Source organism: Brassica napus, chromosome C3, assembly GCF_020379485.1.
Source record: "Brassica napus cultivar Da-Ae chromosome C3, Da-Ae, whole genome shotgun sequence".
Classification (NCBI taxonomy): domain Eukaryota; kingdom Viridiplantae; phylum Streptophyta; class Magnoliopsida; order Brassicales; family Brassicaceae; genus Brassica; species Brassica napus.
This window is the reverse complement of record NC_063446.1, coordinates 33,718,273-33,790,361: the sequence shown is the minus strand read 5'-3', so window position 1 is coordinate 33,790,361 and position 72,089 is coordinate 33,718,273. Positions and strand designations below refer to the sequence as shown.

Here is a 72,089-nt window from a genome sequence, read left to right as displayed (position 1 = left end):
GTTTTCGGTTTAAAAACCCTATTTTCTCGGAATTTCCTCGGATTATTCCGAGGGAATTCCGAGGAAACCCTCTTCTTCCTCGGAATTCCGTCGGAATATTCCGAGGAAATTCCGAGGAGTTTGGGGTTTCAATACGTCAATTTTTTTTTATAAACGGATCGATCGATGTATAAATATCCAAAAACGTATCGATCGATCACTAAGATGGACCAAAGCGTAACAATGTGATCGATCGATTAGATTATCCCATCGATCGATCGAGAATCTCAAGCGTTCCTTGGAATGTCCTGGAAAATCTCGTACGGTTTTTTATAAACGGATCGATCGATGTATATATATCCAAAAACGCATCGATCGATCACTAAGATGGACCAAAGCGTAACAATGTGATCGATCGATTTGACTATCCCATCGATCGATCGAGAATCTCAAACTTTCCTCGGAATGTCCTCGGAAAATCTCGTACGTTTTTTTATAAACGGATCGATCGATGTATATATATCCAAAAACGCATCGATCGATCACTGAGATGGACCAAAGCATAACAATGTGATCGATCGATTTGACTATCCCATCGATCGATCGAGAATCTCAAACGTTACTCGGAATGTCCTCGGAAAATCGTGTAAGTTTTTTTAAACGCATCGATTGATCCGTGTTTGTACAAAAACACATCGATCGATGCGTGTGCGGGAAACAGAATTATAAGGCAAAACCCGAACTTTTTGGATCAAAACCTCAGAACTCTTATCCCCTCCGATTTCCCTATAATTCGCCCCCCCTTTTCTCTCTCTGTAATCATCCGATTTGAAAAATTTTGGGCTCTATTCCCCTTGATTTTTCAAGCTCTACCTGATTCCTACACTCGTTTTCACCCTAAGACAGGTATACTCCGCGAATCTCCACATTCTGAAATCGTGTTCTTGAGCAATTTTTTGGGTTTTGTGAATTTCTTATTTCAGTGTTGATTCCTTGATCAAATATGCATGAAACAGATGTTTAAACATGGAATAGAACACAATTGTCTGTGATCAACGAGTTTGGAACATGATTTGAGATGATTTAGGGATTGAGAATTTTTTTCAATTTGTTTTTTTTATCACAACTCGATTTCGCCTTTCATTTTCATGTTGATTTGAGTTCTTAATTGATTATAACCATGTTGAGAGCAATGATTCTATTTTGTAGAGAATGAAGCGCACGAAAACATCAGCAAAGAAGAACACACAAGAAGAGGGTTCGTCTCAGCGAGAGAAGCAAAGGCCAAAGAAGTGGGATAAGTCTGATACCACCCACTACAACAACATGAAGAAGGTAGCCGTTCCGGCTACACAACTAGCATGTCCTGAGACGATGACAATATTGGGAATCAAATCAGACATTGAAGGGCTGTTCCAGAACATGGGTCTAGGCCAACTATGCAACCTCAACGAACCCACTTATCCGGAGTTGGTACGCCAGTTCATAGCATCCGCATACGTCAGCCATCCCGATGATAGCCATCAGGAAGGTTTTCTGGCATTCGTAGTGCAGAAAGTATACTTTGAGGTATCTTTCACAGACCTCTGCGGACTATTTGGATTGAGTGCAGGGGAGAGGACATCTGGTCTTTATTGGACTTCAGAGCTGTTGAACTTCTGGGAAACGATTGGCACAGGGGTTTATAGATCTTCTCAGGCAAAGGAGTCACTTATCCGGAGCCCAGTACTGAGATATGCCACACGCCTCATTGGCTCATTGCTATACGGGACAACCACAGCCGCATCAGTCACGCAATGGGAGTTGTGCCTCCTGTACCAAGGTGTGAGGCATTTGCTACCGGCATTTGAAACTCTACATTCCCACCTGCTACTGCCTTCAACATGGGAGCGGTGCTGGCCGCAAACTTAGCAGGATACAAGGGGAAAGTAACCAAATCCAAGAGCAGTGCATGTGGATTTGGTGCAGTGATTACTCGGATCCTTACACATGTGGGTGTAGACTGCGAGAACCATCAGGTAGCACTGGACAGATCGAACAACATTGCTTGGAACTACCTGGATGTCATTTCTCTAGTAAGTAAGGAGTTCATAGCTGGTCCCCACTCGAGGATCGATCGGGATGGTCCTTACGTCTACGTATTCCAGGACCGAGCGAAGAAAACACTCTACTGCCACCTGCCTCAGATCGGGCTGACTGCTCTACTTTCAGAGGCTGCAGTTGAGTTCCAACCCCCTGCTACCGCACTAGTAGACAAGCCATCCTTCTTCACGCCAAAATATCAGACCAAAGGCAAGGCCGTGGTTGATGAAGAAGGAGAAGATGAGGCTGCACAAGCCATTCCAGATGATTCACAACCCCATCAGCTACTCCCATCAGACTCTAGCCAGTACAAGCTGCAAGAGCTTCCACCGAACGCCACTTCGCGGCAGCAATAACATTGGAGAGATCAGAGCATAAAGACAAACAACGACATGCTACACAAGATTTGGGCTGCCATTTCACGTATCAGGCCGTGTCGTTGCCAAAAGGATGATGTAGTTCATCGGGACAACTCTCCATCCAGCTCTGGTTCGGGTTCGAGTGGTACACACAGGGTAAGAAAGAGGTCTAAGAGACCCAAAGATGCAGGAACATCTGGAGCAGGAGACGAGGAGTAGGAGCTATCACCGGCCAGTATTTCCATTTGATTTCCGACCGCTCTATTTTATTTTCTTTTCTATTCTAACGTTTTATGGTCTTATTTTCTGTTAATTTTGAACTTAGTTTTTTTTATTTTTTTATTTTTTTTCTTAATTATGAGTTCGTATTTCTTTTACATGGTTTCTTCGTTTTATTTGGTTGTGTTTTGAGTAGTTTTAATTCGTATTCAGCGTTGCCTTGCTAGATAAACCAAATAACTAATATCCGAGGAAAGAGGTTATATCAAGTGTTCCTCGGAATTTCCTCGGTATTTCTTTAAAAAAAAAAAAAAAAAATCAATGGTAGTCTGTTTCCGAGTCATCATCACCAGATGAATCTGAATCTGGATCTTGGTGAAACTCTCCAATCACTGGTTCATCCTCTACGTGAACGACGGCTTCCTCTCCGAAGTCGGTTAAATCGACTACAAGGCCAACTCCAGCTAAATCTTCTGCTGCACTTAAGTTGCCGGATGTGCTTGGTTGTAGTGGGTCTTCCAGCTCAGAACTTCCCTGAACTCGGCCTCTCGGGTTGAGTCTTGTAACAGTAACCCATGGATCATCTCTGTTCCTTACCCGGGGGTACTTGATATAACAAACCTGTAACATTTAGAAAAATTATAAATTAATACACATGATGATGAATCATTCTGAATAATTAACATTTAATTACCTGATCGGCCTGAGAAGCAAGAATGAAAGGATCATAATATTGCAGCTTTCGCCTCGAATTTACTGATGTAACACCAAATGCATCTGTTCTCACACCTCGATCTGGAGTGTTGTCGTGCCAATCACAATAGAAAACAGTACAGCGCAATCCAACCATGCCCAAATACTTGATTTCCAAAATCTCATGTATGTGTCCGTAGTATACATCATCTCCTGATGCAGAACAAACGCCAGCATCATAAGTCGTACTCGAACGTCTCCTCTTCTGAGTTGTGAATGCATATCCTCGAGTACAAAATCTCGGATATGACTTCACAACAAAGTTTGGTCCAACGACCATCTCACGTATCCAATCGTCAAATGTTTCACCTCTGGCCAAACCAGCAGACACCTATTAATAGCACATATATATATGTTATATCAATAAATGTGAATTAGTATAAATATGTGATAAAATATATTTTAATTTGTTTAAAGCACTCACATAAGTAAACATCCATCCAGTAAATTCTCTCTGCTTCATTTCTTCTAGTTCGTCCTCTGTGGCGTATCTATACTCGAACCGCTTTTCTGCCATGAAAATCCTGTATATGATGACAATAATGTAATTAATTAAGATTTAAATTTCAACTTGTTAAAATAAAAATTTGTAAGCTCATTTATTTACCTCTCATATTGAAGAACGTCTTCGCAGTTGGTGAGCAAATATGTTTGCAAATGACTGCGCTCCTGCTCAGTAAGTCGACGGTCCTTTGGTTTTCCGCTAAGTCGTCCAACGTCTGTGAAAATGTCTGGAACCGTAACATGATATGTTGCCCGTTCGCCTCTATCATCATGCCGAGCAGGTCTTCTGTTTTTGGTCTGAACTTCTGCTGGAAAGTAGTACTCGGCAAAGTTTGAAGTTTCTTCATTGATCATCTGTGCGACTATAGAACCTTCCACCCTACTTAAATTTTTCACCATCTTCTTCAAATGGAACATATACCGCTCATACAGATACATCCATCTATACTGCACAGGACCACCAAGTTCCAATTCTCTTGCCAGGTGAATAACAAGATGCTCCATAACATCAAAAAATGAGGGAGGAAATATCTTCTCAAGGTTGCACTGAATCACGGCTATGTTAGTTTTCAAATTTTCAATACCTTCAAGAGTCACTGATCTCGTGCATAAATCGCGGAAGAAACCACTTATCCCTGCAATTGCTTCATGAACATTTCGTGCTAATAGTTCCTTGAAGGCGAACGGAAGGAGGCGCTGCATCATTACATGGCAATCGTGGCTTTTCAAGCCAGTAAACTTTCCTTCCTTTCTGTCGATACAGTTACGCAAATTTGATGCGTAACCGTCTGGAAATTCCACATCGTTTGAAATCCAATCAAAGAACGCATCTTTTCCCTCTGCATCAAGTCGGTATATGGGAAAAGGAGCCCTACCATTCTCATCAACATGAAGTTCTGAACGAGCACATATATCGACTAAATCCAGTCTTGACTTCAAATTATCCTTTGTTTTACCTTGAACATTAAGGATCGTGTTCATGAGATTGTCAAAAAAGTTCTTCTCAATATGCATGACATCTAAATTATGCCTTAGCAGATGATCCTCCCAGTATGGCAGATCCCAGAAAATACTTTTTTTGTGCCAGTTATGTAGTTCTCCAACAGCATCTACCGGAAAACGCTCATGTCCACCGACGTCTGGCGTCCTTTCTGCACCAAAATCTCTTAGTTGTATCTTCAAATCTTTCCCACAAATTTCCGGAGGTGGACTGTCAAACACCCTCTTGTTCTTCGTAAACAAATTCCTACTCCTACGATATGGATGATCAGGTGGTAGGAATCTCCTGTGACAGTCAAACCAACACGTTTTCCTTCCGTGTTTTAGTTGGAAAGCATCAGTGTTATCTTGACAATATGGACATGATAGCCTTCCATGCGTTGTCCATCCAGACAACATACCATATGCTGGAAAATCACTTATTGTCCACATTAGTACTGCCCGCATTTGAAAGTTTTCTTTACACGAAACATCGTATGTTTCAGCACCTTGAGCCCATAGTTGTTGCAACTCATATATTAGTGGCTGAAGAAACACATCAAGTGATCTCTTAGGATGCTCTGGTCCGGGAACGAGAATCGAGAGAAACAAAAACTCTCGTCGCAAGCACAAGTTTGGGGGTAGGTTGTATGGTGTAAGAATGACGGGCCATAGAGAATACTGTCTTCCACTCTTGCAAACGGACTGAAACCATCAGTACATAATCCAAGGTAGACATTTCTTCTCTCATACGCAAAGTCGGGATACTTTGATTGGAAATGCTTCCACGCTTTTGCATCTGAAGGATGTCTGATCTCACCATCTGTTGAGTGCTCCGCATGCCATCTCATTGGTTGCGCTGTGCGTTCAGACAGATACAACCTCTGCAACCTTTCCGTCAAAGGTAAATACCACATCCTTTTATATGGCACTGGAACTCTTCCACTCGTTTTTTATAACGAGGCTTTCCACAAAATTTGCATGTAACCCTCTGTTCATTCGCCCTCCAATAAATCATGCAGTTGTCGCTGCATATATCTATTACCTGATACGATAAACCAAGACCAGCTACGAGTTTCTGAACCTCGTAGTATGAACCAGGAGCTACATTATCCTCGGGTAGAATACCTTTTACAAAATCAGCAATCGCATCCACACAGTCTTCAGCCAAATTATAGTCTGTTTTAATGCCCATCAATCTTGTAGCAGATGATAAAGCTGAATGACCATCTCTGCAACCTTCGTACAATGGTTGCTTTCCAGCATCCAACATATCATAAAATCTCCTAGCTTGTGCATTGGGTAAATCTTCCCCTCTAAAATGATCATTTACCATCTGCTCAGTACCTACACCATAATCTACATCCGTTCTAATTGGTTCTTCTAATCTAACCGCTGGCTGAGGTTCGCTAGTACTACCATGTTCATAATCAGTTTCCCCATGATGATACCAAATTTTGTAACTTCGTGTAAACCCACTCAAATATAGATGAGTCCAAACATCCCACTCTTTAATAACCTTTCTATTTTTACAATTAGAGCAAGGACATCTTAACATACCTGTTTTTGCTTCCGGTTCTCGGTGAACTAACCCCATGAATTCGGTTATACCTCGTTGGTATTCTTCCGTAAGCAATCTCGTGTTCGGATCCAAATGAGGTCGATCGATCAAAGAACGAAAATAATTTGAAGAAGACATATTTTTTATGAATCAAATTCGTGTGTAAATAGAGTAAGAGGGAGGATGAAGATATGGAGTGAATGAAGAGGAAGAGGAGTGCTTGTATTTATTGTTTAAATCCTGCCGACAGACCGAGGAAATTCCGATGGAATTCCGACGGAAAAGGCTAGTTCGTCGGAATTTCCTCGGTATTTTGTAAAATCCCCCAACGGCTCTCCAACGGCTATAATATTTCCTCGGAATTTCTTCGGAATATTCTGACGGATTGATATTTCCTCGGAATTCCGTCGGTATATTTCGAGGAAATTCCGAGGAAACCCAATTTTGTGTTTCCTCGGAATTTCCTCGGAAATTCCTCGGTATATTCCGAGGATTTCATTTTCCGTCGGAATGTCCGTCAGAATACCGCTGTTTTCTTGTAGTGAATTATTAATTTATTTTTTTTCAGAAAAAATATCATTGGTCCATGGGCATCACTGAGACGGTGAGGAAAGTGTTTTACGCGAAGGTGAAAGTTTGCTTGTTGGACACGATCTCCAATTGAAAGGGTGACTGGATCGTGAAGGGGTATGAGCGTGGCAAACCCGCTGAGCTCACCACATATGTGTGGGATGGCCTCATCCATTATTAGCGGGATCCTCAGTCCATTAGAATTCTCCAGTCTTACTCTGCCTCCCGTAACACGGTAGATGAGCACGGCCACGGACCGATGCTTCACTCTACGGGCCAAAAACTCCACGTCGGGGCCCTTATGGAAATGGTAATTAAATATTTTATTTAATTAACTTTTTAATATAAATATATATATATTCTATATAACTTTCTTAAATGTTTTTTAGGCCAAAGAGCCGGGACAACTACCGTCTCTTTTGGAACTTTAAGAGAGGACCCACAAAAACAAGGCGGACTAATTTCTAGATTGCAAGTTCCGGCAAATCTACAACGACTTGTTTGCTAAGGTTGACGACCGCCAGATCCAGCTTACTCAGCAGTCCACCGACGGATTACCCGTCACCTTATCCAGAACTGAAGTGAATAGGATTTACGAGGAGATAAATTTTTTAAAATTTTAATTTTTTTATTATTCATTTATATTTAACTTTAAATTTTTACTAACCATATTTTATTTTTTGTTTTTAAGGTTGTCCATAAGAAAAAGGGACGTACATTGGGGATTGGTTTCGTCAACGATGTTCCGAGAGAAACATCGTCTTATGGTCAGAGACATGAAGATGAAGTCACTCAGCTGCGTAGAGAGTCCACTCAGCTGCGTACTGAGTTGGCCTCGACGCGAGCTGCGTTCACATCTCGTGTGGGTGGAGTCGAGGGCTTTTTGGACGTTATAGCGGCCACAAATCCGGAATGGGAGACATTGTTGCGGAACATGCGACAACAAAATCCCGTTACAGGCGAGTCACCATCCGACGACACACATGCTGAGGCGGATGTAGCGAGGAGGACTGATGATTTCTATCGGGCGATGAGCGGCCCTTCTTAGTTCTTTTTTTTCGGTTGTTGTATTATAAATTCAAAACTTATTTACATATAAAATATTTTCATAATGAATTATAATTTTTTTAATTATAATTTTAATAATAAATTAAATAATTTTTATTATTTTTTAATAATTTTTTTAATTCTGTAAAATAAAACAAAGTAAATTCGTAGCTAATTTACGACCTATTTACGAGGAAATGAGGTGGTAGAGTAACGATTTTTTTTACGAGGAAACTCTTTCGAGTTATTTACGTGAACTTTACGAGGAAACATTTTCGAGCTATTTACGTGTAATTTACGAGGTATATTTTCGAGTTCTTTACGAAGAAATATAGCGACCTTCTTACGTGGAATACTTACGTGGTCTTTACGACGAAATGTTTACTTCATCTTTACGACGAAATGTATTTCTCGCTATGTTACGATGAATTGGCGAGGAATTATGCGTTACGACGAACGAGTAATGACGAAACATTTTTCCTCGTTAATTACTCGTGAACCCGCTTTTACGACGAACTCACGAGGAATACCGCTGTCGTTAATCTTATGTTTTCTTGTAGTGATATTTAAATTTAAAAATCGTATAGTGCACGTAAAAATTCTCCTCAGGGTCCATAAATTTACTACACATGATAAAACATAGTTTAAACGCAATGATATATGTATATATATAATCTATTAAAAAAGGAGTACAATCTATACTATACTAAAAGGGGGATATAAGCCTTGGAGAGGGTGTCCACATAGGATAGAAAAATCAACCAATCAGAGAACCCGAAATTGCCATGTCATCTCATTTACTTTTCGTAAAAAATAAAAAAAACAATGCGAAGGTGAGAATCGAACCCGGGTTAGTATGATATATATATAGGACAGTTACCACTAAGCCATTGAAACATTCTTGGACACATATACAAGAACCACTAAGTATATAATCACAAACTCTTATGTACATTTACAATAATATAAATTCAACTTTCAAGACTCCGATACTTTGTTTTGTAAAAAAAAAATAAGTAAGTGACTAAGCTAATATATTCTTAGAAAGTGTGAGAACGTTGACAAATATGAAAAAGCATAGATTTTTGTTTTCGTGACAAAGTTAAGAATTTTGTAAAAGTAAGTTTAACATATAAATTTTCGTGACAAATATGAAAAAGCATAGGAAACAATTAAAATATACTTCTCTAATGTCTTAATAAAATATTATTTAAGGGTGTAATAATTAAATATATTAATTCAATAAATTTTGTAATTTATAGACAAAACAATAACACAACAAATTTTGAAACATTTGTTTAACCTATCGATTTTTTTCATGAGAATCCAACTAAACAAGATAAAAAAAATAATTAGATTTACAAATATTTAATTACCATTTTATTCAATTTTGATTAATTTCAAATTGTCATAATGTATCTTTTTGAAGTTACAAATATGAAAAAGCATAGATTTTTGTACAATTTGACAAAACAACTCAAAACATATTTTTCTAATGTCTTAATAAAATATTATTTAAGGATGCAATAATTAAATATATTAATTCAATAAATTTATAATTTATAGACAAAAAAATACCACAATTTTTTTTAAAACATTTGTTTAACCAATCGATTTTTTTTTCATGAGAATCCAACTAAACAATTAGATTTACAAATATTTAATTACCATTTTATTCAATTTTGATTCATTTCAAATTGTAATAATGTATCTTTTTGAAGTTACAAAAAAAATAATGTTCTTTCTTTATTAAACTAACATTATATATAGATTCTATATACACAAAATAAATATAATATAACAACATAAGCTTGCTTTCCCAGATTCATATGAAAACTTTTTAAGTTATCCACCAAAGCAAATTAATTAAATCAATGAAATTGTTAAAATACAGCAAATTAATATATAATTATATTTTAAATTAAATTATTTAAAAAGTGTATTTTCGTTCAAACAAAATAATAAATAAGTAAAACTGATTTGATGGTAATTTTTATGATATATATATATATCAATTCTGTGAAAGAAATAGAAGTTTAATATGAAAAAAAATCTTAAATACAAAAACCTCTAAAAAGTAACAAAAAAACTAATAAATTAAACTATGATATCACTTAAAAGCTTCTTAGACCATATTAATAAAATATTTAAGTGATAATAAGACAAATTTGATTTTTTTCCAGCAAAAATTTATTATTAATTAGCATCAGTTATTTCAAGATGTTTAAGAAATGGTGGACAAAAAAATAGGATGGACATTAATGATATATGAACTATGAATAGTACTTTGTGAAGCAGACTTAGATAAAATATCTGCATATCCATTTCCAGTCCTTTTTGATGCCTAAATTCAATTTCTTCAGAGTAGTTATTCCACAAGTAGATCATATGAGATATTGTTTTGATATCTAGATTTGTTTTTTCAATGTTAAGATGATTGATAACTGTAAAAATGTCTCCTTCGAATATGATATGTCTATAACCGAGTCCCCAACATGAAACAAGTTTTTTAAAAAGTAAATAATTTTATTTTTCTTATATTATATAATCAATATATATTATTTACTGATAATAAAAATATAGTTATTCTTCTATCACAAATATCTATGCAAATATGTGAATCAAGTACAACAATCAAACAACATAATGATTTTCATAAAGAAAATTTAAAAAGTATATTTATGTTATGTAGTCATATTTTATATTCTTTAAATAATGTAATACAATATTATACATTATTTTTTTAGAATTGAGAAATACATATATCAGTTAGACAAATTAAGCGATAATTAAACAAATTTGATTTTTATTTTGTGAGCAAAAAGTTTATTATTAATTAGCATTACTTATTTCAAGATGTTTAAGAAATGATGGACAAAAAAATAGGATGGACATAAATGATATATGAACTATAAATAGTTTTTTTTTTAAAACTGACTTAGATAACACATATGCACATCCATTTTCAGTCTTTTTTGATGCATAAATTCAATTTCTTCAGAGCAGTTATTCCACAAAGAGATCGTATGAGATATTGTTTTGATATTCAGATTTGTTTCTTAATTGTTAAGAAGATTAGATTTGTTTCTTAATTGTTAAGAAGATTGATAAGTGTAAAAATGTATCATTCGAATATGATATGTCTATAACCGAGTCCCCAACATGAGACAAGTTTGTTAAAAAGTAAATAATTTCAATTTTCTTATATTATATAATAAATATATATTATTTACTGATAATAAAAATATAGTTATTCATCTATCACAAATATCTATGCAAATATGTGAATTAAGTACAACAATCAAACAACATAATGATTTTCACAAAGAAAAAATAAAAAATATATTTATGTTATGTAGTCTTATTTTATATTCTTTAAATAATATAATACAATATTATATATTATTTTTTAGAATTGTGAAATACATATAATATCTTATCCGCGCGTAGCGCGGTTAAAAAATCTAGTAATCTATTAAAAAAGAAGTACAAAATCAGATTACTTCTTAATTTTTTAATATATTTACACTGTCATGCCATTGATGTATTAACAACTAAGACTATATTTATGGATTCTTCATCTTTAAGGGATTAATAATTTGATTTATCCAAAATTAAATTTACACTTGCTAAACCAAAACAATCGACATCACCCTCCTATATGCTTTCTCTTTAATGGTTACTTCCATTGCTTAACAATCGATTATCTCTGACATTTCTATACAAAACAAATCACGGTATACATCATCAAGTCAATGTTCATACTTATATATTAGGCTTTCGTTAACTTCATAGAAACCAGACATATCCATATTTCAAGTTTAAGGATAAACAACTTAACAATTGCTGTATAAAATATTTCCTTCATACTTTGACTATCAGTACACGCCAGCTTAATTATCATGATAAACAACGATTTACCAATGTCATACCTTGCCGATCAATCAATGAAATATTTGAAATTATAATTGGGAAAATTGCCAAATATGAGTCAAAGTTTGATTTTAATTCCAAAAACATCCCAAACTTGAATCAAATGCAAAAGTAACCCAAAATACTAGTGAAATTACAACCAGCTCCTTATGACCAAATAAAATTTCAGAATTCATTTTTACCAATATAACTCCGTAAAATCTTCTGAGATTTTGTAAGTCTTCCGAGGTTCTGTAAGTTTTTGGGACGACTTCCAAGAAAGTTTTCTCATATATTAGATCTTAAAAATAATTTATAAATTTTGTAGAAAATATTTTGATCGGAGAAAAATTGAAATCATGTAATTATAAACAGTTGTAAGTAATATAAATTAAAATATAATAATAATGAATTGTTTTCAACATAGATGAATGAAATAAATGAGTCATAATATTCTTTGGTTTAAGGTTTGGTAACATATGTTGTAGTATTGTTTATATTCATAGGGTTAGTTTTTAGAAAGCTTAATTTTTTTTTGAAAATTAAATATTGACTTGTATGTGTTTAGTTTTTGTATATTAAACACTTTTTAAGTTTAATGAAGTGTTTGTTTATATTTACCTAGTTATTTGACTTTAGGGTTTATGTGTAGGGTCTAAACGACTTCCAAAAGTTTTCTGGCGATTAGTATTTTATCGGTTAGAAAACTTCCCTGAAAGTCTTCTAACTCCCGCTAAAAGTATTTTAATGTCCTCCTAAAAATATTTTATTTTCCTGCTAAAATATTTTAGTTTCCCGCTAAAAATATTAAAGTCTTCTGGGCAAATAGTAAAATTCTAGAAGACTTTCAAGTAAGTCTTTTAGGAAGTCTTCTATTAGAAGACTTACTTGAAAGTCTTCTGAATCGAAAAAATTAACTTTATTGGATTTTTTGTCTCCCTTTATAAAGAAAATTTACACATTATTTCTTTTTTTCTCAAATGGTTGCAACAAAAATACAATGTTTCTTATTCTAAAACTCTCCAACCTCTCTTTTATCTCTTTGGACTTAAAAACAACAAAATTTATATCAATTTATTGTTATTTCATGTCTTCTCACTGATTTGTTTTTTTTGTAGGTTTTTTATTACATGGTTCTCATCTTCCACTCCTTTGAAGATAGATCTATAAATCATATTTTTATCATTTGGTAACCTCTTGTTGCTTAAGCTCTTACTTTTTAAAAATTCTTTTGGTTGTTTTAAGCTCATACCTTATTTTTGAAGTTTTTATATGTTTTGAAGCTATTTGAATGTTTTTGATTTTTAGATCTCAGAGAGACTTAGAAGACTTCCACGGAAGTGTTCTCGAAAGTTTTCTAACATTTAATGCACTAGAAGACTTCTCGCTGAATCTTCTTCCATGTCTCCTCTTTCATTACATATCTGAGTATTTTGGTAAGTTTATATGTCTGATTTTTCTTCATTTGGTAACCTCTGGTTGCTTAATGATCTTACATTTTTTTCATAATTTATCATTTTTGAAAATACCAAACTTTATATCAATTTATCATTTTTTTGTCTCATGTCATTCTCACTAATTCATATTATTTTGTAGGTTTTTCATTACATGGTTCTCATTTTCCACTTATTTAAAAGAAGATCGATAAATCATATTTTTCTTTTTCATTTGGTAACATCTTGTTGCTTAGATCTTTTACCTTTTGAAAACTCTTTTGCTTGTTTTAAACTCTTACCTTATTTTTGAAGTTTTTTCTATATTTTGAAGCTATTTGAATGCTTTTGGATCATATGAATGTTTTTCAGATCTGAGACAGATTTGGAAGACTTCAAGGGAAGTCTTCTCGAAAGTCTTCTAACATTTAATGCACTAAAAGACTTCCAGTCTGTGTTTATAGATAAATGATCTATAATAGTTTTGTTTATGATCTGTTTTGAAATTTATATGTGTACTCTTTTAGTTGTAAATTTTTTTGTAAATTTGAAAATATATTAATGAAGTATTTTGGTAAATATGTTTATGTTACATTATTATCTTACCAAAAGTACTTGAAATTATTGAAATTATTGATACAACTTTAATAGCAAACACAATAACACAAAAAAATTAGACAAATTTATTACAACTAATGAGAAAACTGGTCAAAACAGACTTAGTCAAATTCATAAAAGATCAAACATTATATTAGTTCAAACATATAAAAGTTTCACTAGAAGTTTTCTGAGAAGTCTTCCGGGAGTTTTTTGGGATGTCTTCCCGAAGAGTTCTTCTCAGGAGACTTCTCGGAAGACTTAAATTTCAAACGGGAAATTTAAATATAAGGGGAAAATTTAAGCGGAAAATTTAAATTTTAAGTGAAAATTGAATTTCAAATTTCAGAAAAGTTAAAAAAAGTATATCTTATGATCTAAAATGACACATTAAACAATGTGACATGATATTCTTGAAGTTACTTAACACTTTTGAAAATTTAAAAATATATATTTAAAGTTGGAAATACAAGTTTTCTAGTTTTAGAGAAAATGAAAGTTTATTAAACGTTGACATACACAGAAATCTTCTGGTCAATGCATAGGTTAGTTTTGCAATTGACTTTTATGTGTCAAAAATTTGAATTTTTCTAGACGACTTACATGTAAGTCATTTCAAGTTACTTTTGCAATTAAAAAATAAAATTTAAATATTTTCTTTTATCCGAACGACTTCCACGGAAGTCTTCCAAGATTTTATTCCGAGATATTATGATTTTAGAAAAAGATGTATTGTTATGGCTTTAGTAAATATTTACGATTTGTGAATAGTTGTGATGTATGTTAATTTTTTTCTTTTTTAAATACTTAAAACATCAATAATATAAGGCCGGGGAAAAAAATAATTTCTCTGGAAATAAATTAAACGGAAACATGTTTCTACGGAGACTAATCCTAATATACACAATTAATACATGATAATAGCGCATTAGATATAAAGTTACTTTTTTTTGAAACTATATAAAGTTACTTTTTATCTTTTGATTACACATAAAGACTTTATTTTAAGCCTAAAATCCATGATTTTGCTACATAAATATGTGATCCTGCAAAACAATATACGCGATTTCATCTCGGATTTATTTTTGCAACACCATTAATGTTGGCCATTTAGGCTTGCAAATGATATAGATTGTTAAGATTATTATTAACATATTACGATAAAAATAAATGGTTTGAAATGGTGATGATTGTGACTAAGTATAAATCTTTTGAAAACATGTAACTCTAAAATATTACATTAAAGGTTGCAAGTTTTTTTTGTTATATAGATTTTGATTTTGTCAAATACTATATATTTGATATCTTATTTGGTTTTATATTTTATATAATTATCTGTGATTTTACTTTCAAAAACTTGATGTGAACATATTTACAGATGTGAACATATTTACATTACATATGTAAAACTTTGTCATATCTGTGTTTTGCTATTATAGAAATCATAATATATTTTTATGAAAGATTGGAATAACCATGCGAATATATTATACTAAATATATTGTACATTATTTATCAAAATCTTACAAAAATAATAATTAATAAAAATTTATAAATTTAAAGTGAATTAAAAAAATGATAATTCATAATTACTTTTCATCTAAAAAAATATAAAATAAAAATTCATAAAAATTGAATGTAAATAATAGAATAAATTAAATATTTTGTTGAATTATATATACTAACGTTAATAAAAATATTTAGTCCATAATAAAAAAATTAATTTATATTTATTAAGTTTGAAAAATAAATTTCAATATAAAAATTATATATGGACAAGGTAATATGAAAGAAAATAAAAAGTCCACACTTTTGGTAAGAAATCACTTTTATATTATTTTGACTATAATCTAAAAAAATTAATTGAAAGATTTTATCTAAGAAATTCCTTTATGCAAGTTTATATATATAATATCAATCTAAAATAACAGAACACTCAAACAATTTGGAAAACATCCTACAAAATGAGTCTCTTCCAAAATATATTAATCTCATTTGTTTTCACTATTTTCTTCATGACTTCAAATGTTCACTGCGTCAATAATGTTCCGGGTACTAGAAGATTACTTTGACATTTAATTTCAGTTATGCTAATGTCTTCATTCCTACATAATTTTAATATTATATTATTTATTATTATTTGAATAGATTTTGGAGTAGAACAAAAATTTACGAAATGCTATGGTCCTTGTAACCAAGGAGCTGCAGGAGCTGCAGAATGTGACGGGTTTTGTAGAGCCAAAAATATTCAGTCAAAGGGAACTTGTAGTTCTGGCTTTTGTTGTTGTGTGTGGCAAATAAAAAATTAGAATAATTTTATTAGATATTAGATTTTTAATAAAATGAAAATAATATTACCAATTAATACATAACCATGTTATGAAACTACAGTTGCTTTGATTAATCTCAAGAAAATATTAGTCAAAGTTGACTAAATATTAAAAATGTAATAAACTACACATGATATAAAACTGTAAAATAAGTAGATTTTTGGTAAACCAAGTTTTCATATGATTACCTAATTGCCTTTGATAATTATTTGTACGTTTAGAATTTTTCTCTTGTATGAGTTTGGTCACTTCTCACGAAAGTAAAAGGTTTCAATTTTATTTTGTAATTGGTTGTCGATATAATTGTGTATTTTATATATTATAATAGTTAAGAACAACATTTTCAATAGTGGTTTTGTTCATAACCTTGCAGTTAAATATCATTTAGTTGTTTCATATCACTTTTACTTTCTGTTATTGTTTATTCTAAAATACTATATTAATTAGATAAACAAATATAATTAATATATATAAGTAAATATTGTAAGAAAGTGTCTTGAGTGTTTGGTGATATAAAACAAATGATCATAACTTTTTGGATAATGACAACGAAGCGGAATAAAATTCTACTTGAGAATTTCAAAAGATATTAGTGAATCGAAATGTAAGATTTTTGCATTCATCAAAAATAGATTACAACATATAATTAATGGATGATTTGTTCAGTGGCTATCAAGAGGAGGGAAATATATTCTTATAAACTCCATTATCTTTGCTTTTCCAACCTATGTTATGTCCAACTTCTTTTAATGTTGGATATCTGTGAAAATTTTGCGAGTGCCATTGCACGATTTTAGTGGAATTCAAATCCACATAAACGAGGGATGTATTGGACCATATATGTTGCCAAAAAGAAGAAGGTGGTCTTGGTTTCTGTATGATCCATGACTTTTTTTTAACACTGTGTGAAACTTCATTAATCAGAAACTGGGAAACAAGAGTTTTATACACAAGGCGTTGAGAGGCACTAACAGGACATCAACCCCAAAATTACGGTAACACACGAAAGCAAGAATAGAAAAAAACACATTCCAAGTAAACAGAAGGCCTGGGATAGCTACTGAGATCAGAGTATACTTGATCGAAGACGTCAATCATTATGGCCATGGGAAGCTTCCTCTTGAATTAAAGCCGTTAGCCAAACAGGACCACTCCTCTGCAATATATGAATGGTAGCGGTGATCACGTGTGACACAAAGTGCAATCTGATCAGCTGGATGGTTACCTTCTCAAAAGATGATGGGAAAATTTAAGCGGAAAATTAAAATTTAAGCGGGAAATTCAAATTTTAAGTGAAAATTTAAATTTAAAATTTTATAAAAGTAAAAAAATTATATCTTATGATCTAAAAAGACACATTAAACCATGTGACTTGATATTCTTGAAGTTACTTAACACTTTTGAAAGTTAAAAAATATATATATCTAAAGTTGAAAATAAAAGTTTTATAGTTTTAGAGAAAATAAAAATTTATTAAACGTCATGGAAGTCGTCTGGAAGACTTACGCGAAAGTCGTCTGGAAGACTTACATGGAAGTCTTCTGGTCAATGCATAGATTAGTTTTGCAATTGACTTTTATGTGTCAGAAATTTGATTTTTTTAGACGACTTCCATGTAAGAAAACTTACACGGAAGTCTTCTATAACAACCAAGGTTTGACAAGAATCTCAGAATAAAATCCTGGAAGACTTCCGTGTAAGTCATCTACCGGAAGACTTATCGGAAGACTTACATGAAAGTCGTCCGGATAAAATTAAATATTTAAGTTTTATTTTTTAATTATAAAAGTAACCTGAAACGACTTACATGGAAGTCGTTTAGAAAAAAATAAATATTTAAGTTTTATTATTTTGTTGGACAACTTCCGTGTAAGTCGTCTAGGAAAAGTTAAATTTCGGACACAATCCGGTCAAATCTAAAACTAACATGTTTATCCTAGACGACTTACGGGGAAGTCTTCTCTAGTATTTTCGACAAAATTTTAAAAGCAAAGAAAACCGGAAGACTTCTAGAAAAGTCGTCTCTAAAAGACACACATAAAGTCAATTGCAAAAGTGACATAAGTGTTGACCATAAGACTTTCGTGTAAGTCTTCTCGTCGGAGAGATCTGGAATTTTTTATTTATTTCATAGCTTCAACTAGTGAGATAATTTGTTTAGCTTCTCCAACCACACAAAACTTCACCATCAGAGCGAACCACTAGTTATGACCAAGAATGATGAGCTTGAATAGCTCTATGAACCTTAGAAATTTTAGAATCAAAATCTTAGATTTTTTTGGATGAATATAAAGATAAAATGAAATAGATGTTGTTTTTAGTTCATAAGAAATGAGATTGAAGGAATCAAATCAAAATTTAGGTGAATTAAGAACGTCAAATTGATTATTCTTGGTGGTTGATGTATTGATGACAATGACAATATTGCAAATACTTGATGAAGACGAGGATGATAGAGTAAAATATTCATTTAAAAAAAAATAATGGCACAAGTTTTGAGTCATATTTACAAATAGCCCATTATAATTTATACAATCCTTAAAAATATACATCTTTTTAGACCCTCATCTTCACATTTAGTACAAACAAAAGTTTAACACCACAGCTGCTTGCAATCAATATTAGTTTGATTTAATGATTATCAATATATGTCTTTTTTAGATCCTCATCTTTTAATAATATAAATTTCAAAATATAATAAAAAAATATCTTTCAAAATAAACAACTATTTTTTAAAGAACTGTTTTTAATCCTCATCTTTTTCCACTAACCAGCAGATTTGGAATTACCAAAATATACGTCAACCAAATCTTTTAAATCCAACAATATTTGCTTACTTATTATTTTTGATAACAATATTTATATTATATTAAATTTCAAATTTTACCAAAAAATACAATATTCATATTAGTTATGTCAACAATATATAAATATTGGTTAGCATAATATTTTTGGCCCCTTAACTTGCGGATCAATCATCATTTATATCGATTATTTAATATACCAAAATCTAAACAATTTTCTATTTTACAAATTTATAGAAGTTGCGTAAATAAAATGTTCTTCAAAAAATTATTGTTGAATCATATATCAATTTTTTAAACCATACTAACTCATACTTCTCTCTTTCTTCAGATTTTAACTTCAAAAAATTGTTTTCTATATTTTATGTAAATACATAACTCTCTTCATATATATTTTTAATTTATTTATTTGATACTAAATATCGGTAATACAAGATTGTAACACACGTTCACACACTAAATTACTCAATGTTATATGACTAACTATTGAAAATACATCATTTATTATAAACGAAAAACTAAAAAAAATAAAATAAATATATGCGCGGTTGTGCGGATCAAGGTCTAGTAAAGCTTTAAAATCGTCATTGGTGATTTCGGAGATTATAAAATTATAATTTACTTAAAAAAATTATTTTAATTTTCGGGATTTCAAAATGTGGGTCAAAATTTAGAGTTTTTAATGATTGGCTCTTTTTTTTTCCAGTAAAGAACGTTCTGCATGGTTTCATCTTATAACTAATTAACTAGCACGAGTCCTTTCAACAGATCAAATTTTGCTGGAACCTGATCTTTTGACTTCACAAAGCGGCGGCAATGGTTGTAATCTCCGAAATCACCGACGACGATAACGGCGACAAGAAATCACCGCAAGAACTCCCCGGAGGAGAAACAAGAATTATAACGACGACGACTCGAAGGTGTTCTTTGGAATCAATACCCCTAGACGTCACCGAATGCATCGTCGCAAGCTTCTCGAGATACGAATACCCTGCGATAGCCCTCGTCTCCTCCCACTTCCGCCGCCTCATCGCTTCCCACAATTTTTTTTTTTTTTTTTTTTTTTTTTTTTGTAGACCAGGATGGGTTCGGGCCTTCGGCCTTAATCCCACCCAGGCCCGGGGCTGGCCGGCGCTGATACCTGATCACATGGCGTAAAGCACCCCTCTCCAGGGGCGGATCTAGAAAATAAATTAACATGGGGCACAATATATAAATACTATGTTATTTTCAAAAAATGTTAGATAAAATTAAAAAAATAAATTATATAATAATTTAATTTAAAAAATAAATTATATTATAATTTAATTTTTACATCTTATTTAAGCAAATATTTAAATCAAATAAAAAGATAAACATTTTATAATACTAAGTATTTATTTGGAGTAATATTAAGATAAAAATATATATTACACATATAGTTTCATTATAGAGATATTAGGACTCCTACCAAAAGACTTATGTCTATTTAGCGAAATGCCCAACTACGATTAAAGGACCACTGTTCCCAAATGAGCTATTACCCTGCTACCCCTACTTCACAATGATCCACTAAACCGCTATATATCTGCAAAATCTAATATTTGGATACGGAAAGATCTCAAAATCAATAGTTTTCTTTCTCTTTCATCTTTCCTTTGCAAGAATATTTTTCTTTCTCACATAGAAACGATTTGTTCTTGAAAATTGATGAAGTTTTTTTCTCTGTTGCAATTCTCTTTTGGATGTTACTGATAGGAATAGAAACAAAACATCATAGAACAGTTTCTGTTGATGACAACCACAGCTTCGTACCAAGACTAGCTGACAAAAGAGAGCCTTCTTGAAGACAACTCGCTTACTGGCCAATTTATGGATCATCATCAAAAACTATCAAGTGAGACCAAGAAGACATCAGGCTTCTTACTATGCAACTTGGATCCAGGGACTACGACTTTGAGTCTTTTATATCTTAGGAAGAAGAAGATGAAAGAAAATTTTGGTAATGATGATGATGATAATTTGGCTGAGAAGGTGTTGGAGTTGGATCCAGGGAACACAACTTTGAGAACATATATTTAGCCGTGTAAATAATATTATATCAATTAGTCTTGTACATTAGATATGTATGATATTTAGTACACATAACTCAATTATATTAGCTGGCTATCATAACTTTTTTTCAGTCTAAATGTTTTTGTTTACGGCTTCGAAACTTCTTTACCATCCGACCATTAATATTAACCGGTCAATTTTTAGAGTAGACTTCATTTAAAAATGTTAACTATTCGACCGATATTCACAAACGTATTTGTTTTGTATACATTTCTAGTCTAAGTGTTTTTGTTTACGGCTTCGAAACTTCTTTACCATCCAACCTTTAATATTAACCGGCCAACTTTTATAGTAGACTTCATTTAAAAATGTTGACCATTCAACCGATGTTCACAAACATATTTGTTTTGTATACATTTCCAGTCTAAATGTTTTTGTTTACGGCTTCAAAACTTCTTTACCATCCAACCATTAATATTAACCGGCCAACTTTTATAGTAAACTTCATTTAAAAATGTTAACCATTCAACCAATATTCACAAACATATTTGTTTTGTATACATTTCCATACTTGTCCCGGAAAAGCTTCAATCTCATTTCTCGACTATGTTTCATAAGCTTTTCCAGTCTACATGTTTTTCGACTGCGTCTTCTGCAAACGAAGAAACCGGGCAACTGCGTTATATAGACGCCCACAGATTTTAGAAAGATATAAGAGATATAATATTGAGTATTTCCGTAATACAATTTTTTGTATGTATAGGAGGCAAATCTTTTCTTGGATTTGTTTCAGGATGCGCAGTATGCGTCAGAGATTTTGTGGAGAGAGATGAAGCCTGCAGAAAACAATAGCTGATCAGATACCAATGTAAAATTCCAAAATCGTAACCAAATCTTTAAACTACAGTACTAAATCAAACTAAGTCTCTCCTGTCAGACACAACCCTAGTAAACCTAAACTCCAGAAGTTGATTGGCCAAATTAGAGGGTTAGTTTCGTCTTTGTTACTGACTTAAGCGTGACAAGTTTCCTCTCTTTCCTATTCTCCTAATTTCGCTATCTTCCTATGTTTTACACCTAAATTGCTCTTCATTATAAACACTTATTCAATATAGTTTTTATTTTAATTTAATTAATAAATACGAATTAATACAAATAAATAACAAAATAAAGTGCATTTTTTTTACTTCAGAAAAATTATATACTAAAGAAAAGAAAATCACTCATGAAAAAATTTAGCAACACAATAAAAAAGAATATATATTTATGAAAAGTGAGTAAAATAAAACAAAACGTATAGAGAAAAATTATTGTGTTAACATCAGCTTTATCTCTGGTTTCGGTCTTGAGATTTGTGTCAAACTAAAACACTACATTATTTATCTTTAGCCTAATCACAAAAAAAAAAAAAAAAGAGCAGCAATGGTTCGAACTCGTGAAGCGTGGGGCACTACTGTGAGTCTAATAACCAAAGGAACTAATGACAACGATCTGAGATACAGGCGTACAAAAAAGTTATAATTGTAGTATCACTACAAGAAAACATCGGTATTCTGACGGACATTCCGACGGAAAATGAAATCCTCGGAATTTCCCGAGGAATTTCCAAGGAAATTCCGAGGAAACCCAAATTTTGGGTTTCCTCGGAATTTCCTCGGAATATACCGACGGAATTCCGAGGAAACATCAATCCGTCGGAATATTCCGAGGAAATTCCGACGAACTAGTGATCGATCGATGCGTTTTTGGATATATACCCATCGATCGATCACATTGTTACGCTTTGGTCCATCATAGTGATCGATCGATGCGTTTTTGGACATAAATACATCGATCGATCCGTTTATAAAAAAACATTCGAGATTTTGAAACCCCAAACACTAGTTCCTCAGAATTTCCTCGGAATATTCCGAGGAAATTCCGAGGAACACTTGATATCCTTGATCGATCGATGGGATAATCTCATCGATCGATCACATTGTTACGCTTTGGTCCATCATAGTGATCGATCGATGCGTTTTTGGACATAAATACATCGATCGATCCATTTATAAAAAAACATTCGAGATTTTGAAACCCCAAACATTAGTTCCTCAGAATTTCCTCGGAATATTCCGAGGAAATTCCGAGGAACACTTGATATCCTTGATCGATCGATGGGATAATCTCATCGATCGATCACATTGTTACGCTTTGGTCCATCTTAGTGATCGATCGATGCGTTTTTGGACATAAATACATCGATCAATCCGTTTATAAAAAAACATTCGAGATTTTGAAACCCCAAACACTAGTTCCTCAGAATTTCCTCGGAATATTCCGAGGAAATTCTGAGGAAGAAAAGGGTTTCCTCGGAATTCCCTCGGAATATTCTGAGGAAATTCCGAGGAAATAGGGTTTTTAAACCGAAAACAACGTTTTGCGGTTTGAATAACACCTATATAACCCTTATTAAGTGTCTTACGTTCATTATGAAGTCAAAAATTTGTTCATTACCCTATAATAAACACTTTTCCGATTGTATGAACGAAATCCCCACAACATAAGAGAAACACTTATACACTTTAATGAACGGTAAAGGGAATACTTACAATTCGTTTTGAAATTTGTTATTTCATGGTTTATGCTCATCTATACAAAGAATCTTCAATGGTATGCATTACAATTGTATAAGAAATGAAATACGGCAAAAAAAATTTATGTTTTGAAACCCCAAACACTAGTTCCTCGGTATTTCCTCAGAATATTCCGAGGAAATTCCGAGGAACAATATAAATTAATAGAAATACATGCACATGATATTCTTTTTCCTCGAATTAATGAAAATATTCCGAGGAAATTCCGACGGATATTTAAGTGGCCGTCGGAATTTCCTCGGAATATTTTCATTTAACCGGGCAAACAAGCCGCCAAATATTTCGCGAAAATTGAAATTGAAAATACTGAGGGAATTCCGACGGAAAATATCCGTCAGACCCAAGGTTTTATAAACTCGAACCGCATCTTCTTCCCCATTTCTCTCTTCTTCCCCATTTCTCTCTTCTTCCTCTCCGGCGATCTCTCTCTCCTTCCGGCGTTCTCCACCTTCTCTCGCGACGATCTCTCCGGCGAATCCTTTCCATTCCTTTACAAATCATGTAAGGACCTTATCCCACTCTCTTAGGTCCTATTTGCTAGGTTTTTAAGTAGATTTGATGATTTTAGTAGTTTTTTGATAGATTTTTGTTAGGGTGATTGGGTAGGATTGTGATTTGTTGTGTAATAGGTTTAGAATTGTGATTTGGTTGTGTTGAATTGATTTAGAATTTTTTTTATAAATTGTTTATTATTTTTGTATTTACAAAACATTTATATAAATTCGATTTTACAAAACGTTTTTGTATATAAATTCGATTTTTGGATTTATAAAAGATGATTTCATATTTATAAAAATATTTATATTTATTAAAACTAATTTTGTATTTATAAAATTTTTTTTTGATTTATAAACACTATATTTTATTTTTGTATTTATAAAAACTATTTTTAAATATACAAAACGTTCTTTGTATATAAATTCGTTTTTTGGATTTATAAAAGATGATTTCATATTTTAAAATTAATTTTGTATTTATAAAACATTTTTTGATTTATAAACACTATTTTATTATTTTTTGTATTTATAAATACTATTTTGTATTTATAAAAAGATGATTTCATATCTATAAAAATATTTATATTTATTAAAACTAATTTTGTATTTATAAAACATTTTTTTATTTATAAACACTATTTTATTATTTTTTATATTTATAAAAACTATTTTGTATTTATAAAAAGATGATTTCATATTTATAAAAATATTTATATTTATTAAAACTAATTTTGTATTTATAAAACATTTTTTTTATTTATAAAAACTATTTTATTATTTTTTGTATTTCAAATATGTTTTCTATTTCAATTTTAATTTTATATTTTTGAATTTCAATTTAAAAAAATAAATTTATAATATTTTTTTTTGAATTTTGGAAATATTTCGAGGAAGTGTATCCCTCGGAATATTCCGACGACATATTCCTCGGAATATTCCGAGGAATTTCCGACGAAAAAAGTCCTCGGAATATTCCGAGGAAATGAATTTCCTCGGAATTCCGTCGGAAATTTCCGAGGGATTTCCGAGGAAAGATGAATTTCCGAGGACTTTTTTCGTCGGTATGTCGTCGGAATAGCGTTATTCCGACGACATACCGGCGATTTTTTCCCTCAGTATGCCGCTGTTTTCTTGTAGTGTATGGGGCACGTGCCACACCCCACTCTGCTGTGGGTCCGCCCCTGCCCCTCCCCATGGGAATCGAACTAGGGATGCAATGGAACCTACTCCAAGCACTAAACCACTAGTCCAACGCACCTTGGGTTTCCCACAACTTCCGCCTCACGCGATCGCAGCTCTCCGCCCCCGAACGCTTTCTTTACGCCTTGCTCGGGTTCCCTCCTCACGAGCTCCCGCGCTGGCACATTCTCTACCGAACCAACAACGACGCTTCTTTGCGGCTGCGCAGAGTCGACTCGCTCCCTCCTGTCCCTTACGGATGCGCCGTCGTGGCTATCGGACGTGAGATATACGTCATCGGCGGATGCGACGGCGGCCGGAGACAGGGGCGAAGCCACGTGATAGGAAAGGGGTGCACAGGCACCCATAATTTTCTTAAAAAATAATGTAAATGCTATGTAATTTTATATGTGCACCCATTAGAATTTATAATTGTGCACCCATTAGAATTTAGATTAAAGGCAAATGAAAAACAAAACAAACTAAATTCCAAAAAAAAAATAGCTTAGCCCACAAAAAATAAAAGAAACTTTTAAAACCCAATTATAGTTTTCAATTTCTTTTGCTAAAATCATAAATCCCTAACTAGTAGTGACTAGTAACTATTAACGTGACATGCAAAAAACTTTAATAATATATTTTTATTTCCAAAATTTCTTTTTAAAAATATTTTGATTTGTTTCCACTAGGATCTGTAATTATTCAAATAGTATTTGAATTTTACACAGAAGTCCTAAAGTTTTAAACAATGACTAATTTGACTTTAGATAAATTTTGTTTTTTTATCGACGATGAAAAAGTAATTTAGTTATTTAATTACATATCTTTTAATTTGTAGACTTTTGGAATTGGTTTTGAATTTACCTGCAGGGCTGGATTAGATAGAGAGGCGAGCGGTGCGACCGTCCCGGACCCAATCCGTTGTCTTCCTATTCCTTAATAGATAAGGGCCCGATTTTTTTATTTAAAATACATCTATTCTTATATTAAAAATAAGAAAAGGGGTCCAAATTTTTTTTATATGAAAGTATTTTTTTTATTTTCATATATTTATTTTTAAAAATATTTCTGGTATTTTTGAAAAAAACATATATCTATCAATTTTTTTAAAGAAAAATAATAGTTTGGAAATTAATTTTTTTTTTTCCCAAGGGACTATGAATGTGAGATAATTTAAGTGAATATCTCATTTTGATTTACCAAAAAATTGCTTCAAAATATCACAAACTAAGAAATGATACCTTACTTCAAGCAATGATTAATTTATAATGTATTAATATTAATATTTTATTATATTTATTTTCATATTATTTAATATTTTAATTTTAATATTAGTAGTGCACCCACCATAAAAATTATAGACCGGAAGATATTCGTGATGGGAGGGTGCGAGACTCCGTCTGCGGATTGGGTCGAAGCGTTTGATCTCGAGAGAAGGGTTTGGCTTAGGTGGACGTGGCCGATGGCATCTAACGTGAGGATTGATTTCGTGACGTACGCTGTGGTGAAACAGAGGATTTACACGTTGAGTCCACGTGCGTGGTGTCACGCTTACGATCCTAGAGAACGTACGCTAGAAACATGGGCCGGTGGGCATGAATTGAGGGGTTTTTGGCAAGCATCGTCTTGCGTGGTTGATGGTATGCTGTTTAACGTTGATCCTGGGCGTTTTCTTGGGCATTTGATACTCGTGTTTGATCTGAAGAAGCAAGTTTGGAGACCTGTTAAGCTTAAAGGTGCTCATGGTTTGCCTCCTTGTGTCTATCATTATGGTTACCAGTCTAGAATGGGTAATATTGGTGGGAAGCTTGTGATTTTGGTCGGTAATCAGACCAAGTGGTGGAATTATGAGGGTGAGAAAAGTATATGGTGCGTGGAGAGAAGACGTCAAGGAGGTGAGATTAGGGGGAAGGTTGAATCAGTCGATGTTGTGTTTAAAACCACCAAGTCAACGCCTACCATTGAGCTTTTTCGAACTGTTATCGTCTGATGAGTACATATGGTTACTTTCAGGTATGTTATGTGTTCTGTGATATTGAATATACCCACTTTTTGAATTTGATGAATTCTTATGCTTAGAGAGACACCTTCAAGACTTGATTAGAGTTTTTTCATAAACTTGCAGGGGAAGGATCTTATATTACATGAGTTTGTTGAGGCAGAGTAACTTGCACACAAAACGCTAGTAGTCTTGCGAAACTTGTTGAGATGCCTGCACTAACAGTGTCTCCAGTTCTTTCTGTTTGCTTTTGGATATATGTTATGATATACAGTAAAAATAAAAATAAAACCCCAATCTACTTCTAATAGACAAGAATATAAAATTTCAGTTTAGATATGGAACGAAACAAACTGGTTTAGCAATAAACCGGTAGCTTTGACCCAACTAGGTAACTAGAAGTCTACAATATGTTGAACTATGTACAAGGAACACAACCGTCCAAAGGCTTGAAATAGAAAACAAAGAGACTTGTGACTTGTGAGTCACGTTTAGAGATGTTTGGGAATTATTTTAGGACAGGCAACTTTAGATAATTACGGGAAATTTTGAATAATTTTTATATATTTATATTTTAAAATTTTAATTTTCAAATGGGTAATTTTATTATACAACCAATATCCATTACAAAACTATCTATATTATCCATTTAAATGAACAAATAATTTTGAATGGATAAATATATTGATAAAAATAGAAATGAAACTTAAAACTAGAAAATAATACTAGTCAGGATGGAAAACTGTTGCGAAACAGAAGTAACATAAAAGTATAGAGGAAAATATTCATAAAATTGTAACGCCCCCACGACTAATGGATCACCCACGTTTGCTCTCTCGGCCCGTGGGCCCACCTGTTCCAACGGTTGGTGCGTAAATTTTTCTAAGGCCCGAAATACTTGATTACTGATCCTGCAATCACCACCCGACTTTTCTTCGTGCTTTGGCCTCACTCACAAGGTATCGCGAATCACTTTCCGATAGATCACCCATCCTTTCACTACTCCAGTCCAAGCACGCTTAACTCTGGAGTTCTAAATGGATGTGTGATGGAAAAGATAAGTCAACTTTGGTGACATAGATAACCAAATCAATTCTTTTAACCTTTTCCATATATCACAACTCGGGATGTTACAAAAATATTAAACATACACAGTTTCATTAAAAGACATTGATGCATTTGGTAGAGAAGCTGTCCACATCTCCTTTCAAATGTGACTAAAGGGGCTCTGTCAGAATACTTAAGGTCATGTCTCGACATAAGTGTCTCATGAGGCTTTATCCATGTACCTCTCTCATTAAGAGCTCTCTCACTGATCTTTGGGGGATGTACAATCATTTGTCCTTATAAAGAACTCATCATGCTGATAAAATCTTCCATAGGCCATCTTGTAAGTTTTGTTGTATACTTCTTGGAAATCAGGATCGGCCTTATAGATGTTCATAAGGTGCTCAAACCCATCATCTTAGCCTCTGAAGTACTGATCAGGGCGTGTCTTCTGAACAAGCCATCATCAACTATGTTTTCCTTACTTCTTGTATTTGATGATATATGCATGGAAATGTTACTATGAACTCGAGTCATCATATTGTCCCTTATTTATGTATGGTTTGACCTCCTATATGCTTTAAAGTCTCTTGTTTAGTATGGACAACAAAGTCTTTGGACATAAGGTTGCCATGTTTCTAGATACTTTACTAATGCATTCAGTTCCTCGCGGTATGTATGATATAGTACAAGGAAACCCCACTAAGCTTTTCACTGAATTAAGCCACATGTTTTCTCCTTGATTTAAGACACCACATATACATGTGCCAGAAGCATCACATTCAACCTCAAAAATTTAATTAGTTTTGAAGTACGAAAAAATGCACATTAGTTAGGTTGTCTTTGAGCTTGATGAATGCATCATCTTGCGCTGACCCCCACTGAAAGTCGTGTTCTTCTTAATCACTAAGGTAAATTGTGCGGCTGTAGTGATAAAGTTCCTCACAAACCTCCTATAGGTCTGGCCAGTCCATGAAAACTTTAAACATGCCCAGTAGTCGTTGGTGTTGGCCATTCTTATATGGAATATATCTTCTCCTTATCCACCTTGAGAGACTCTGAGAATTTTAAACAAAGCTTACAAACATGTATTCCTTTAGGTTTGCACATAGTTGTTCTAGCTGAAGTATTTCAAGTACTTGTTATTTTGATGGTCAGTGAGACATATACTATAGATGAGAACATCATCAAAATATACAACTAAAACTTATTGATGTGGACCTTTAGAACGTGATTCATGAGCTTCATCACCAACCATTGGTATAGGCTTCTACTAGTCTTGAAGACCATCTTACACTTATCGCTTTCCTCATTCTACCATTGTTGTATACACTACACAAGTCCATCTTGGAGAACATGGTAGCTTCCTTGATGTCATCTAAAAGGTCATGAATCAGGGAATTTAGTGTATACCTGATGGTGATATTGTTGATCTCCCTACAAGCCACACACATTCTTCAATATTCGCTCTTCTTAGGCACTAGTAGGACCGGCACGATGCATGGGCTGAAGCTCTCCATAATATATAGCCCTTGGAAAATGTCTTATAATTTCCTTTATCTCTTGCTTCTTCAGGGTCGGCCTTATAGCTATAGGTTGCACGATTATACAAAGGTGCTCCAGGAACAAGATCAATCTGGTTTTCAATCCCTTTGAATGGTGGTAGTTCTGATGGAATATCTTCAGGAAAGACGCCATATAATCTTTACAAGAGTGCTTGTATCTTATCTGGTAGGTCATGTTGCTCATGCCCTGAAACTACATCTTCTTGGTAGATTAGTGGCAACATATTGCATCTCAATGGATTTAGACTTTGTTAGGAGTGGCATAGAGATATGCGTTTACTATTTTTTCTATTCTTAACCTATTCTTATCACAACCATCGATCTAAAGGAGTATATTCACACATCACTTTTTTGGCTAACATATAATTTCACCTACCATCAAAACTACTAATATGTTTGATGTCAAACATTTCGAAACCGATTGGCGGATTCAAATAAAAATCTTTCGTACTTAGAAACAATTTAGTGCATAATATGGAAAAATAATAGAGTTATTTTTGCATATGAGAATGTAAGTCGCATTTATTATATACTAAACATTCTAGAAGTATATAGTAAATTAAATATTTATAAATATACAAATATTAATATCATATTATAAGTGTTTAACATAAAACAAAGTTAAAATTATGAATGTTTAACTTAAAACAAAGTTACAATTATGAACCAAACTAAAACATGAGATTTCAAAATAGATAAAACATGAGATTTCAAAATAAATAATTTTTAATTAGATTCATTTTAACTAGGATAAGACATGCACTTTGCGCAAGGTGAGTTTATTTGTATAAATTATCGATACTTTGTTTTATATATTTGATAATTTTATTTAGACATATACAATGTTTTTTGTTGTTATTATATAATTTTTTTCCGATGGACCGGATCATTTTTTATTAAAAATTGTAGAACTAAACTATAATTAATATATCATTGGTTGATCGGATTGAATCTTAAACAAATTATGACACAATATCTTTTTTTTTTCACCGAACACATTTTTGAAAAAGGTGAACAATATTATTTCCACAGTTGAATAATTTTGACATTTATCTTTCATATGATTTTGAAAGGTTTCAGATCAACCATCGAATTGATACATGTAATTTTAATGTTTTTAGTCCTATGTTTATAGAAAACTTACATTTTTGTAATATAAATTCGTTTAAAAAATTAAAAATATTACATATAAGAAAAATCTAACATATAAGAAAAATATAACATATAAGGTTTCCTCATTTTTGTAATTTAAAGTCATTTTAAAAAATTAAAAATATAACATAAAAAAATAAATCTAATTTTTTATTATTATATGGTTAATGTGATTGTTTAATTTTTTTAATAATATAAAATTAAACAAAAAATGAAGAAAAATGTAAAAATTGTTATCAAATATTTATTATTCATATTCATTAATTGTCATATATATGTTAATCATATTAGGTAATTCTGTAACTTTTATTTAAGGAAAAAATACACACTTCTTATATTTTGAGTTAATATAATGCTCCCTAGTAATTGAATTTGGACCAACATTTTTTCAATTGATTCTTAAGCTGTCTGCCACGTAAGCTAAATTGACATTCTAATTAAGTGACACCTAAGCATGGTCTCTTTTTAATTAGTACAAACTTAATGTTACAACTTTTTAAATGATCCGTGATTAATATATAGAGATACTCTGAGAACACGTTTTAATAAACGAGAGGCCCCAAACACTCATTCTCTTATTCTTTGTGTTAATATTAAATATTTTACGTTAACCTTGCTAATTTAATTTTAACGCAAAATACCCAACCAGATCTTCCTTCGGAAAAAAAAACTTTTCAAATTGCATCACATTACATAAAACAAAAAAAAATGTTAATTAAAAATGAATAAAGGGAATTTTTTTGAAAATAATGTCAGTTTTTGGCAAGTTTCTAAAACTCCAATTTTTAAAATATCAAACTGTTACGCAAAATGCAGAAAACGATAGAGAGGAAACAATTGTCATTCTGAATTTTAAAAAAGTAATATGATAGGAAAATGAAAACTAATCAAACATTAGAAGACGAAGACAAAATTCAAACAACTAGTTAAAACTCTAGAGTAGAAGTTGGTTGTCCCTAAACCCTTGAAGATGGCGAGTGGTCAGAAGAAAGGGGGATACACCAAACCGGCCTAGAGAAGTGATCCGAGATGTTGGTGTGTGCAAGTAATAGAGTTCATTCTTGCAGCACAAATTATGCCATGATCCTGAGTTTAAGGACTCCACCATGAGTTATCTGAAGTGCCTTAGACTCACGGGTCAATCCTTAGGCATTGTTGACTTCACTCTTTTTCCCTAAGTGTTAGTTTTATTCCATGAGGTTTTTCACATTTAGGTTTTTAATGAGGGAGGTTCTTTAATGTTCCAAGCTTGTCCAAAGATTTCCAATGGTCAAGTTTGAAAGGGAGTGTTGGAATGAAGAAGAAATTGTTGTGCATGAAAATAAAAGGAAGAATTATTTATCCAGCAAGATCTGTCAAGGTTAATATTAGCAAGGTTTGCCAAAGAGAAACAAGCAAGGCTTGCCAATATGAACAGTACCGGCAGAGCTACAATAAAAACAGACATATATTTTATTGTGGTTTCCCTAGTAAACCAAGTGTGTTTGGTTCATTGTGTAAGACAGTTCTTGTTTATTATCTTCTTCTTCCTTGTAATCTATTGTAATGATATTTTTCAGATCTAAAAAAAAGAGGAATTCTCTTTCTTCATTTTCTCCTTACGCTTTATTCTCTCTTATTCTCACTTGTTTTCTTTATTTTCTATCTCTTGAAATCAAGCATACTTTGTTTCTTCCTTACTCTCACGTCCTATTCTCTCGGTCTTTCTCAATTCTATCATTCTGACCCCGTGGGAACCGCTACACAAAATGATAAGATGGTGTACAAACTGAAATATTTTCTCAGCAAATAATTTGCAAAACTGGACGGTCAACCCACCAGTAATTTTTTTCATGAAGGATATCCAAAGACATTAGAAACACCCCTGAATTAGAAAGATTTTTTGACAGAGTCCATATTTCAAACCCTGGATTAGTAGGAACTTTTGACGGAGTCCATATTTGTTACAGCGTATTTGCAGTAGTTAATAAGGTTTGAAACTCTATGTATCATCTTTGATAACCATCATGTATCTCAAAAAATAAATCAAATATAAATTGGAGCTCCATGAAATGAAAAAAGCCAAACCGTAGAAGTCGAACGATTTCTTCTTGTGCCTCATTCTTCTTCCTTTTCCTTTTTTCCTTCCTCTCTAGCTTCAGAGCTTCTGCTCAGAATTTCTTACACTTTTCTTGTCCAAACAGAGAAACGTAATCAAGGAGCAGCACTTACTACAACAATCTCAGCACTCTTTTGTCTTTCCTTTCTTCCCGCAATGCTTCACATTTCACTGGATTTTGTTAGAAATTAAAGAACATAGCGAAGAACAAGAAAGAGAAAGAGAGGTTTAATCTAGAAAGTAAAGAGAGAGATAGAGTAAAAAAAGAGAATCTTATTTGCTTGATTCATTTGCTTATGAGAACATCCCATATATATAGGGGTTACAAGTATGTAAAATGGTAGATGAGATATGATAAACTAATAATCCATTGTCTTGAGACCTTAACCCACCATGCATGCTTGTCCCTTGTAGTGCATCTCCATTGTCTTGAGATCTTAACAAACCATGCATGATTGTCCCTTGTAGTGGCATCTCCATTGTCTTGAGACCTTAACCAACCATGCATGCTTGTCCCTTGTAGTGGTATCTCCATTGTCTTGAGACCTTAACCAACCATCTTGTTTCTTATTGCTTCATCTTCACACTCCCCCTCAAGCTTGACCATAGTGACTGGTCAAGCTTGGAAACCATGAAACATTCCCTCATTAAAACCTTTAGCTTGGAAAAACCTCATGGGATAAAAACCAAGCCAAGGAAAAGGAGTAGAACACTTCATGGCTAAAAGGATTAGTGTGATGAAAAATCTATGAGTCCTAACTTGGAATGTATGAACTCGCAAACCTTGGTGCTTGCAGCCTTGGTGAAGATGTCAGCTAGTTGATCCTCACTTCTTGTGTAGCAGGGTAAGATGATCCTTTGTTCCACTGCTTGCCTAACTTTATGACAATCCACCTCAATGTGTTTAGTCCTCTCATGGAACACACTGTTGGAAGCTATGTGTATTGCTGCTTGATTATCACAATGCAAGGTGATTGGAGTTGATGTCTCTATACCCAAGTCTCGAAGTAAGTTTCTGATCCAAATCAACTCACTAGTGAGCTTCCTCATTGCCCTATATTCAGCTTCAGCACTTGAGCATGACACTATCTTCTGTTTCTTGCTCTTCCAAGTGACAAGATTGTCTCCAATAAATGTACAATAGTCGGTAGTGGATCTCCTATCCACTCTGTCTCCTGTCCAATCAGCGTCATAATACCCAACTATCTCTGTATTTTTGTTGCATCCCATCCACACTCCTTGCCCTGGCGCCTCTCTTAGGTATCTTAGGATCCTTTCAACCATGTTCCAATGGTGTATCTTGGGAGCTTGCATATTCGGGCTTACTTGGTTAACTGCAAAGCATACATCAGGCCTGGTGATGGTGAGGTATATCAGCTTTCCTACCATTCTTCTATAGTGTTTAACGTCAGCATAGGGCTTGTCTTCAATCTCCCCCTCACGCAGCACCTTATACCCATCTTCTAGTGGAGTCTTGGCTACTCTCGCTCCAAGCTTTCCTGCCTCATTCAAAAGATCAAGTATGTACTTTCTTTGAGATAAGAAAAGCTCCTCTTTAGAGCGGCATATTTCTATCCCTAGAAAGTACTTTAGCTCACCCCAAATCTTTAATATCAAAAGTAGACTTAAGAAAGACTTTGGTTGAGATAATACCTTCGTTGTCACTTCTTGTGATGATAATGTCATCTACATAAATAAGAATCACCACAATTCTTGGCTTGCTTGTGAGTGTGAAGAGTGTATGATCAGCTTCTGATTTTACAAACCCTCTTCCATTGAGAGTTGTACTCAGTTTGTGGTACCAAGCCCTTGGTGACTGTTTTAACCCATAGATTGCTTTCTTCAACCTTAGGACATTCCCTAGCTTGACCATGTCTTCCATATCCGGAGGTGGCCTCATGTAACAACTTTCTTTCCTTTGGGGAGCTCAGTTTCATACCAAGTATCATTCTTGATCATGGCACCAACTTCATCCCCAACTGACGCTCTCCACTCTTCATGCTCCATGGCTTCTTCATAAGTCTTTGGTACATACTCTTGATCTAGGTTGCCGATGAAGACTACATGCTCTTCAGATAGTCTCGCAAAAGAACATGTTGCTTGGATAGGATGAGCTACTGCATTGTTGTTGAAGTATATTTTGGTGTCCATCCACTGAGATGGTTACTTCACCCATGTACTCCTCCGTAATGGTTGAACTTCTTGTTGCATTCCATCTTGATCATTAACAACTTCTTCTTGGATAGCTTCTTCTTGGATAGCTTCCTCGTGGATGGCTTCGTCATGGATAGCTTCTTCATGGATAGCTTCCTCATGGATAACTTGCAAATTAGGTTGAATTCCCCCCTCATGATCAGGATGGACTGCTTCTTCAATTGATGCAGCTTCATCCACAACTGGAGGTATAGGTGAAGTGCTCGGTACGCCACTTGTTTTAGATGACTGATGCCTAGGCTTTCCAGAATGATTCTCAAGTTGTTTGCCCTATCTGAAGATCCTTGTGAGAGATCCTGAAGGTTTTCCCAACTCTTCTCATCATAGTATCCCTTTGATTCCACAAACTTAACATCCATTGAGACCATAACTCTTCTTGATTCAGGTATGTTGCACTTGTACCCCTTCCGCGCATGAGTATATCCTATGAACATGCCTTTGGCACTCTTGGCTTCAAGCTTGTTTCTCTGTTCCCCTGGTATCAAGACATAGCACACACACCCAAAAACACGCAAGTGATCAATTGGAGGTTTTATTTTGTTTAATACCTGAAAGGGAGAGATATCTTGGAGGACTTTGGTGGGGATCCTGTTGATCAAATAACATGCTGAGACCACAACATCTCCCCAGAACCTCTTTGGAACAATGGTATAGAACATCATGCTCCTTGCAACCTCCATAAGATGGTGATTCTTCCTTTCAGCAACTCCATTCTGTTGTGGTGTGTATGGACAACTTGTTTGATGGATTATGCCATGTTTTGCTAAGTGATGCTTGAAAGCAGTGCTTGTGTATCCCCCGCCATTATCAGACCTAAAAATTTTGATCTTGGAATTGAAATGGTTAGATACATAGTTTCGGAAGTTAATAAAAGCTTCTAAAACTCTATCTTTAGTTTGAATCAAGGTGAGCCATGTATATTTTGATTTTTCATCTATGAATGTAACAAAATATTTATGGTTTTCCCTAGACACACAAGGTGCTGTCCAAACATCAAAGTGCACAAGATCAAAGCAATTTTCATAAATAGGCTTAGAATTAAAGAAAACAGATCTCTGATGTTTACCAAGAATACAAGCCTCACAACTTTCATTCTTTAAAGATAGATTAGGTAACATCAGTTCTAAGGCACGATAATGAGGATGACCTAATCTAGCATGCCATAAAACATCACTAGCTAACACATAAGCAGAATTGAAAGCACAAGATAAATCTGAAAGCTTGGTGTTTTCAAGCAAGTAAAACTCTCCCTTGCTCACACCCTTTCCCAGCATCTTCCTGGTCTTAATATCCTGAAAGCACACATCATTAGGACTGAAAATAATATTGCAATTTAGATCATTGGTTGCTCTCTTAACAGATAATAAGTTGGATGTGAAAGTAGGCATATAAAAAGCTTGAGACTCCTTATCAAACTGTTTCAAGTTTCCTATCCTTCAATTGAAATTCTATCACCATTAACAATCACTACACTCCCTAGAGCAGGTTTAACATCACTAATCAGTCTAGCATCCCTAATCATATGATGAGAAGCTCCCGAATCAATGATCAAAGATCTAGTAGTATGTGAAGCACTGTGAATATAATTTAAAGCATTGACACTGATGTTACCAGAGTTTGCATTGATAGCCTTGATAAGGGCTTCAATGTCTGACTTGCGGATGAATGCATCATCAGGGGATGTCTGAGACATGGCATGGGATGTGGATCCACCAGTGTGGGTGGTTGAGATCATAACTCTTCCATCTTCTCCTATGCACATGGAGCCTGGTACTGTGGTTTCATGAGCTCTTGCTTCATGTGCTTTGGCCTGGTTTGTATCTGTTGGTTGAAGCAGGTCTGAGGTGAGGATGGAGGATCCAACAATTAGTTTTGGAGTGGCCTAGATTCTTGCAGTGCTCACAAGTCACAGACTTGTCTCCTCCTCTTCTTGGTTTGAAGTGTGCTTTGTTGACTGACGCACTCTCCATCTTCTCAGCTTTGTTTGCCATAGACAGTTCCCCTTTTCCACCAAAGAGACCATCTGAGCCTAGCTCCTTCCGAAGTTGAGCACACACATCATCATAGCTTGGAAGCTCTTTAGCTCTCAATATGTGTTTAAGTACATCATTGAAGCTTGGGTTGAGTGTGAGAAGCAATCCAAAGACCTTGTCTTGCTCACGCCTCTCTTCTAGTGTACTAGGATCAGTGGTACTTGGTCTCAGCATCTCAAGTTCAGACCACAGCTGGCTGTACTTCCCAAGGTGCTTGGTGAAGTCCATCTCCTCTTGCTGCAAGTTGTTGATTGCCCTCTTAACCTCAAAAATTCTGGTGAGGTTTGAAGTGTTGCCATATACCTTGTGTAAGGTATCCCATAGCTTCTTTCCAGTCTCACAGTGTGAGTAAGACTCCATGATAGGAGTATCAAGTGAGCCTTGCAAGATAGACAGCACCATAAGATCCTCCTGACCCCATTTGCCTTCATCTACCACTACAACCTCCTTGCCATCTTCTCCTTGGGTGATTTGTCTTGGGGCCTCACTTGTGGTGATGTGCTCCCATAGACCTCTTCCTCCAAGGGCTGTCCTGGTCAATCTCGACCAGGTAATGTAGTTAGGACCTTTCAGGGTGACTGGAATCCTCACTAGCTTGTCCTGCTCCATCTTTGCTTGCTATTGTCCAGCGGAAAAAAAATGCGCCAAGAAGAAATTTAAATTTCTGAGGCTATACAAGAGAGAAAACAAGAGAAGCCAAGATATGTTCTCTAGAAATGAAGAAAGTAAACCAAACAAGTGAAAGAGTAAAGTGAATAGAGTAAATTTGCGGAAGCAGTTTGGTGTTCAAGAGCTTGGAGGCTCTGATACCATGTTAGAAATTGAAGAACATAGTGAAGAACAAGAGAGAGAGAGAGAGAGGTTTAATCTAGAAAGTAAAGAGAGAGATAGAGTAAAGAAGGAGAATCTTATTTGCTTGATTCATTTGCCTATGGGAACATCTCATATATATAGGGGTTACAAGTATGGTAAATGGTAGATGAGATATGATAAACTAATAATCTATTGTCTTGAAACCTTAACTCACCATGCATGCTTATCCCTTGAAGTGCATCTCCATTGTCTTGAGACCTTAACCAACCATGCATGCTTGTCCCTTGTAGTGGCATCTCCATTGTCTTGAGACCTTAACCAACCATGCATGCTTGTCCCTTGTATTGGTATCTCCATTGTCTTGAGAGCTTAACCAACCATCTTGTTTTTTATCGCTTCATCTTCACAGATTTCAAAATGCAACGTCCGGTCAAGTCTCAGACATGGTCACTGGACTTTTCCTTTGCCGCGGAGACGTCTCGCAGGAAGTTTGCCGTAACTGTGTCACCTTCACCGTCTACGAGTCCTTTACGCAGTGTCCAACTCAGAGAGAGGCCGTACTCTATTACGATGAGTGTATGCTAAGATACTCTCACCGGAATATACTCTCGACCATTGAGACCGCAAGACCATTTCCACTGGCCAGCAACATTGCTATTCTAACTGACCAACAAAAAGGGTTCCGAGACTTGGTTTTGTCCATGATGAACCATACCGCCACCGAAGCCGCGGTTAGTTCCAGAAAGTTTGGTGCGAGAAAAGATAACTTTATTCCAGTTCAGAGAGTATACGGACTTGTTCAGTGCACCCCTGATCTAACGACACAAGAATGTTCACGTTGTTTGGAAGCCTCCATCAATCAATTACCCACTGCCAATAATGGGACAAGAGTTCTTTTGCCTAGCTGTAATTCACGATACGAGTCTTACCCATTTTACAACGAATCTGCCGCTAGCATATTTCTATCACCCCTACCGCCACCTCTTTCTCCCCGACCTGGTCAGAGCTCTGTCAACTTCCTCTGTTTTTTTCTCATGTTTCGAAAGCAGAATTTTTCCATAACTTTCCAAATTAACAATCCTGATTAATGGGAGCACGCCGTCCAACTCGCCCAACAGACGAGTTCTTAGCGGAATATAAAAAATCGTCTTTTAACTTTTAACTAAAAAACCCAACCCTAAGAAAATCTATTAATCATGCTCTTAGTCAATGGAAGATAACAAAGATACTCTTGAAAGTTCAAACCTTTTAAAAGAAACTAAACTAGGCCTAATCTAAACTAAGTAATTTTGTTCTTTTTGGGATTCCATGTTTATCTTTAGCCGAGAAAAAATAGATAGAAAGGTGTTAAAGAAAGTGAAGAGCAAGTGTCTAAGAGCATTATCATTTAATGTTTTCACACTATATTAAACACTATATTCGACACGTGGTAGTTTCACGTTAATTTCAATTTGAGTATGCTGACATGTCAGCCTCATAATCATTTAACAATTAATGCGTTTACATACTAATTTTTTTAAATCTACCGTATACAATTTAATTTGTTTACACTAATTTTATTTAGCCAGTTCATTTTTAGTTCATTCATTTTTAACATTTGCATTAGTGAACTTAAATTCTCTATGTACAACTACTGAATAATATTAGTCTAAAAGAAAGAAATTAGAAAATCATTAAAATTTGCATCAACTAAAACGCTAGAATGATGATGCTTTTAGAAATTGAAAATTTCGTATGTTGCCGAACTTGGCCATGGTTGAGGATTCTATACATGAATGCAATAAATAATTATGACTGGTTATGAATTAAGGAAATTGAGGTAAAAAACACCACACACAAAGTCAGATCTTTTATTTGAACTAAATATTACTTTTCTTTACAGAGTTTTCACATCAGACCAAAAATTAGAAACATAATCAAATTGCTAGAAAAATCAGAAATCAGAAAAACTTTATAAGAAAAAAAACTTCATGAAATCGATTAAAAACAAAATTTAGGTTCCGACTTAAGAGATCACATTATTCTCCACTGAACTCTTAACACTTTTCACTCGATTGTATCGTGTAATATACCAAGAAGTTTTTATAAGAAAATACATGTTATTGGTTATAAACTACGTTAGTTTTGAAACATACCCAACATTATTAACACAATGTCCAACCATTTTATTGGTATTCTTACAACATGGTCCAATAATTATGTATGTTAAATAAGCCAAAAATATTTGCTTTACATTTATTTTATTTTGCTTTATATTATTAGAAGAAAGTAAGTCTGAGTAAAATATCCGATCCGAAGAACCGAACCGATTTGAAATTAATACTAAACACAAACTAAAACTATTTAAGTATTCAGATGAATCTAAAATTTTAATATCCAAATTACCAGATCAGAATCGGATCCAAATGAAAATATTTTAGATACCAAAAATGTTTAAATCACAATTATATACTTAAATAAGTTAATTATTTTAAATTTATATCGATTAGATATTCAAAAATATGAAAATATTTAAAAATTATCAACATAGTTATAAATAAATATCTAAAAATAACCGAAAATGTTCAAAATACTGAAAACAATTATTTGTTCTCCATCCAAATATTTAAATTGAGCTAATTTTTATGTAAATTTAAATATATAGTCTTACATTATTCAAAATTGTATGTTTTATATTATTTTATTTTTGGATATTCAGGATTTAATTATATTATGATTTTTTTTTTTAAATACATAATTAATATGGATACCCGAACTTGAATCCGAACCGAATCCGCAATAATTCGAAAAAAATCCAAACCAAAATTTGTAAATATACGTATACGATTTAAATTTCTAACTCTAAAATCCAAAATCAGAAATCCAAATAAATCAACTGAATCCGAACGGATATATAAATGTACATCCCTAAAAAAAGTTATACAACAAATCATTTAATACAATATACGATAAATAATATAATAAACTATCCGCGCGCACGGAAGAGAATACTACCTAGTACCAGTATTAAAAAAAAATTTCTTATTTCCGCAGAAATTTATGATATGTTATTTATCTACTACTATTGTTCGACCGATAAAAAAATTTGTCCTTCCAATAGAATTTCAGAGTTCTTTGTCTATCTTTTGTCTTCTTCCTTTTGACAGAAATTTTGATCTTTTAAATGACCTTTCAAACGCAGGGAAAGATATTTCATCTGTGTTAGTGGTAGCCATCGTTGTGCCTATTATAGTGGTTGTACTACTATTCATAGCTGGATACTGTTTCCTTTCAAAGAGGGAAAAGAGGACTTACGAGATAGCACCCACATTTAATCATGGTAAAGATTCAAGTGATTAACAATCTTTATTAGTTTTTTTTATCTCATTGATCGGCCTCTTTTTTCCTGATTACTAAGACCATGCGCATCAGGGGCTTTAGACGGGTTCACGGGCCCGAGTTCTAAGGCCGGAGTGATTAAAAAGCAATAAAAAATGGGTTTGTTTCGACGAAACGGGCCTTACGGTTGATCCGCTATGAAGCGGTTTTAGCCACGCGTCATATCCTGCTTGGACGAAACAAACCGCGTAGAGGGGGAGGAAAGACGGGTTTCCCCGTGTCTCTTCTCATTTTCTCTTCTCGAAAGAAAAGCTAGGGTTTGTTGTGTGAGAGGCGATTATACGAGCGACGCCGAGTCTTGCCGATTTTCTCGTTCAAATCGACGACCTCTGGTGAGTATCGAGTAGATCGACGGTTTAATTTCGTCGATTTTGGTCCAAATCGTTTAGTGAGATTTGATATCAATTTAGGGTTTTCGAGTTTCGGATGTAAATCGATAACTGGGTTTTGATTAATTGATGTAAATCGACATGCGCGTTTAATTTATGGTTTGTTTGTGTGAGATTTCAAATCAATAGAGGGGTTTGGAGTTAGGGTTCTCAATTGATTCGTTGATTCGTTTTATAGTTTTAATTCCTCAAGAGGGTTCGATATAGGGGTCGGTTTAGTATATTGTTTCGATTATAATGTTCTAATATATTCGGTTTCTTTCACAGATGGATCCCGCGGAAGAGAGAGGCAGAGGAGGTGATAAAGTGGGTGCCGAGTCCCAAAAACAATATTCAGACTCTGGAGGTGAGTAAATGATTTTGTATATCGTCTCCTATTTTGCTACAATTTTTGTAATGACTTATTACCTGACTAACACAATTTAATTATTGTTTCTATGTGCAGGCCGAGGCAAAAGGGCTGAGTGACCAGGTTGATCGACTAACTGGGGAGGTTTACAACCTGACGGTGCAAAAGTTTCTGTGCTGGAGAAGCTCTGCTTCGACTAACAAGCAAAGGTAAACACTCAATCTTAACTGAACTAGAACAGAACTGCAAGCTCTGGCATATGGTCAATCAGGAGATACATATGACGGGTATCTCCGACTTGCTGACAGTACTTCACGTTTATGTTTGGAAAATTTCACTAATGCAATTATACAATTGTTTGGAGATGAGTATCTACGCAGACCTACAGCTGAGGATCTTCAACGATTGCTCGATGTTGGAGAGGTACGCGGTTTTCCAGGGATGATAGGCAGCATCGATTGTATGCATTGGGAGTGGAAAAACTGCCCAACCGCTTGGAAAGGTCAGTACACACGTGGTACGGGAAAGCCGACAATTGTCTTAGAAGCTGTGGCAGCACAAGATCTTTGGATATGACACGCATTTTTTGGATTACCAGGTACCCTCAATGATATCAATGTTCTTGATCGGTCACCGGTTTTCGATGACATCGTACAAGGTCGAGCACCAAAAGTTAAGTTCAAGGTCAACAACCACACTTATCATATGGCCTACTATCTTACTGACGGAATTTATCCAAACTGGTCAACATTTATCCAATCCATCCCACTTCCTCAAGGTCCTAAAGCCGAGAAATTTGCAAAAAAGCAAGAATCCGCCAGAAAAGATGTCGAACGGGCTTTTGGAGTATTACAATCAAGGTTTGCAATTGTTAAAAACCCAGCTCTACTATGGGACAATGAAAAGATAGGAAAGATAATGAGAACTTGTGTCATATTGCACAATATGATAGTGGAGAACGAACGACACAGATACGCTCAAATTGACACATCTGAGTTCGAGTCAGGAGAGTCAAGTAGAAGTTCGAGGGTGACAAGGAGGGATAGTATTCATGTCGATATGTTAGGCATGCGCAGAGAAGTTCGAGATCCAGCGAAGCATGGTCGTTTGAAAGCTGATTTAATGGAAAATATATGACAAAAGTTTGGTGATGACGATGAATAAGCTTTGTATGTTATTGAATTTCTTGTTTTATGTATTCTACTTTTTATGTATTGAATAAAAAGTTTAAAAATATTTATAATATCTTTTAATGTATTATTTTATTCATGTTTTCTCAATAATTTGAAATTTGAAAAAAAAAATTATTATTATGAATAATAAATATTATTATTTTATTTCTATGAACTCTTTCTTGAGGTTCACTAATACAGAAAACAAGAGATTCAGGTTTTTAACTAGACCCACATAAAAAATATTAAAAAATACTTGTGAACCCCAAGGGGAGTTCACTAATGCTCATGGTCTAAGAGGTTTATTGTGCAACAGAGGATGATATAACTATTATAGACTCGCTGCAACTTGATTATAGAACAATTCAAGCTGCAACAAATTATTATTCAGAGGATAATAAGATTGGTCAAGGTGGATTCGGTGAGGTCTACAAGGTATTCATTCTTTAATTGTGCGTGAGGTTCACTTCTTATCAAAATTTTGTGTAAACACGTCTGGATACTGAGATTATGCTGGTGAAACCCGATAGGGTATATTTTCAAATGGGACTGAAGTTGCGGTGAAGGGACTTTCAAAATCATCAAAACAAGGTGACACAGAGTTCAAGAATGAGTTCTTGTTGTTGCAAAGCTTCAGCACAAAATTCTGGTTAGCTTCTCGGATTTTCTCTAGAAGGAGAAGAAAGGATATTAGTGTACGAGTATGTTCCTTACTTCCTCTTCGGTAAGTTGCATTTATTTCTTTGTTTCAGTAGTTATTAGCTTGCAAACCTTAGCATCTAATTGTAACTCATGGATGTGCACAGACCCTGCAAAGCGAGGTTAGCTGGACTAGACTCAACGATACAATATAATTGGAGGAGTTGCTCGAGGGATTCTGTATCTTCATCAAGATTCACAGCTAATAATCATACACCGTGACCTGAAAGCGAGCAATGTTCTCTTGGATGAGAATATGAATCCCAAAATTGCAGATTTTGGAATGGCTAGGATCTTCAGATTGGACCAAGCCCAGAAAAACACAAGCAGAATGGTTGGTACAGAGTAAGAGTCCACTTGTCAACTACTTTTAAGTTGAATTTATCTGAACACTATTTTGCCAGCATACTGAAGTTTTGTTGTGGATTCCAGCGGCTACATGTCCCCCGAATCTGCGATGTGGGGCCGGTTCTCAACGAAGTCTGATGTCTATAGCTTTGGAGTGTTAGTACTTGAGATTATAAGTGGTAGGAAGAATAACAGCTTCCATGAAATGGATGATTCAAATGACTTGGTCACATATGTAAGTTTAATCAAGTTTTAAATTTAAGCTATGGTTGCAACTGATTGATTAACTGATATTATAGGCTTGGAAGCTTTGGAATTATGGAACAGCATCAGACTTCGTGGATCCAATAATCGCTGATGGTTACAACAAGAGTGAAATGGTTCGATGCATCCATATCGGTCTTTTATGTGTTCAAGAAGATCCTGTAGACCGTCCAACCATGTCCACCATATTAGTAATGTTCACTAGTAATACTATGACTTTACCAGTGCCCAGGCGACCAGGTTTTTTTTTTATCATACTAGACCCAAAGACCCGTTTAATTCAGATCATCCTACGACGAGCAAGTCTTTTGCGGTGTCCACTGACGATTCATCGATCTCTTTATTATATCCTCATTGATGTGATTAACATTTACGCTTGAATAAATTGCTATGTGTTGAATTATAAGTATATACTAGATTTTGATCCGCGCGGGTTTATTATTATTATTTTTTCAACTGACAAATATAACATAAATGTCATATTTTTATATATTTGTGTTTTATTTTATAAAAACCTTAAACTTTTTATCTTTATTTATCGTATTTCATTTTAAATGACTATTTATGTTTAAAAAATTAAACTTTATTTTTTTAATGAATTAAGTTGGTATAACTCTGATAAATTAATTTTATTATGTGGTTAATATTTTAATAAAAAATTATATACTTTTAATAAAGATTTATACTTTTCAATGAAAAAATTCAATTTTTTTATGAATGCTTAAATTATATTAAAAATAAAAAAATAATTAAGAATAGTTAAAAAAAATTATCTGAACTGGACTCAATGGCCCAACGGAAAAAAAAATGAGAATTAGATCAAATTTCTTAATCGGTCCAAATGGCCCAAGAGAGATCTGATGTGGGCTGGATCTGAAAAAAATGATCCAATATAGATGGGTTATTAATATTACTTGATTGTCCTTAATGAAACATGCAATGTTAGTAAAGAAAATGGCAGAATAAGATAAAAAGTACAATAGGATGCTGCTAGTATAAATGTGTATACTTCCAACGGTTGTCAGTCTTGTTTATTATTTGTTTAGTTTAAATTTGTTGTTCTGTACCAATAATAACTTGGTCTGGGTGCTGTGTGATACATTCTCGGTTTCGTTTAGTTTATAGCATTGTTTTGAAACCCGATCCAGACCTGCGGTTGAACCGGTAAACCCGGCAACCCAAAAAAAATCTGGTTTAGATTTTGTGAAAAACCAAATATTTAGAAACTCGCAAAAACCCAATATTTAGAAACTCGCAAAAACCCACAAAAATTCAGTAGAACTCGGAATCCGATACCGGTTGAACCAATAAATAATTTTTACTTCTTTTTTTTAATTTCTAATTATGTTTTTAGATTCTGTTTTATATTCTAAATTTCTAATTAAGAAGTTATATACTGACAAAAAAAAGTTAGGTTTTTGCTTTTCAGTTTTATATTTGTGATTTTTAGATTTTAATGAAGATTTCACTATGCCATTTGAAGAAAATAAAGTGAACGATGGTAGAGAGAACCAAAACTAGTTGATGTGAATTGGTGTTAATTTATTTCCATTATTGATAATTTATTATAATGATTTTTTACTTTTTGTTTATTTTTTATTTGAAATTTAATTTATTATTCACATTAAACATTTCAATATTTATAAATTTTATGTCTTGATTTTTTTAGATGTCATAATTCTTACCTTGTTAGATAAAATTGTAAATAGTGTAAACTATTTTTTGATATTTTGTATATCAAATGAAAATAAAAATATAGAAATTAAAGTTAAGTATTTTCTAAATGTTATTAAACATAAAATATACATATCCAAACTATTATTTTATATTTATAAAAATATTTAGAAAATATTAAACTTTAGTTTCTATATTTTTATTTACATAGCTGATATATTATTATATAATAAAATTAAATCATTTATTAACCCGCGGTTCGCCCACGGTCGACCCAGTGACCCAACGATCTAGTAAGTCATCCGGTTCAGTTTACGTTTGGTTTTAGTTCTGTTAGAAAAAAATCACATAAATTATAAATAATTCATCCTTTAATCCTACTATATAGTAAACACTTCACTGAATTTTGTTTACATATGTCACTCATTGAGTTTTCAGAAAATTGTCTTAATTTCCTACTTATAAACTTGTCTACGATCAGAAAACCGTGTCTCAACATCTACTATGGATTTCAAGTGGACCTGGAAAGATACAAAATTGTAGAATTGGGAAGGCACAAAATTATTTTGTAGAAAACCAAAAAGTTCACTAATTGGCTTTCATAACATAAAATTAGCCTCTTGTAATTTCTTTAACATGGAATGTTGCAATGTACACGTTGTTAACGTTGGTTCGTACATGTTAACCATTACCGTTACATTCATCTAAATCACGTACGTAATTTTGTATGTATTAACCATGTTCACTAATCACTACCGTCTAAGCTTGTCATATAAAGCTAGAGTGCTAGACACTAGTCTATATATATTCTGATTGAGAATTTAGCACCAAAATATCATTCAAATCGAAGACTATAAGTGTGTAAGAATGCGGTTAACAGTGAACTATACAACTAGAGTCCAATCTATTGAGATAAACTATTCTATCAACCATATTTATATATATATGTAAGCTAGACATCAAAGATTTCATCAACTTAACACCTAATATCGTTACTAACAAGTGTTAACGTTAACAAGTATATTAACAGTTAATTTAACATTTTACCAAAAAAAAAAAAAAATGTACTTAGAAGATTACCAACATCTTGCGTAAACAGGAAATAGTTTGGTCTTATCTATCTGGCTGTGCGTTTATAGATTAGCGAGAAAGAGAATGGTTCACTATTCCACCGTTGAAACGTTCAAATGAAATAAGAAAAAAAAAACATAAAAAGCCCACTGCAGGCCCCTATTATATGCCTCCTCCTTTTTCGCAAAATAAAGGTGAAGGAAAGCAGAGGAAAGACAAAGACGGCGACCACCACGAACCTAAGCTCCTCTTTGATTTCTCCAGAAAAACAATGGCAGTGAGTTCTCTCTGTCTCTCGAATGGCGTTCTTTTGATTTACCCTTTCTCTCTCGTTTTGGCTTGAACCTCGAAAAATTCAAAGCGTTTTCTTTTGCTCGTGTGGGTGGTCCTTTTAGTTCTTTTATCCTTAGGAATGAGTTTTCGAATTGTCGATAACTATAAATGGGTTTGTTTGCTGACTGACAGTGGAGCTTCCTGGTCTTTTTATCTTACAAAATCTTTAGATTTGCAATTACTGCTTTGAAAAAATAAGCTATGCTGTTTGTAAAAAAATAAATAAGCTATGCTATATTAGTGAATAGATTAAAAAAAAAGCCGCAAGTAGGCTAAGATTATCTAAGAGAGCTAAAAGGCAAAAGACTGGAACTTTATGCAACCAAATCTGGAATAATAATTTTCTCTTGTTTCTCGTCTGTGCATACTAATTTTCTCTTGGTCATGCAGTATCATACTTACGAGTTGATTGTGCATAGAGGCATTTACAGTGTTTACTTTTGACGGAGAAAAGTTAATCCATACAAGACAAGAGTTTGAGTGTTTTGGATTGGAAAGAATCAATATAAGTAGTAGTAAAAAAAACTCATAAAATGGATGTTGGTGCTAATGTTAAGTCTTTTAAAACTCCTCCTGGAATTTAGGACAAGCCATTACCAAAGTTTGGAGAATGGGATGTGAATGACCCTTCTTCAGCTGAGGGGTTCACCGTTATCTTCAACAAAGCTAGAAACGAGAAAAAAGGTGGTGGCCAATCTGACTCACCAGGGAAAGATGAACAACCTCCTGGATTTAATAAAAACGGCCATGTCCTTGGGAAGCCCTCTGTAAGCTCTCTTTATCTTCTCTTCTCTGGAATGCATTATTATTATTATTATATCACTTGCTTGATGTGAAATCAAGAAAAAAAAGTAAAATTAGTTGAGAGGATAGCTGAGTCGTGTTGTTTTATTAGAACTTATTACGTCTGGTGGCTCATTGGTTCATTAGTGTCTTATTATTGCCATGATTTTTGCAGAAAAAGTGGTTTTGCTGTATATAAGTGGTGAGGTCTTCGCCTTGCAAGGTCGTTTTATCTATATATCTAAGTGTCAAGAAGACTGGAGCTCGTCTGAGAAGCCATGACTGGCACTTCTGGATATCTGGTCGGAGTTGTTTCTGAGTGGTGTGTGTTTTGCTGTCTCCGGTGGTCAGGTGCAAGGATGATGAATGTATTTAGATAACAACAGTATTTAGATAACAACAGTGTCGTTTCTTTGTATTTGTGTGATTGGATGTGTTTGTGTTGTATTCTTCACTTGTGAGTTATTTACCGCTGAATATTTGATTGATCTCTTTTGAATTGAGTTCAATGGATAAATATAGATATTCTTTTTTTTTTTTTTTTTAAATGGTGTTTTCAAAGCTTCCGTAAATCAAATCTTGATTCAATTTATTAAGCGGTTTTTGAAAAAATAAATCTGATACAATAGAGAAAATAAACAAAAGCCTTTCTTCAATTCTCACAGAAACAAGATACAAATGTACCAAGAAACATAGTTGGAGATGTGAGTTCAGGGACGCGGTTTCTAAGTCTGAGAAATGTTCTTGCCAAAGAGTCCAGCTATTCCTTTCTCAGGGTCGTTTTGCTTAACAATGGACTCACCAACCAATACCTGCAAAATTAGAATAAACTAACAAATCAGCATTTTCAGTCATCTAATCAAAACTTACAAAGCAACCAAAGGTGAATGAATAGCTGTGAAGTGAAAGCTTACCGCTTTAACTCCAGCGTCTTGTACATAGGCAATATCATCAGGTGTAAACAGACAGGATTCGCCAACCACCTTAAAACCCCCCACATAACATAATCATCATGGTCAGACACTCAGGAAGATGTCAAAAAGACATGAATGGAAACTATAACTACTTACAATCATGTCTTTCTCGCGGATTTGTCTACCATGCTCTCCTTCAAGAAGCTTCTTTGTATTACTAATGTCCACTTTAAATGTTTCTGAACACACAAAAAAAACTTTAATTTGTCAGACTCATCAACTCAACTAAACTAGAGATATGTAACAAAAGCCTCTTCATTACCAAGACTTCGGTTGTTGATGCCAACAAGCTCGATCCCTTCTATTCCAAGAGCACGACCCATCTCCCTCTCATCATGCACCTAATGAGAGCTAAGCGTATTAAGAGCAAAACTAAGAAGGAATACTAACACTCTCAACAATAATAATCAAAAGCAAGGGTAAAAAGACCTCAACAAGGGCAGCCAAACCAAGCTTCTTGGAGAGCTTAAGCAAGTAGGTTATTTCAAGGTCGGTCAATATAGCAGCAATAAGCAATACTGCGTCAGCACCTTTAGCCCGAGCATAGTAGATCTGCCATGGATCTACAACAAACTCTTTGCATAATAGAGGACACTGCAAATAATATTCAAAAGAAGGCAAGGCTTACAAAAAAACTGTCTTCATCATTAAAACAACAAAAGAAGAAACAAGACTTTGCTAAGAGAATAATACCTTCACACCAGCGCTTCTTATTGCTTCCAAGTTTTCAAAGCCTCCCTGTCAAACCAAACCAAGATAAATGTTATAAAAAAAACATTTTGCAAATGTCTGCAAGTAAATACACAACAAGTGAAACCTTGAAATACTTCTGGTCAGTCAAAACACTAAGACACGCTGCACCGCCTCTTTCATAAGCTTGAGCAATCTCGACCTGTCAGCAACACGGCCGGATGAATCACATAAGAACAATAGTGAAATCATAGTGGGGAACTATTCAAAAGAGAAAGTGTTGATTTATTTCCAAAGGGCAGACTGCAAAATGACAAAGACTTCAATTCTTCTTAAACCTTAACTAAGCTTAATCAAAGTCCAATAACTATATTCGAAATATGATATTCATCATTAAGAATCTAACATACCGGGTCAAAATTCTCTTTCAAGATTCCTCTACTTGGAGAAGCCTTCTTAACCTCAGCGATCAAACCAGGGAAGCCAGTCCTTTGATGAGCCGTCCTAAGCGCACCTACAAAATCCCTAGTGGGAGGAGCATTCTCTACAGCTTTCTTTAACGCCTCAAGTGGGTTCAGTTCCTTCATCTGAAGAAAGAGACAATCAGTACCATTAACAACTCACATAGCCTTGAAGAAGCCAAAAGGGGTTGCAAAGAGATAAAAAAAAGAAAAGATCTTTACCCTGGAAACTTCTTGGTCTTTGAACCATGTAATCTCCTCCAAGATGTTACTGGGAGAATCAGCAACCTGGCCGTTAAGCAATCTCAGCTCAAACGGTCCAGTGTATCCCAGTGGAGCCTTGCTTGGAGGTTTTCTCCTGATCCTGATACCTTGGCTAATAGCTAATTCGTTCTGATACATGTCTACTTCCCATTCCTTGATTCTAAGATCAGAAGAAGAAGCAACACCTAAGCTCTCCTTCAAATCCGACTACCAAAAAGAAAGAAAAAAAAAGGCAAATACCTTGAGAAATTGATAGAATTAGATAAGAATAACCCCCAAATTGGTTTCAGCTAGGGTTTATAATCTCGAACATGAGAAAGTGCGAGAGAGATCACAAATAATCAAACGAAAGACGCGACCTTTGTTAATGGGTTTTTCTTCATGGAATCAAAAGAGACGGAAGAAGCAATAAATTTTAACCACAACGGAGGAAGAAGACGGTGCGGCACCTGTTGAGATCGGATTGTGAACTGCGAAGGAGCTCTAGAGCTGATCCTTGTGTCCATGGCAAAACCTGACACCGAGCGTCTGATGGAGACAGAACCGATGCACCGATGGAGAGAAGCTGAGACCAGTCTAACCGGAAGTCTCTGTCCAGCACTTTGAACCGGAACTAATGCATCCATCGCCGGAAATATGAATATGAAAATGAATATGCTTTCGGGGATTTGATGATTCTAGTTGAGTTTTATTATTATGAATATATTTGGCAGTTGGGTAATTAACACGTGGTTTTTAATATAAAACCCAACGTGAGACTGAGATGGTTGGTGAAAAACTCAACACATCGTTATCAGTCCAACATTTTATATGCCACTATTAGACTACATGCCGCCCTGTACATTTTTTGGATAGTTCGACCCAAAGAAATGTTGGTAAAAATTTTATGCTTCTCCTTCGCCCGCCATTGTCACTTTGTCAGAGACGATTTCCACAGATTCTGGCATAAAATCACTTGATTTTTTACTCTCTTCTGTTTCTCCGTTATTAACGAGTTGGAGTGAGAAATAAAAGAGGGAGTAGACCCCCTCTTATGATCAAACTTTATTAATGAAAGTAATGTCAAAAACACAAGCATATGAAGTTTGTTTTACACGAGTTATATAAAGACTTTTAGGCATACAGCTTCTGGAGTTCGTCTTTGAACTTGGCCTTTATTTGCTCCCTCTTTAACTTGAGAGCTGCTGTGACTAGTCCCGACTCTGGTGTCCACTGCTCCGGCAATAACTTTATCTTTGCTGGGATCTCAAACTTTTCTAGCTTTGCCGCCTTTGCTGCCTGGAACCGAACACATTTAGCAGGTGTTGTAGCTGTGAACAAAAACAAAAAACTAGAGACAGGTACTGAAACACAAACCTTGATAAGAGATTGCTGAACCTCCTTGACTGCTTCACCGTTCTCACATAGCTCAGAGAAGTCGCTGGATTTAACGCCTGCTTCCTCTGCCCATTTCTCTAATGCTCCGTGTGATGGTACAACAAGAGCTACACAGTAGCTGTTCATTGGGTCTGCGTGTACCATTATGTTGTCAACGTAATTGCTTGAACCCAAAGCCGCCTCCACCTGTGATTTATGATCCAGACAATGCAAAGGGATACGGATATTTTATCATATACCATCCTTTACTTAGATTTTGAGTTTTGATGGACAAACCTTTCCAAGGGATACATATTCCCCGTGTTGAAGTTTAACGATATCTTTCTTTCTGTCAATAACTTCAAGACATCCATCAGGGTGGAATCTCCCAATGTCTCCTGTGTAAAACCACCTCGTGCCATTCTCATCAACCTGAAATCGTCATGTTGATCATCAGAAATCTATACAGCAAGCAGAACAACTAAGCTTCCGGTATCTGCAATGGCATGCTTCTTTTACCTTGTAAACCTCATCTGTTTTTTCTTGATTGTTGAAGTAACCTGCTGTTACACTGTTACCACCTACCACAATCTCCCCCCGAGGCATTGGTTTGTCTGAAACTCTATAGCCACCTTCTTCCCAAGAAACAAGCTGCAAGATAAATTATATATTGATGAAGCGTGTTACTCATGATTACAACAATTTCACATACACGCATCGTTGCAAACCTTAATGTAACCACATGGAAGTGGTGGTCCCACGCGTCCAGCAGTAGGATCGTCCCACTCAGAAAAAGTAGCTCCAGCACACGTTTCAGTTAATCCATATCCTTGACCGATGGGAGACCTAACGGAAAACAATGCGCAATCACAATCAGAACAAATTAAGAAGAACACAGCTAAGCACAAAGAACATGAAATTCAGCAAGCAAAAAGAGTTCAAACATACGTAGAAAATAATGTAAAAGAAAAACAAAATCCAAACGAATTCAATGGCATTTGCCTAAGACAACATGGGACAAGACTCGTATTGCAAAGGAAGATTCTCTTACCCCATGCAGATATTGATGAAGCGTTGCGAATCAGGAGACAGAGGAGCCCCTCCAACGAGCATAAATCGGATGCGTCCACCAAGCACAGCGCGTATTTTTGTGAAGACTAGAGTGTCCCAAAACATTTTCTCCAAACCCCAGGCACCAAACCAACTTCCGTTCACAGCTGCTAACCGGCGCTTGTATGCAAAGTTAAAGAGAGTCTTCGCCATGCCTCCCTTTTCCTCAACCTAGATTTGTCACGCACAAAAGAATAGCCGATTCAAGTAAGTAATTGCAAAAACACTCACAACATCGACGATGATACCTTTTTTAGAACTCCATCACGGACACGATCCAGAATAGCTGGAACTGCAGTCATGAGAGTTGGATTTAGAACTGAAACATCTCCCTTGGTTCCTTTCTTAACTTTATTTGAAGTGTCAGTTAACGTCATTGCTGAGCCATAACCGATGGCACTACCCCATGTAAAGACCACAATCTGACAAAACCATAATTTGGTAAGAACGAGTAAGGTAGAAGTACTAAAGAGAGAGAGAGAGAGAGCTCAGAAAAATACCTCAGCTTCCAGCTCAAACACATGCGCCAAAGGTAAATATGCAATATACACGTCATTCTTATTCAGCTTTGGAATCACCTTCATAACTCCTGCAGCAGTTGCGATTAGATTCCCGTGGGTAATCATAACTCCCTGAGTGAATGCGCACAAAATGTAAGGTTAGGATAACAATGCAGACTTCTAGAGGAAAATAAAATATGGTTTCTGGTTTCTTGATACAGAACACATAACTAAGAGAATCCAGAACACACCTTTGGTAGACCAGTACTACCACTGGTGAACATTATAACCGCAACTCCATTCTTGGAAGGAAAGTTCGGCTCAACAGGTCTCTCCTTCCCCAGTTTCTCAACTTCAGAGATGGACGAAACAGTTATGTCGCCAAGACCATTCACGTCACTAGAAGCAACCTCAACTCCATCTTCTTCAATGTAAATAATGTTCTTTACAGTCTTCAAGCTCGATTGTATCGCAGACAACTTCTTGAGTTGCTTTGAGTCGCATATCAGGGTCGACACTTGAGTCTGTCAACAATATAACACCAAGATTCAGAGATCCAGCACTAAAGACTAGTAGTACCAACAACAAAAGAAAAGCCTCCACACCAACCTCATTGAGTGAGTAAATCAAAGCCTCCTCTCCCAAAGAAGCATAGATAGTCACAACAGTCAAGTTCTGCCTGAAACATCCCTGGAAATTGCAAACCAAAACAATTAATTTCATCAATTAAGTAACACCTAATAACAAAACTCAATCAATTTACCTGAAACGCGATAAACCACTCAGCTCTTGTATCAGAAAAGATAGCGACACGTGTATCAACGTTATGTCCAACACCAACAAGCCCCGAGGCGAAGTTACAAACACGCTCAAAGACCTCTCCATAGCTCTGCCACCGATACTCCCCGAGATGAAGCTTCTCGAACTTCCTTCCGTCACTAGACGTAACGATCTCCTTGTCTATAAACTCTCTAGTCCCGAGCAACCGATTACTCGAGTACTTCTTGCAAGCCTGCTCAAACAAAGCAGCCATAGTCGTGGCTCCTGGCCAAGGAACGTCGACGAGATCGGGACCTCGGGCGTGACGCATCGCGTAGCCTTCCTCGCCGCCTACTTTCACCGGGACGCCTCTCTTCTTCCCCTTCTTGCTTCCGTTTAACACGACGGAGAGGAGAACCGGTACTAGTAGAGCGGCGACTCCGCCTGCTATGATCGTGGAGAGTCCGTACTCGCTGGTTTTGGACTTCTCCAGAAACGATGAAGCCATTGGAGGATCTTCCATAACCACCTGGTGGATCCGATGATTGATCGGTTAAAATCAAAATCGGCAGATCACAAAAGCAAAAAAACAGAATCAAAATGAAGAAGGTTAAGGAATCGTGATTACCTCCGTGAAGAATCGAATTGATCGGAAGTTTCTTGAGGATTTTCTTTCGAATCGGATTCCAGAGAAAGTGTGTAATCAAAGCAAGGCTCTGGTGGACTCCGTCGTGCTTTTAGGAATAAAACCAATCGCGAGTAGGGAGATAGACACGTGTCAGTTGGACGATGGAAGAGAAATGGTATTCGGTGAATGGAGGGAGACACGTGTCATTCAACGGCACCGGTACATAAGTCAACAAGACTTTCATTGCGCCACGACGCAAAGGAAGCTGCTAGTGCTCGCCACTGAGATTCTCTGGTTCCCCAATTTTGGAATTGGAACCGGATACATCTGAAAACGTGTATTTACAAATTTGGTTTATTTCGAGTTTTTTATTTGGTCGGCAAAATTTTCTATTACAAGAACTATGTTACATGTATAGCAAGTTGATCAATATAGGTAAGTTTTTTGGAAGATGCATATTGGGACCCTGGTATTCGTACAAAGACGAGACGGCGACAATGTCTTGGACATAGATAGCAATTGCTGCATCACAGCAATCCTGGCGTTCATGCTTCTTATCCATGGCTAATGAATCATATAGGTTCTTAGCATCTTATACGACCGTATTATATAAACTAGGAAGAACTAAATATTGTAAAGAATAAATTTGATAAAATTATACCAAAAATTAATAAAAGGATGATTCAACTACAAAGGCGAGATATTATCTCTTTCTTTAACTCAAAATACGTTCCGTAGTGCAACGGTTCGATAACGTAATGAATCCCAAGATACAACTGCAAAAAATCTTCTGATTTGCGTCACTCTATCAGAAGCCTGACGAAACTAGTTTTGTGTATACTCTCAGACAAAAGAAAATCAAAGAGAAAGATAAAAGAAAAAGATAAAAGAAACGTGAAGGATTGATTCGTTTTTTATGTGTATCTTACACTACACAAGTGCTCTCTTATTTATAACATAAAGAGATTAGTACACGTTATGAAATTAATGGAGTCATCAAACGTATGAATCAATTGTGATAAATGGAATTGATCTCCAAGACTCACGCATGTTAACTTTACAAAGTAACATTATGGTTTTTGACCAAGTCAACAAACTTTAATATACTTGCTTGGGTTTGTAATTTTTATATTTAAATAAACATATAAAAATTATTATGAATAAGAATAAATAAGTTAATTGACATAATATCTCATTAACAAATTTAAATTCAAATTCTAACCCAAATATCCAAAGTGAACCATTTGCTAAATATTTTATATTTAGCCAAATTAAAAAGCTTTATAAGCTTTGCATATCAATCACTTTGGACCTCCATTTCTCATTCAACAGAACTCTGATTTTGACCAACAAATACACTAATGCATAGTGTTTGCATAGTGTTCACGGTGACGATTACATCGTGCCCAAATTCCGGTCTTTCCGACAGACGTCTCCGTCGAAAAACCCATCGAAAAATGGTCCACACCACTTTGTCAAAAATGAGTTCCAACAATCCCCCACATGAATAGAAATGACTCTATACACATGACTCAAGAAAAAGAAAAAAAAATAACTTTTGAGAGTACGAGCGAAAAATCCACTGCATGATGAGTTGGTAGCAATTTTTCAGCCTTGAACCAGTCATTGTTAATAGCTATCGGATTTACTCGAATAGGAGGTGGCCATGATGTCTTGAACCCTCTCGACTTTGGTGTAAACCGAGACAATAGCTATAACACAGCTTCATTCTCTCACAAAACTAATTTCTCTGTTGTGTTCATTTTGGTCGTGAACATTCTTGGTAATCATGAGTGAACTTGGAGAATATAGTATTTCCTTCATTCTCCTAGAAACGGCCCCATTTCACACTCACAAGGTGATTTGCCATTAGTTTTGTTTAGATGAGTATCATGGACTATTCCATTCACATCTCAAAACAATGGACACAAATCATTAAAAGCTAATGCTTATCCTATATTCCTTACATGTAGCACTGTTTAATCATCCTGGGAACTGGTTATAGACCGAAGTCTGACAGTGCTTTGGGCAGATTTAGTTTGACTTAGTTGTCTCCTTGAACCTATTTCTTGGGATCTCCAGTCAGTTAGGTAGAGTTACCGTCAAACCTCATCTTAGTTCATAGGCTTTAAACCCATTCCTCTTGATGATTTTTCAACTTGATCTCGTGACAAAGCTTTAGTAAATGGATCCGCAAGGTTTTCATTTGTTCTGATGTAATCAATCGTAATTACACCTGTTGAGATCAAGTGTCTAATGGTTTTATGACGTCTTCTTATATGACGAGATTTACCATTATACAAACTGCTCAGTGCCCGGCCTATTGCCGCTTGGCTATCACAATGTATACGTAATGCCGGCACTGGTTTATCCCACATAGGAATATCATCTAAAAAATTTCGAAGCCACTCTGCTTCTTCTGCAGCTTTATCTAAAGCTACGAACTCAGATTCCATAGTCGATCTAGCCAAGACAGTTTGTTTGGAAGACTTCCAAGAAACTGCGGCACCACCAAGTGTAAAGACATATCCACTCGTGGGTTTAGAGTTTTTGGAGTCAGAAATCCAGTTGGCATCACTGTATCCTTCCACAACTGTTGGTTCTTTACCATAGTTCAGCCCATAAGTTTTAGTATGACGTACATAGTCTAATACTCTTGTTATGGCATTCCAGTGGTTATGCCCTGGATTACTCGTGTAGCGACTCAGTACATTGACTGCATGTGCCAAATCAGGTGTAGTACAATTTGTCAAGTACATCAAGCTTCCAATGACACGAGCATACTCTGACTGTAACACTGTTTCACCTGAATTTTTCGTCAAGTGAAACCTAGGGTCTACAAGAGTTTTTGCCTTTCTTTTTGAGTAGGATTTAAACCCTCTCAAGTATCTTTTCAGCATAATGAGTTTGAGACAAGATGATTCCTTCGGAATTGTGAAAGATCTTAATCCCTAGGATAACATCAGCAAGTCCCATATCTTTCATTTCGAACTTGCTACTTAGCATGTTCTTTGTTTGACTGACCATGTCTTTATTGCTGTCAATAATGAGCATGTCATCTACATACAAGCCAAGCAAAACGTACCCATGTGGTGTACTTTTGAAGTATATGCACTTGTCACATTCATTAATGCTGAAACCATTTGACATCATAACATTGTCAAATTTTTCATGCCATTGTTTTGGAGCTTGCTTAAGTCCATACAATGACTTCACTAGTCGACAGACTTTGTGTTATTGTCTTGGGACAACTAACCCTTCAGGTTGTTGCATATAAATCTCTTTTTCTAAATCACCATTTAGAAAGGAATTTTTGACATCCATCTGATGGATTTTTAGGTTTCTCAATGCTACATTTGCAATCAGCATTCTGATTGAAGTTATTCTCGTTACCGGAGAATAGGTGTCAAAGAAATCCAAGCCTTTTTTTTGCCAGAAACCTTGCACCACAAGTCTACACTTGTACTTATCAGTTGAGCCATAAATATTCAACTTTCTTTTGCAAATCCATCTACACCCTAGGGCCTTAAACCCTTGTGGCAAATCGGTCAAATAATATGTATGATTTTTCATAATGGAGTCGATTTCACTATTGAAAGCTTTCTTCCATAAATCAGCGTCTGGTGAAGACATAGCTTCAGCGAAATTTCTTGGTTCATTCTCAAGAAGAAAGACCATAAAGAAATCTTCACCATAAGATTTTTCCTTACTAGCTCTTTTGATGTGTCTAGGTTCATCTGCAAATATTTCTGCATCATCAAAAGATGTGCCAGAAGTACTTGCCTCATTTGTAGAGATGTTTGCATCTCTTACTTAACGAGTTCTTTTAGGATTGTCTCTATTCTTACACGGAAACACATGTTCAAAGAAAGATGCATTCCTTGATTCCATAATTGTATTAACATGAATATCTTGTATATCTGATTTATCAACCAAAAATCGATAAGCACCAATATTATGAGCATATCCAATGAAAATACAATCCACGGTTTTAGGTCCGACTAAAACCTTCTTGGGAGGTGGTACTATTACTTTTGCAAGGCACCCCCACACTTTCAAGTATTTGTACGAATGTACAACACCTTTCCAAAGTTCATATGGTGTTTTACCAGTGACTTTGTTTGGTATTTTGTTGAGGATATAATTTGTGGTAAGCAAAGCTTCCCCCCACATGTTCTGGGTTAACCCATATTTCTGCAACATTGCATTCATCATCTCTTTAAGAGTTCGGTTTTTACGCTCCACAACTCCGTTAGATTCAGGTGAATAGGGAACGGTGGTTTGATGAATAATGCCATGCTCTTTATAGAACACATCAAATGGTCCATCATACTCGCCTCCTCTATCACTTCGAACTATCTTTATAGTTCTCTTGAGTTGGTTTTCAACCTCGAGTTTATATTCCTTGAATTTTTCCAAGGCTTCATCTTTGCTTCTTAGCAAATAGACATAACAATATTTTGTACAATCATCTATGAAAGTCACAAAATATTTTTTCCCATTTCTAGTTTGAACAAATTTTAAATCACACAAATCTGTATGAATTAAATCAAGAGGTTCAGTTGTTCTCTCAACATGAGGGAATGAAGTTTTTGTGAGTTTTGCTTGTACGCATACTTCACATTTCTCTTTGCTCAATTTGCATTTCAGAATTAGGTTTAAATTAATCAATCTTTGAACAGATTTATAATTTACATGCCCCAATCTTTCATGCCAAACTTTGAACAGTTCAACCAAATAAGCATTTGGTTCATTTGTGAATAAGACTGTCTTAATACACATTCTGACCAGTCCATCCTCAACAAATCCTTTGCCCAAGAAAATATTATTTTTCTTTAGCACAAGTTTATCAGACTCGAAAGTTACTACAAATCCAACTTTGCTTAGTAGCGAACCGGAAATAAGATTCTTTCGCATATCTGGGACATATTTCACTTTTTGAGAATTATCTCTTGTCCAAAAGTTAGCGCAAGTTTCACTTCGCCACAACCTTCAATAATGGACGAGCCGGTGTTACTCATTAACAACCGCTCCTCATCATTGCATTTTTGATAGGTACTAAACATGTTCTTATCAATGCATATGTGAGTGGTGGCACCTGTGTCATACCACCAGTTTTTTGAATTATTCTCAATCGTATTGACTTATGTGACCATAGCACACATGTCATTTTCAATCTGAATGTTCTGATTATTTTCAGCAGACATCTCAGTTTTCATAGCAAATGGAATCATAAATTGCAGACCACTCTCAGAGATTGATTGTTTGTGGTTTTTGCTTTAGTTTTTAGTTTTTGCTTTTGTTTTTATAAAAACCATTTGAGTTGTCAATCAAGATTTTCAATAAATAGATTCCCTAAAATTTAGGGAAACTAGTTTTTGAAAAATTTAACCAATTTATGAAGAAAAACCAAAAACTAACTTTTGTGAGCTTTTATGAAGAAAAACGAATTTTGATTTTTTTTGTAGAAACTACTACATTATAATTAATTAATAATTAATAAATAATATTTTCATAAAAATTAAAATTATCATAAAATATTTTGTACATTAGATATCATTTAAACAATAATGTGAAATATTTTAATTTGTGTTTCATATCTGTAATAAATTTATATATTTTATAAATAATATTATTTAATTTCAAAACTTAGTTATTAGTTTCTATAAATAAAAAAATTGAATTATTTTAATAATTATTAGTCACATTAAAAATAACAAAAAATTATAAATACATAATATGTTTTATTAATAAAATATATTGTATAATCCTGAATTATAAAAATTGCCATTCAACTTTAAGAAAATTTAAATAATTTATATAAGAAAATTTATGATTAGTTTCAAAATTTTATGTATTTTTATTTTTGTATCATTTATAATATTTATATAAGAAAAACTATTTCTATTCAAGTTTTAAAAATTAAAAATAATTTATATAAGAAAAATTTCTAAGTTGTTTCAAAATTTAATATTTTTATTTTTGTGTAATTTTATATATATTTTATGATTTATATTTTACTAATATATTTTTTATAAAAATATAATAATTAAAATATGTTATTGTATTTTATTTTAAAATAATAATCACAGTATTTTGATAAATTTTAATCTAAATATTTATTTCTATTTTATTATATTATTTTAAAGTAATGTATTAGTTAATTTTTGAAATTTAAAAAAAAATACAGCAAATCCAAAAACCAAAATCTAAATCTAAAAACCAAAAATCAAAAACCAAAAGCTGAAAACCAAAAACTAAAATCTAAAAACCAAAAACTAAAATCTAAAAACCAAAAACTAAAACTAAAAACTTCTGAAACAATCATCATCTTAAAAGAAAATCAAAGAAAAAAATAAAAGAAATACGAAGGATTGATTCGTTTTCTATGTGTATCTTACACTACACAAGTGCTCTCTTATTTATAACATAATGAGATTAGTACACGTTATGAAATTAATGGAGTCAGCAAACGTATGAATCAATTGTGATAAATGGAATTGATCTCCATGACTCACGCACGTTAACTTTGCAAAGTAATATTATGGTTTTTGACCAAGTCAACAAACTTTAATATACTTGATTGAGTTTGTAATTTTTTTATTTAAATAAACATATAAAAATTATTATGAATAAGAATAAATAAATTAATTGACATAATGTCTTATTAACAAATTTAAATTCAAATTCTAACCCAAATATCCAAAGTGAACCATTTGCTAAATATTTTATATTTAGCCAAATTAAAAAGCTTTATAAGCTTTGCATATCAATTACTTTGGATTCCATTTCTCATTCAACACAACTCTGATTTTGACCAACAAATACACTAATGCATAGTGTTCACGGTGACGATTACATAGTGCTCAAATTCCAGTCTTTCCGACAGACGTCTCCGTCGAAAAAACCCATCAAAAAATGGTCAGCGCCACTTTGTCAAAAACGAATTCCAACATCTTCTTCAAAAACGATTGACTTATACCGCATCTTTCTCAAACATCCATCTTGAACGCCAGTGCTCTAGCCTCCAGTGGAAATTATAAGACTTAAATGCTCGAAGAGTCTATAGTAGTCGGTCTATTTAGGTGTAATAGTTTGCAAATCACAAAAGAAAAAAAAATATATTCTTAAAGTTTTCATTTATTTTATCACATTCTTTTTAAAATATTTCGGTTTTAAATTGGTCTATTTCAATTTAATTGGTTTAAAAGCATTAAGAAGATCTATTGGATTAAGAATCTGAGAGAATTTTAGTTAAAACTATAAAGAATTGAAATTAGAATAGATTTTGTAAGGTTATTGTTACAAACTTTAAGGTGACTTGAATAAATTTTAGGAAATTTGAACATGTATTTTTATTTAATTTATTTAAAATTTATCCTTCAAAACTTTGTTATGATTATTTTTTATTTTATAATATACAGAAAATATATACAAATAAAATATTTTTTGCCTAGATTATTTAGAAAAAAAAGTGAATTGAATTAGCTTATTTAAAAACTTCTATCAATATTATGTTCATAGATTTTTAATTATAAATTAAATTTTGACACACACATTTAAAAGGTATCATTGTTTTTGGATGATGAAAAAATTATTTAAAAGCTTTTATTCTATACATGTGATCTATTTTTAAGTTTTTTTTATAAATTTATGTTTACATTTCTGTGCATTATTTGTTTTCTTAAGGATATTTTTTAAGTTTTGAGAAGAATTTAGATCTGCTAATATACTTACTTTTAATTTACATATTTAAAAATTGGATGATTTTTTAGAAGTTTTTATATATTTTTGTTACATGTGTATAAATTTAGCTTTTCAATATTAAATTTGCGAATATAAGCAAAAGTCTTACAAAAATAAAAATAGAGTAACTATTATGATTTTAGAAAAAGATGTATTGCTATGGCTAGAGTAAATATTTATGATTTGTGAATAGTTGTGATGTTTGTTAATTTTTTCATTTTTAAATACTTAAAACATCAATAATACAAGGCCGGAAAAAAAAAATTTCTCTGGAAATAAATTAAATGGAAACATGTTTCTAAGGAGACTAATCCCTAACATATACAACTAATACATGATAAACAAAATAGCGCTTTAGATATAAATTTATTTCTTTTTTGAAACTATATGAAGTTACTTTTTATCTTTTGATTACACATAAAGGCTTTATTTTAAGCCTAAAATCCATGATCTATGATTGCAGATTTTTATAAAGATCCATGATCTATGACTTTATTTTAACACATGTAACGGTTGCCAGATTTGTTTAGTTATATAAATTCAATTTGGAAAATTACTATATATTTGATATCTTTTTTATATATAATTATCTATGATTGTACCATCAAAAACTTGATGTGAACATATTTACATTACATATGTAAAACTTTGTCATATCTGTGTTTTATAAGAGAAATCATAATATATTTTTAATGAAAGATTGGAATAACCATATGAATATATAATACTAAATATATTGTACATTATTTATCAAAATCTTACAAAAATAATAATTAATAAACAATTATAAGTTTAAAGTGAATTAAAATGAAAACTGATAATTCATAATTAGTTTTCATCTAAAATGATATCAAATAAAAAATTCATAAAACATTAATGTAAATAATAGAATAATTAAATATTTTGTAGAGTTATATATACTAACGTTAATGGAAATATTTAGTCCATAATAACAATTTTAATTTATATTTATTACAGTTTGAAAAATACATCTCAATAGTCAATATACAAATTATATATGGACAAGGTAATATGAAAGAAATTAAAAAGTCCACACTTTAGGTAAGAAATCACTTTTATATTATTTTTGACTGTAATCTAAGAAAATTAAATGAAAGATTATCTCTAAGAAATTCTTTATGCAAGTTTATGTTTATATATATAATATCAATCCAAAGTAACAGAACACTCAAACAATTTAGAAAACATCCTACAAAATGAGTTTCTTCCAAAATATATTAATCTCATTTGTTTTCACTATTTTCTTCATGACTTCAAATGTTCACTGCACCAACAATGTTCCGGGTACTAGAATATTACTTTGACATTTAATTTCAGTTATGCTAATGTCTTTATTCCTACATAATTTGAATATTGTATTATTTATTATTATTTGAATAGATTTTGGAGTAGAAGAAAAATTTACAAAATGCACTTATCCTTGTAACCAAGAAGCTGCATGTGACTGGTTTTGTAGAGCCAAATATCAGTCAACTGGTACTTGTAGTTCTGGCCGTTGTTGTTGTGTGTGGAAAATAAAAAAATTAGAAAAAATTTATTAGATATTATATTTTTAATAAAATGAAAATAATATTACCAATAATACATAAACATGTTATCAAACTGAAGTTCCTTTGATTAATCTCAAGAAAATATTAGTCAAAGTCTACTAAATATTATAAATGTAATACAATATACATGATATAGAACTGTAAAATAAGTAGGTTTTTGGTAAACCAAGTTTTCATATGATTACCTATTTACCTTTGATAATTATTTGTACGTTTAGCATTTTTCTCTTGTATGAGTTTGATCACTTCTCACGAAAGTAAAAGGTTTCAATTTTATTTTGTAATTGGTTGTCGATATAATTGTGTATTTTATATATTAGAATAGTTAAGAATAACATTTTCAATAGTGGTTTTGTTCATAATCTTGCAGTTAAATATCATTTAGTTGTTTCATATCACTTTTACTTTCTGTTATTGTTTACTCTAAAATACTATACTAATTAGATAAACAAATATAATTAATATATACATATATATATAAGTAAATATTGTAAGAAAGTGTTTTAAGTGTTTGGTGATATAAAACAAATGATCATAACTTTTTGGATAGTGACAACGAAGCGGACTAAAATTCTACTTGAGAATTTCAAAAGATATTAGTGAATCGAAATGTAAGATTTTTGCATTCATCAAAAATAGATTACAACATATAATTAATGAATGATTTTTTCAGTGGTTATCAAGAGGAGGAAAATATATTCTTATAAAATCTATTATCTTTGCTTTTCCAACCTATGTTATGTCCAACTTCGTTTATCATTGGATATATGTGAAAAGTTCGCGAGTGCTATTGCATGATTTTAGTGGAGCTCAAATCCACATAAACGAGAGAGATGTATTGGACCAAATGAAAAAATCTGTGTTGCCAAAAAGAGGAAGGTGGTCTTGGTTTCTGTATGATCCATGATTTTAGTTTGATATTATTGACAAACAACTTTGGTGTATGGTACGGTTCTCATATCCTCCTCTCACAAGAGTATAGTGTGGAAAGTATTATAGACAGAGTTTGTCTTTGTATTCAGTTGCTATTGATAGTTCTTCTTATGTTTGGACAAGTATATCAGCAGCTATGCTATTACCATTTTCAGATATCCGATAAAAAGTGCATTCTAGATTGAAATAAGAGCATAGAAGGATCCATGGATTCCAACGAGTCATGTGAGACCAGCTCGGCCTAATGTCTTGGTTGTTCATCCAAAGATGACAGTGATCATCAACTTAAAGAGTGAAATATATATATATGTTTTGTACCAAATGATATACCGTTTATTCCGAATTTGGCCGTTATGCAATCCACCCGAGGTGATAAATTTTGTTGAAGCTACAAAAAAATGTTGATTATACAATAAAATCTAGTGATTATGGCAACGAATATTATAACCGTGAACATGAGGCTATGGTAATTTAACCTATCATCACAAAGCTTCAATTCTTTTCTTGAAAAATAAGTGTTCTTCCAAAGATACGTCATCTTATATGGCAGATTGTAAGATATGTCATCTTATATAGCAGATTGTAAGATATGTCATCTTATATGGCAGATTGTAACAAGACATTTTGCGGTAACACGAAACCTAACACATCGTCATATGCAATGTGATAATCATTACCTTCGATGTGGGGAAGTAAATGAATATATTAATCATGCTATTTTTGAATCTTTTCATGTTTTGTAGGCCTCGACATTATCATCTACACTTTCATGCCCATCATTTTCCCCATTTTTAATGTTTATATAAACATGGATTATCAATTATGGAAAAAAATGTTATTGAAGATTCATAACTGGATAGAGACCTTTTGTCCATGAGTAATATGATATTTGTGAAAATTTTGTAATGACAAACTATTTAGGAGAATCACGGAAAATTTTCTAGAGCTATTTAATCATGCGGAAGCGGAAGGTGAATGTAAAACATGTTTTAAAACGAATGCAAAAGAAACTAAGGAAGTGCAACCATTTCATCATTCACTGACACCTTAAGTTTATAAAACATATGTTTAGTGGATGGTTCTTGGACTTATGAGGCATAATTCAATATATATGGAAGGGTACGGAAAGAGTCTCCAAGACAAACATGGACTATGGAACTATGATTCAACACACAATCTATCAACATTTTTAGAACATATTGCAAGTTTTTTATTTCAATGATTCAAGATCCAACAACATGACCAAGCTTTTCAAAAGGTTTGAATGAATTAGTCATCCGTAAAGACAGATTTTTAAGACTTGAAAATTATCTACCATTTTCGTTATTTTTCTCTAATTTTTATATGATCTGAAAAGTTAATGAGCAATTTCGTGCATAAAATAAATATAAAAGAAACGACAAACAATAATATCAATGATATTTTATATATTATAACAAATTTTTATTAACAATCATACAAATCACTAAGTTATCATCAACATCTAAAATAATATCTTTTCTTTTAGAAACATGGTCTATTCTATTAGTCCGCTGGGAGATTATGTGTATCATTATAAAAAAAAAAGAGCAAATAAAAATGAGAAAATTGCCAAAAGAGAACAAAAAAACAACATAGTTGTCTCTATGGTATAAATCCAATCTCAAGTTGTCCCTATAGTATAATGTTTTCCATAATACCAAAAGTAACCTTTGATTAATCCCATTAAACATAATTAATTGTATTTTAAAAAAAAATGGTTAAATGTTGGTTTAATATGGTTGCCGGAAGGGGAAAAAAAAAACAGAACAAAAGGTGTAGAAACATTTGATTTCCCCTAAAGTCCGTAACTCTAACATCGATCTCTCCGCCTCTCTCTTTCACGGCGAACAAGATGGCGATTGTGTCTTCTCCGTTGTGTTCCCTCCGGTGAAATCAACGACGGAAACAGCCACCGGTGGAACCCCTTTCTCTTCTCCTACATACCGTCTCTTCTCCTACATACCGAAGGTAAACACCGAAGCTTCTCTCTCCACCTCTCCGTCTCTCCGCTTCTCTCCGCCTCTCTCCTCCTCTCGCCGCCTCTCCGCTTCTCTCCGCCTCTCTACGCGTCTCTCCTCCTCTCGCCGCCTCGTCGCTTCTCTCCGCTTCTCTCTTTCTCTGAAATCGCGTTAAGCTAAGGTATTATGTCCGAACTTTATCTTTTTTTATTTCATGTTCCTCGATTTGGTTATTGTTTGATGTGTATATGTCTTTGTAAATTTATTTCGTTTTATATGGTTTGGTTAATTAATTTCGTTTGTAAACAAAAAGATAGTCTTTGTGTTTCTGAGTTTTATATTTGGTTTTGTTCTTGTGTTTGTCTCTGTTTCACTAAAATCATTTTGTTGTCTTTTGTAGATATGGAGTTAGAGCTACCTAAGCGACTGTATGCAGAGGGTTTGAAACCTCAGGTCAAGAAGATCAACAATTGCTGCCGCATGGAACTTATCAGGGATCTGAAGAAAGCCATGTCTGCAGAGTACAATGATGTGAAGATAGATCCTGTTTTCAAACATATCATGGCTATTGCGGATAACAAGCTCGGGTTTTTAGGGAAATTGGAGGATAGTTTCTTGTGTAACCAGCTGATTACCTCGAAGATGCATGAGAAGTGGTTTGTCTTTGCGAGGACGCCTCTCCGGTTTTCGCTTCAGGAGTACCATGCTGTGACAGGCCTCAAAGTTTCTCGGGAAAGCAGCAGTGACGTAGTAACATGGAAAAATGACGGGGGGGGGGGGGGTTGGAATAACCTACTAAGGACTGGTGATAAGATCACCTTGAAGTCGATCCGAAAGGTGCATCTAAAAGAAGTTCACAAGTGGACTCGGATTGATAGGATGAGGTTGATCTACCTGTGTGTGATAATGGGTGTGGTGATGGGAAGAGATGAGAAGGTGAACATCCCTGATATGTACATCAAGTTGGTGATGGATCTTGACAAGCGCCGGAAGTTCCATTGGGGTCTGCACTCGTATGACTTCCTGCTAAGTTCCATTGAGAAGGCTAGGAAGAAGTTGGGTAAGAAGGACAGCTACATTTTTGAGGGTTTCTCATATGCTCTCCAGATTTGGATTATAGAAGCAATTCCTGATTTTGGAGAAATATGTGGGAGACAAGTCTCTGGCAGCTTCGTCGGTCCAAGGTGTGGCAATTGGAAAGGAGTTGCAAACGATTCTTATGAAGACATCACTGAGCTTGAGGACTCCTTAACTAAGAAGGTAACTATCTTACATTGTTTTCTTATATATGGTTGTTGTATAAAATTTGTATAGCTTTTAATGTTTTAACTATTTTACAGGGTGACTTGTTCTCGGTTATTTCAGTGACTGGTAATGGTGATATGTTTCAGCATGTTGACTATACAAGGAAGGGTGAGATGGAAGATGAACAAGTGGACCTTCTTCTAGATAGGATCAGACAGAAGTTTGATTGGAGCTCCACAGAGCCTGAAGAAACTGAAATGGAGGAAGCCGACAGCCAGGATAGAGGGTCAGAAGCTGATAAGACTGTGGCTGATACTGATGTTTTAGCAGAGGAGGAGACCTCTTCGGTCACGGTTGCAAGAAAAGGCAAGAGAAAGGTTCTTGATGAAGGAGCAGTGACAAGAAAGAAGAAGTTGCTGTGTAAACGATCTGCAGGAAAAAATCTTGCTTTTGGTCCTGAAACTAATAGTTTCATTGAGGGTCTCATCCAGACATATGTTACTTCCTTGGGGGATAAGCTCAGTACGCAAATGGCTAATATGGAGAGGATGTTTACAGAGAGGATGGGGAAGATGGAGATTGAGGTTTCACAGCTCAGGGACGCAATCAGTTTGACTGGTGAAGGAAGCTATCCTAGCAAGAAAGCAGCTGAAAAAGCTCCACTACACAGCAAAGCCAAGCAAGCTCCACCTAAGAGCAAAGCCAATCAAGATCCACCTAAGAGCAAAGGCGCTCAAGCTCCACCTAAGCACAAAGGCGATCAACCTACACCAACAAAAAAGGTACTGCCTAAGAGAAAGTGTAGAACTTGATGAACTTGGAACTAGGCTGCTTGAGTTAGGGTGCTGGAGCTAGGCTTTTGGAACTTCATTTCGACTGTGTAATATTATGTATCAGTTAGTACATTGTAATGTGGAATGTGAAACTTTGTGTAAAAGGTTTCTAATGTGTAAAATGTTTGAATGTACTGCTTTGTTTGTGTTATGAATGTAATGCTTTGTTTGTGTTATGAATAAATTTCTTCTTATATGCATTCTTTTTAATTTTAATGAATAGGATGGGAAAAAGATTGCTACAGAAACTAATGATTTTGATTTTGGATTGAGTACACAAGACTTGAGGGACCTTTCCCAAGCTACATTTGTTGAGGGTTTTGATCTGTCTCAAGTGAAAGTTGAGACCTCAAGGAAATCAAAACCGTTGAACATGGCTCCACCGCAGTGGAATGATGAGCAAATAGATCGAACCAAAGAAGACTCACCAGATGCCGCGTTTGTGTTTTTCCGTGAAGAGGATTGGGAAAAAGTTAGAACTTGGTCAACTTCCTCCACGCAAGTACTCTATTCTCATTCATCTGTCATGTATTGTTACATTTTAAATAAAACGTATAATTGTTTTAAACTTTTATCATTGTATTTGGTTTCAGACGTCTACCATTGGACCTGCCACTTTAGATTTTGATATTGCTAATCGTCTTATGGATAAATCTGAGTGGGTTGATAGCTTGGTAAACCTTAGAGACTATTAGCTTCCATTTGTGTCTTTTAAATACATTATGTGTGCTAATATCATCGAAATATGCAGGAGATTGACGCCGCAATGTACGTATTCCAGGAGAGAACATCTTTGAAACGATGGAGACCTCATCGTGTCGCCTTCATCACTGTCGTCTTCAGCAATATGATTAAAAAAAGTATGGTCTTTTAGAAGCTCAGGGTAGAAAGAACTACATGCTTCATAATTTGCTACTGCAGTACGGTAAAGGGGTCCTTCCACCACATGGCATGACACAAGAGATATGGAATGTAGATGTGGATCGGCTGTATGTCCCTGTTCATGTCAGTGGGAATCATTGGATCGCCTTGTGCATCAGTTTCGTGACGAGGAGCATTGATGTGTTCGACTGCTCGGGTAGGAAAAGGTACAAGGAGTTGGACGGGTTCGCAAACCTTATTCCGCGTATTGTCAAGGCAGTTCAGCCTACGAGACACCAGAAGGATTTCGCAGTCGGGGCATAGATTGTTTCCTATGTCCCCGTTGGGAAATTGAGTAAAAGTGCATGTGACTGTGGCGTCTATGCAGTGAAGTTCATTGAGTGCCATGCGCTCGGATTGGAGTTGTCGTTGTTGCATGATGGTAACATTATCGAAGCTCGCCACAGGTTTTTATGGGATCTTTGGGAAGCAGCTAATGATCCGGAATTGATTGACAGGATGTCAAAGTATCAATCCCCAGAGTGTCTCTCTTCGACTGTAGAGGATATTCTGTGAGAGAGCTTGGTTTCTAGTTCTAATGTAATGAACAAGATTGCTTAATCTAATGTAGAACTTCTAGTGTTTTATTCTCATTTTTAGGAACAAGACTACTTAATCTATTGTACAACTTCTAGTGTTTTATTATGATTTTTTTGAACAAGACTGCTGAATCTAATGTACATCTTGTGGTTTTATTATTAAGATTTTTTTGCTGAAGAATGCTAGAATTCTTAATCTAGTGTATAGGTTATGGTCTTTATGTGTTAACCCTGTTTTTAATTAGAACCCTAACCTAAACCCTAAACATACACTAAACGGAACCAAAACACGGAACGAGACCACAGTCAACCCTAACCTAAACACGGAACGAGACCACAGTCAACCCTAACCCTAAACATACTCTAAACGAGACTCTAGAAAAAACACCAAATGATGACCTAATCATAGCCTAAACACGGAACGGGACCACAAGGTAAGACAATACGAATCACATCCAAAACCATCACTAAAGTTCAAAAAACTAAACTATAGACACTGAGTAATCAAAACTGTTTTACTAGATCTTCAAATGTAATACACTTAACTTGGTTTCTTGTAAACCAGACTTTTGATCCAACTCAGCAATCAAACCCAACCAGAACTAGATCCACAATTAACCTAATACCCGACATATTTAAGACCAACTCAGCAATGAAACCCGACTTTTCCCATTTTTTCAGATCTTCTTTTCCGTCAATCTCCTTTTTCTCTCTGATTCCTTTTT

General features: G+C 34.2%; 6 protein-coding genes and 1 long non-coding RNA gene across 8 annotated transcripts; 4 read left to right on the top strand and 3 right to left on the bottom strand.

Moving 5' to 3' along the window:
- Nucleotides 1-15,932: 15,932 nt before the first annotated feature.
- LOC125583692 lies at nt 15,933-16,384 on the top strand. Its single transcript, XR_007320741.1, has 2 exons — nt 15,933-16,046; nt 16,143-16,384. It is a non-coding gene; the product is annotated as an uncharacterized LOC125583692 (long non-coding RNA).
- Nucleotides 16,385-25,358: 8,974 nt separating this feature from the next.
- LOC106393772 (putative F-box/kelch-repeat protein At2g29810) lies at nt 25,359-29,677 on the top strand. The gene has a single exon (XM_048751101.1). The coding sequence runs from the start codon at nt 26,853-26,855 to the stop codon at nt 27,462-27,464; it is 612 nt and encodes a 203-aa protein (XP_048607058.1). The 5' UTR covers nt 25,359-26,852; the 3' UTR covers nt 27,465-29,677.
- Nucleotides 29,678-34,381: 4,704 nt separating this feature from the next.
- Nucleotides 34,382-35,486, bottom strand: LOC125583030 (uncharacterized mitochondrial protein AtMg00810-like). Its single transcript, XM_048749560.1, has 3 exons — nt 35,300-35,486; nt 34,475-34,834; nt 34,382-34,389 (listed from the first exon to the last, which is right to left on the bottom strand). The coding sequence occupies exons 1-3, from the start codon at nt 35,484-35,486 to the stop codon at nt 34,382-34,384; spliced, it is 555 nt and encodes a 184-aa protein (XP_048605517.1).
- Nucleotides 35,487-47,832: 12,346 nt separating this feature from the next.
- Nucleotides 47,833-49,346, top strand: LOC106390815 (protein NOI4). Its single transcript, XM_013831348.3, has 3 exons — nt 47,833-48,016; nt 48,657-48,839; nt 49,031-49,346. The coding sequence occupies exons 1-3, from the start codon at nt 47,906-47,908 to the stop codon at nt 49,052-49,054; spliced, it is 318 nt and encodes a 105-aa protein (XP_013686802.1). The 5' UTR covers nt 47,833-47,905; the 3' UTR covers nt 49,055-49,346.
- A 77-nt stretch (nt 49,347-49,423) lies between these two features.
- On the bottom strand, nt 49,424-51,956 carry LOC106390814 (indole-3-glycerol phosphate synthase, chloroplastic-like). 2 transcript variants are annotated; one of them, XM_013831347.3, is made up of 10 exons: nt 51,694-51,956; nt 51,203-51,451; nt 50,930-51,106; nt 50,647-50,721; nt 50,523-50,567; nt 50,259-50,423; nt 50,092-50,170; nt 49,926-50,008; nt 49,770-49,838; nt 49,424-49,667 (listed from the first exon to the last, which is right to left on the bottom strand). In XM_013831347.3, exons 1-10 carry the CDS (start codon nt 51,868-51,870, stop codon nt 49,581-49,583), a joined length of 1,206 nt encoding a protein of 401 aa, XP_013686801.1. In that variant the 5' UTR covers nt 51,871-51,956; the 3' UTR covers nt 49,424-49,580. The 2 variants fall into 2 exon arrangements, with proteins under 2 accessions (XP_013686801.1, XP_022555401.1); XM_022699680.2 differs by having other exon boundaries at nt 51,604-51,926.
- Nucleotides 51,957-52,245: 289 nt separating this feature from the next.
- On the bottom strand, nt 52,246-55,827 carry LOC106390811 (long chain acyl-CoA synthetase 8). Its single transcript, XM_013831345.3, has 12 exons — nt 55,598-55,827; nt 54,974-55,498; nt 54,820-54,900; nt 54,462-54,734; nt 54,211-54,342; nt 53,959-54,132; nt 53,652-53,881; nt 53,329-53,446; nt 53,120-53,251; nt 52,898-53,032; nt 52,601-52,807; nt 52,246-52,522 (listed from the first exon to the last, which is right to left on the bottom strand). The coding sequence occupies exons 2-12, from the start codon at nt 55,490-55,492 to the stop codon at nt 52,358-52,360; spliced, it is 2,166 nt and encodes a 721-aa protein (XP_013686799.1). The 5' UTR covers nt 55,493-55,498; nt 55,598-55,827; the 3' UTR covers nt 52,246-52,357.
- A 6,866-nt stretch (nt 55,828-62,693) lies between these two features.
- LOC125583691 lies at nt 62,694-69,836 on the top strand. The gene is made up of 2 exons (XM_048751100.1): nt 62,694-64,648; nt 64,745-69,836. The coding sequence occupies exon 2, from the start codon at nt 68,013-68,015 to the stop codon at nt 69,138-69,140; it is 1,128 nt and encodes a 375-aa protein (XP_048607057.1). The 5' UTR covers nt 62,694-64,648; nt 64,745-68,012; the 3' UTR covers nt 69,141-69,836.
- Nucleotides 69,837-72,089: the final 2,253 nt, after the last annotated feature.

What these genes read in the sequence shown, in the direction of transcription:
- LOC106393772 (XM_048751101.1), top strand. Translation starts at nt 26,853, where the DNA reads ATGGGAGGGTGCGAGACTCCGTCTGCGGATTGGGTCGAAGCGTTTGAT.
- LOC125583030 (XM_048749560.1), bottom strand. Translation starts at nt 35,486, where the DNA reads ATGGACACCAAAATATACTTCAACAACAATGCAGTAGCTCATCCTATC. An exon ending in GTCAGTTGGGGATGAAGTTG is followed by an intron (nt 34,835 to 35,299) that starts GTGCCATGATCA and finishes TGAATGAGGCAG; the next exon opens with GAAAGCTTGGAGCGAGAGTA.
- LOC106390815 (XM_013831348.3), top strand. Translation starts at nt 47,906, where the DNA reads ATGCCTCCTCCTTTTTCGCAAAATAAAGGTGAAGGAAAGCAGAGGAAA. An exon ending in TCTCCAGAAAAACAATGGCA is followed by an intron (nt 48,017 to 48,656) that starts GTGAGTTCTCTC and finishes CCTGGAATTTAG; the next exon opens with GACAAGCCATTACCAAAGTT. An exon ending in ATGTCCTTGGGAAGCCCTCT is followed by an intron (nt 48,840 to 49,030) that starts GTAAGCTCTCTT and finishes TGATTTTTGCAG; the next exon opens with AAAAAGTGGTTTTGCTGTAT.
- LOC106390814 (XM_022699680.2), bottom strand. Translation starts at nt 51,870, where the DNA reads ATGGATGCATTAGTTCCGGTTCAAAGTGCTGGACAGAGACTTCCGGTT. An exon ending in AAGACCAAGAAGTTTCCAGG is followed by an intron (nt 51,107 to 51,202) that starts GTAAAGATCTTT and finishes CTCTTTCTTCAG; the next exon opens with ATGAAGGAACTGAACCCACT. An exon ending in CATCAACAACCGAAGTCTTG is followed by an intron (nt 50,009 to 50,091) that starts GTAATGAAGAGG and finishes TTGTGTGTTCAG; the next exon opens with AAACATTTAAAGTGGACATT.
- LOC106390811 (XM_013831345.3), bottom strand. Translation starts at nt 55,492, where the DNA reads ATGGAAGATCCTCCAATGGCTTCATCGTTTCTGGAGAAGTCCAAAACC. An exon ending in AAACAGATGAGGTTTACAAG is followed by an intron (nt 53,033 to 53,119) that starts GTAAAAGAAGCA and finishes TGACGATTTCAG; the next exon opens with GTTGATGAGAATGGCACGAG. An exon ending in AATATGTATCCCTTGGAAAG is followed by an intron (nt 52,808 to 52,897) that starts GTTTGTCCATCA and finishes CATAAATCACAG; the next exon opens with GTGGAGGCGGCTTTGGGTTC.
- LOC125583691 (XM_048751100.1), top strand. Translation starts at nt 68,013, where the DNA reads ATGTCCGAACTTTATCTTTTTTTATTTCATGTTCCTCGATTTGGTTAT.